At 47.7% G+C, this 69822-nt stretch overlaps 1 protein-coding gene across 3 annotated transcripts; it reads right to left on the bottom strand.

The window, feature by feature from the left end:
* Positions 1–27692: 27692 nt before the first annotated feature.
* NLRP12 (NLR family pyrin domain containing 12) lies at positions 27693–60478 on the bottom strand. 3 transcript variants are annotated; one of them, XM_041735113.1, is made up of 10 exons: positions 60033–60478; positions 55899–55979; positions 51486–53187; positions 45097–45267; positions 43135–43305; positions 40902–41072; positions 37108–37278; positions 32815–32982; positions 30035–30205; positions 27693–28882 (listed from the first exon to the last, which is right to left on the bottom strand). In XM_041735113.1, exons 1-10 carry the CDS (start codon positions 60406–60408, stop codon positions 28795–28797), a joined length of 3270 nt encoding a protein of 1089 aa, XP_041591047.1. In that variant the 5' UTR covers positions 60409–60478; the 3' UTR covers positions 27693–28794. The 3 variants fall into 3 exon arrangements, with proteins under 3 accessions (XP_041591047.1, XP_041591039.1, XP_041591054.1); XM_041735105.1 differs by having other exon boundaries at positions 32812–32982; XM_041735120.1 differs by lacking the exons at positions 27693–28882; positions 30035–30205; positions 32815–32982 and having other exon boundaries at positions 37141–37278; positions 43143–43305.
* Between the last annotated feature and the right edge of the window lie 9344 nt (positions 60479–69822).

Consider the following 69822-nt stretch of genomic DNA (forward strand, 5'->3'; position numbering starts at 1 on the left):
GCCTGCATCAGCCACTTCTCTGAGTCTCCTATTTGTATGGGGCCCATGTACCTACAAAATTATGATTATTTTTCTCCTGTTATTCTGTCTTCTGTCAATTTCTTATTCGACCTAGAAGGAATGAAGGGGGAAAGATTTTCAGCTCCTACAAACAGGAATGAAGGGTGGTCTGCAACAGATCAACACCCAGACCTGGGATCCCTGGGTGGCTCAGTGCTTGGGCGGCTGGCTTGGGCCCAGGGCGTGATCCCGGAGTTCCGGGATTGAGTCCCATGTCAGGCTCCCTGCATGGAGCCTGCTTCTCCTGCTGCCTGTGTCTCTGCCTCTCTCTGTGTCACTCATAAATTAAATAAAATATTAAAAAAAAAAAAAAAAAAAAAACACCTAGATCTGCAGAGGGAGGAGACAGAAAAGTAAAACCTGGCTGGAGAGTCAGGCATCAGAACCAAACATGTAAATGAACTGAGTGTAAATGACTTGGTTGGGGGGAGGGGCCTGGGTGGCTCCGTGGTTGAGCATCTGCCTTTGGCTCAGGTCATGATCCCGGGGTCCTGGGATTGAGTCCTGCATCAGGCTCCTGCTCAGCGGCTCAGCGGGAAGTCTACTTCTCCTTCTCCCTCTGCTCCTCCCTCCTGCTCATTCTCTCTCTCTCTCTCTCTCTCTCTCTCTCTCTCTCTCTCTCTCTATCTCAAATGAATACAGTCTTTAAAAAGAAAAACTCAGTTGGGGACCTGAGAAGGACATCCCACGGTGCACGGTCCAGGCAGTAAACTGGTGGCACACCTGGGACTTAGAGAGGCAGAGCCCTTTGTCCTAAAGGGAAATCATGAGCTCTCAAGAGGTGGAAGGGATTTCGTGACGGGACTGAGAGCCAGAACTGGAGTGCCAGGCCCAGTGTCTGGGGCAGGTTTGTCTCCCCACTCCCAGGCTGCACAGCCTCCTTACCAGCCAGCCCCTCACTGTGTTTTCGAGCTGTTTGGGGCCAGGCTTTCTGCACAGTGTCTTCTCCGCATTGCTGTGGCTTCCACATGGTTCCTGATCGCCTGAGTCAGATGAAGAGTCCATGGAGAGCTGGGCTCACTGGGACTCTGACCTCCCCACCTGAGCCGTGGTGGACAGGAAAGACTCCACGGGTTCAGAATGATTCTCAGGAAGAGAGAAGCCAGCCAAGAAGGGAAAAAAAGAATCAACAGGTTTGGTTTATCCTTCTGCTCTTTATGGTTCTGGGTTTTTTTCATAGTCTCCATGGAGAACAGATTCACCATAACATACACCATTTTAAGAGTATTCAATTCCATGGGTATTTTAGTATACTCAGGAGGTCCTGTGATAACACTGCTCTCTAATCTGGAATGCTTTCATCCCCCCAAATAGAAACCCATACCCATGGGGATCCCTGGGTGGCTCAGCGGCTCAGCGGTTTAGCGCCTGCCTTCGGCCCAGGGTGTGACCCTGGAGACCTGGGATCGAGTCCCACATCAGGCTCCCTGCATGGAGCCTGCTTCTCCTCCTCCCTCTGCCTGTGTCTCTGTTTCTCTCTGTATCTCTCGTGAATGAATAAATAAAATCTTTTAAAAAAAACAAACAAACATACCCATCAGCGGCCACTGTCCATTCCCCCTTGCCCCCAGCCCTGGGCAACCACTGGTCTGCTCTAGGTCAGTATGGATTCACTTCTGGACATTTCATAGAAGTGAAATCCATACCACAATATGTGGCATTTTATGTCTGGCTTGTTTCATCTGACATAATGTGATTTCATTTGCTTTAGTTTGTCTATTAATGAGACTCATAATTGGGGAGTGACCCCAGGTACATGGAGTGGAATAAACTCCCCTGCCTCCAGGAGGTTGAGGGGTATAGGCAGACTCTGATGATGGGAAAGCCAGACCTGGGATGGTCATGAGGGTGGAAACCCCATTCTGGTCACTGGGATCAGTGAAGTGTTGCCCTCCATGGGGTGTGGGGATAGGAAGTGGAAGGTAGCAAATGACCCAGGCTTGGATGATGCGGGCACAGTGTGCAGTGAGGAGGTGGGGAGGAGGGCTGCAGGATGTCTGTCAAGAGGCAATTTGGGGTTTGTGGTTTGCTCTGAACTGAATGGGTGTTTATCCTGGAAGAGCAAGCCACCTGGATTCCCCATCTGTCCTCCTGGACGTCTCTCCCCATCCATGGCTGCAGAACCTGGTGACAAAAACTTCTGGCCAAGACCTAGCCCAGAATTTCTCCAGCCCAGCCATCTTTCTCACTCAGATTCCCACTCTCACAGGACAACCTTGTAGGGTTCTAAAAAGTGATGGAGACCCTGCTGGCCCCATCCCATAGCTGGGATCTTGCATCCCTCATTTCTGCTCAAGGCACAAACCATCTGGAGAGATGCCTCACTGCCTTCCTGAAGGGAGCTTCCAGGATGGAGTGCCAGCTGGAGAAAGTAAATTACTGGGTGCCTGGTAAGATTTGAAATTCAGATAAACAACGTTTTAGTATAAATATGTCCCATATATAGGGCATGCATGGGACATACAGGGAAAAAGGATTTGTCGTTGAGGTGTGGAAATTATCTGAGATGTGTTTCTGACTACAAGATGATTCCTCAATCACTTGAAATCCAAATGTAACTGGGCATCTCGTATTTTCTGAGCCTCGTTCACTGCCTGGTGGTCTGGAGGTGCCCTTTTCTGGCAGAACCGCTCCCCGCCTTCGTTGATGTGGCCGGATGGTGCTTAGTCTCACACAGAAGACTTGTCATTCAATCTCTAGTGAACTGATTGACGGAAGTGATTTTGAACAATACGCCTAGCCAAACACTGTCCCCACTGTTTGGATGGCAGACTCAAAACTCTTTTAACAGCTGTCCTCCAGAACCTTGCTGTCCAGCAGGATACAGAAACACACCATCAAAATAGAGATGGTGAGCACTACAATAAAGCCTTCATTGAGAAGTAACATTGCCTTCTTTTTTGATGCTTTTCCACCAGCCAGACCATTCTGGAGACCAGATCCCCTTTGTTACCATGTGTCCAGGGGAGCCTGAGCCCTCTGACTCTAAGGATGTCCCAGGGTCTGCACACCCTCTGTTGTGCCCAAGATTGCGAATCCGAGAAACCACCAAGGAGCTGACACTGATGCCAGCTCACGAGGGTTTATTAGCAAGCTCGAGCTTGGGTCCAAGTATACCCAACACAGTGGAGCAGGGACTTGGACCCCGAGGTCGGTTCCAGCTGGGTTTTTATGGGCTGGTCTAGGGGACCTCCAGAAGGGGTGGAGGAATTTCTTAAGCTCTGTTTTCACTCCAGTATGGGGCTTTCAAGGGCATTCTGTGGTTTTTTCCTGTAACTGAAGTAGGATATAAAGTTCAGCTCTTATTCACAGGAGCCTGAGATGGCTGTATTTGTGCTAAAGCTGAATTTGAGGTGCAATGGCCTTAATTTTCTCGGCCTCCACATTTCCCCCTCTCAGAGGAACCTAAGGAAGGACAAATAATGGGTCCAGGTTAGTCTCAGAGTGAGCCAGTGGGAATAATTAAACCAGGATTCGAACCAACCTTGTTGCTGCTCTCATTCCTGTTATGACTTTTGCCATAGATTCCTGGACTATTCCTGAGTGGTCAGTGAAGAAGCAACATTCCTCGTTTAAGGCAGCACATAACCCCCTTGTTGTAAGACTAAGTCTAATCCCCTTCTGTTTTGAAGGACGACCTCAGGCTAGGGAGTCTTGGAGGTGGGAAATAAGTGAGAACAGCGCAGTCTTAGCTTTAGGGGATTGTCTTTGTCTGGTTGGCTTTTCCATTCTGGAACAAAGTCCTTGAGAACGGCATGTGGGTCAGCTGGCCGGACATGGGTGTAGTGGACCCAGGGAGTAATCCCGTTGACCTTGAGAGCAGTGGGAGTGGTCAGGATCTCGATGTAGGGTCCCTTCCAGCGAGGTTGAAGTGTCTGGTGTTGGTATCTCCGCACATACACCCAGTCACCTGGCTGACATCAATGGGGTCCCGGGGGTGGCCCAGTCTCATAGAGGGCCCTCAGCTTAGGCCACACCTGCTCATGAGTTTGTTGTAATATTTGGAGGGAGAAAAGGAGTTGGTGATCATCAAACTCAGCAAACATCTCAGGTTTTAATTTGGGGATAATAGGTGGAGGAAGACCGAACATGATCTGTAGGGAGTCAGTCCCATCTTATATGGGGAGTTCCTCACCCTATATAGGGTGAAGGAGAGGAGAGTCACCCAGTCCCCGCCAGTCTCCAGGGCTAATTTAGTAAAGGTAATTTAGTCAATGTTCTGTTCATCCTCTCTACCTGTCCTGAGCTTTGGGGCTTATATGCACAATGTAATTTCCAATCTGCCCCAAGTACTAGTGCCACTCCCTGTGTTACCTTAGAGACGAATCTCGGGCTATTGTTTGATCCAATCTTAACAGGAAAACCAAACCTCTGTAAAATGTCTTCCAGCAGTTTCTTGGTCATGGTCTGTGCTGTTCCATGTTTGGTGGGAAATGCCTCTGTCCATCCTGAAAAAGTATCTACAAACACCAGTAAATACCTGTACTCATATTTTCCAGGTTTTACCTCAGTGAAGTCCACTTCCCAGTAGACTCCTGGGCTGTCCCCCCGGAGCCAGGTGCCTGAGTTAGACCCATGGGCGGTGGCATTAGTTAACCGGTATGCGTGGCAGCTTGCCACAATCTGCTCCATCTTTGCTCAAGAGTCTTTAATAGTGATCTTTGCGTGTTGTATGAGGTCTTCCATCTTCCTTGTTCCCATGTGAGTACTCCAATGCATTTTGGTAGGACTCGCCATCCTAGTTCCTCTGGCAGGATGATGCTGGAGTCTGCGGCCCTCCACCAGCCACGCAAGCACTGGGTCATAGGCAGGCGTTTGATCCAGTGTAAGTCAGCGTCAGTATAGTTGGGGGTGTCAGGCAGGCTCGGTGCCCCTGGATCGGGTAATGTGGTTGTTAAAACCTGGGTCACCATGAGGGCCGCCCCCTTAGCTTTTGAGTCGGCTAGCCAGTTTCCCCTGGCTACTGGTGTGTCTGCTCTGTGGTGTCCAGGACAATGGACGATAGTTAGTCCATTGGCTACCTTGGGCAGCCAGAGGGCCCTCAGGAGTTCAAGGATCTCTCTTTTGTTCTTAGTAGTTTTTCCCTCTGCTGTCAGAAGCCCTCTCTCTCTGTAAAGGGCTCCGTGGATGTGAGCGGTGGCGAAGGTGTACCTGCTGTCGGTGTAGATGTTTATTCGTTTACCTTCTCCCCCGGTCAGTGCCTTGGCCAGTGCGATCAGTTCTGCCCATTGAGCCGACCTTCTGGCTGCCAAGGGCTCTGCCCAGCTGGTCTCCGTTTCCGTGGTTACGGCTGCCCCCACGTAGCTAACTCCTTCTCGGACAAAACTGATCTGTGTCCCAGGTGGCATCTGCATTCGGCAGTGGCTGGTCCTGGAGATCAGTTCTGATTCCATGCACCTGTGCCAAGATTTCTTGACAGTCACGCAGAGGGGGGTCCCATTCTGGGTTAGGAAGTAGCATTGCCGGATTCAGAGTTTTTGGTGGCTTAAATAATTCTAGTGGGATTTAGCAGTAGGCTCTGATAATGGGTCAGATGGGCATTGCTGATCCAGCGGTCTGGGGGCTGTTGAAGTACCCCTTCAATAGCATGTGGGGTGGTAACATGCAGTTCTTGCCCCATGGCCAGCTTGTCTGCGTCCTTGACCATAGTGGCCACTGCGGCAATAATTTTAAACATGGGGGCCATCCAGCGACCACCGTGTCCAGCTTTTTGGAGAGATAGGCTATGGGTCTCTTCCAGGAACCTATGTATTGGACAAGGACCCCTTTTGCCACCCCGTCTTTCTCGTCCACATACAGGTAGAAGGGCTTGGTTAGGTCAGGCAACCTGAGAGCTGGGGCAGACAGCAAGGCCTGTTTAAGGTCATTAAAGGCTTTGTTCGTGGCCTCTGTCCATTCAAAATTTTGCTGGTGCCTGGTGGCCTCAAAGAGGGGTCTGGCCATCTCAGCAAAACCCAGAATCCATAATCGACAGAACCCTGCTGACCCCAGAAATTCACGTATCTGGTGGACAGTTTGCGGCTGTGGGATCCTTAGGACGGTTTCCTTCCATGCATCCGCAGGGCGCTCCCGACGGGGACCAGGGCCATCCTCCTTACCTGTCCCTGAAGCCAACTTCCTGAGGTGCCTCCGTCTTTCCTGTGGGTCATTCATGGTTGTGGCCAGCAGGATCTTGGCCGGGTTTTGGGTCTGCCAGTCACTTAGTTTGGTTTGTTGCTGTTCCGGACTTTATTATTATAGACTCTTTCTGCTACTATTACTAAGTCCTGCAAGCTCTTCTCTCCTAGTCTCTCTACTCTTTGCAATTTATTTTTAATGTCCGGAGCAGCCTGGTTAACAAAAGCCATGATAATTGCGGCCTTTGTTTCCGGGGCTTCTGGGTTCATAGGGGTGCACTGCCTAAAAGCCTCCATGACTCTAAGAAGGCTACTGGACTCTCGTCCTTGCCCTGTTTCACACCATATACCTTGGCCAGATTGGTAGGCTTGCACGCGGCAGCCTGGAGACCTGCCCCTAGAGTCTGGCGGTAGACCCAGAGTCTCTCCTTACCTTCAGCCGAGTTGTGGTCCCAGGTAGGGCAGGATAAGGGGAAGGCAGCGTTTATGAGGTCTGGGTTTTGAGTCGGCTGTCTGTCCTCTCTCAGGACAGACTTCCAGGCTTCCACCTGAATTCGTTCTCTCTCTTCCGTGGTGAAGAGAACCTGTAAGAGCTGTCAGCAGTCATCCCAAGTAGGCTGGTGGGTAAAGAGAACAGTATCTAAAAGCCCGATTAGATCTTTCTCCAATTTCGGATTATCAGAGAACTTTGCATTCTGGGTTTTCCAATTATATAAATCACTGGTGGAGAATGGCCAGTATAACATTGGTTGTTCTCCGGTCTATCGGGAGGCCCCATAGTGCGGGGGGGGGGGGGGGGGGGGGGGGGGGGGGTGGAGTCAGCCAGCCCTGAATTTGGAGGTGGGGCCACCCGGTGGGTCCGACCACGTGTCCCTGCTGCTGGCCCAGGCACAGGGACTCCCTCGTCAGGGAGTGGGGCGCCCCTTCTGCAGCCCCTGGTGCCTCAAATGGAGGAGCAGAAGGGGGAGGGGTTGCCCATATGGTGGCGGGAAAATCAGGTCCTTTGGGGAGGAATCCTGCAAGACTGGATAAAGGGGCACTTTGGTCATAGAGTCGGTCTCCTTCTCGGCCTTTCACAGGGCTAGAATCTCAGCGGGTCCTGCTTTGGGGGGTAAAAATGGTTTTAGCCAAGGAGGGGGGATTCTCGATCATGTCCTGCCAGGCCAGGATGTAGGGCACCTGGTCAGGGTGGCCTCTGGTTTGTCCCTGAAGATCACGGCCTTAACCTGTAAGATAATAGGTAGGTGGAAAGTTCCTTCTCGGGGCCATCCCAAGTCAAAGGTTGGCCATTCTGACATGCAGTAAATTTGAAATTTCCCTCTCCATATGTCTGTGCTCAGATTATGAGCTCTTTCCCTAATGTCCGAGAAGTGGGAGAGCATAAAAGACAGGGGGGTGGTTTGTGTCTGCCCCATTATGTCCCCAGCCCACACCAAGACACAGACAAATATGACAATTAACAAGGACACAGTAACACAAACAAACATTCCAGTGCAGCCGTGGAGACAAGACAGAAAGTAACCCGAAGGGCTGGCAGCCGGTCCTCCTTACAGATGAGGACCCCATCCTCCCGGTGGGGGCAAGGGACGTCTCCCAAGACCCCGGGGCGACGGCCCGCCAGCGCGTCCACCTAAGCTAATGTCAACCTAATACAGATTGGAATTCCTACAGGTAAAAGTACAGTATAGAGCTCTCAGAGAGAGCACGCAAAAGGTAGAAAAAGTTGAGTGCACACACCAGGCGTGAGACCCTCCGGATGGGGTCCTGGGGGGTCTCTCGGATCCCAGACGAGCCCCCAAATGTTGTGCCCAAGATTGTGAATCCGAGAAACCACCAAGGAGCCAACACCGATGCAAGCGCACGAGGGTTTACTAGCAAGCTCGAGCTTGGGTCCAAGTATACCCAACACAGTGGAGCAGGGGCTTGGACCCTGAGGTGGGTTCCAGCTGGGTTTTTATGGGCTGGTCTAGGGGATTTCCAGAAGGGGTGGAGGAATTTCTTAAGCTCTGTTTTCATTCCAGTATGGGGCTTTCAAGGGCATTCTGTGGTTTTTTTCCTGTAACTGAAGTAGGATATAAAGTTCAGCTCTTATTCACAGGGGCCTGAGATGTCTGTACTTGTGCTAACGCTGAACTTGAGATGGAATGGCCTTAATTTTCTCGGCCTCCACACCTCTAAGTGGTTCACCATGCGTCCTGTCTTCTCAATTTCCTGCCAAGCAACAGCAAGATCAGTATACCCAGTATGTCTATGTCCCTATTCATTTTGCACCATTTTGTCTAAAATAAAAATGATAGAAATAATGAAGCAGAGCTATAATAGAAGCTGCTGAGAATTTAAAAAGATCAAAAAGGACTGATCTGTTTTGCAAAAGAAAAGACTGGGAGGGGATCCCTGGGTGGCTCAGTGGTTTCCTGCCTGCCTTTGGCCCAGGGAGCGATCCTGGAGTCTCGGGATCGAGTATCGGAATCGAGTTCCGGGATCGAGTCCCGGGATCGAGTCCTGAGTCGGGCTTCTATCATGGAGCCTGCTTCTCCCTCTGCCTGTGTCTCTGCCTCTCTCTCTCTCTCTCTCTCTCTGTCTATCACAAATAAATAAATAAAAAGAAAGAAAAGACTGGGAGCCTTTGGTTCTGTCAGGAGCAGTTTTTCTAAGGAAATCACATTGCTTTTGGGTTTAAGAGGATGCACAGAGGTTGGTCTGGTGACGGGCTAGAGAAAATGCTAGGCTGCCGGCCATGGGTCAGAAAGGAAAGGAAGGACAGCTAACTTGGCTGAAATGTAATGAGGGGCGAGAGGGAGAGAGAGGGAGTAATTATGTTGAAGAAAGGATCAGGGACGAGGTTATTGAGGTCCCTGCGAGCGCTGGTTAGAATGCGGTCTTCCAAGGACACCTGGGGACTGGTAAAGGTCTTTGGCTGGTTTCATGTCAGGATAGTTATTTGCGTTTGGAGAAGAACATTCTGGTCCAGCTGGAGCACACTATCCCGGGGAGGCCTGCGTGGATGTAGGGCGAGCGCAGCGCGCTGATTGGGAGGCCGCAGGGGTGCTGGGGGGTTGGGGTTAGCAGGGTGGGGTTACGGTGAGGTGCTCATAGGCACTGTGCATCTGAACTCGCCACCATCCCCCCAGCCCCCGCCAGGACGCTAGGGGAGATGGGAGTGCTCCATAGCGGGGGGAGCCTGTGCATAAGGCTCTAGGGATGCAGATCAGTAAACCGAAGGTGCCCTGCACCCACGTCGCCGTGAGCACTTGGCAAGCACCGGAGCCGAGATGTGCTTTCCCAGCGCGGCCACCAGGGGGCGCGCGGAGACAGGCCAGCCGGCAAAGCCGAGGCCGCGGGCACTTCCTTCTCCGGCCAATAGGGGGAGAGCACGAGCCAGGCCAGGCCCGCCCTGCTGCGCAAGCTCCTTTCCGAGCCTGGTCCTGGGTTCAAGACCCAAGCACACACTCCCCACCCCATCCCCCATCACCTCACCCCACTCCATCCGTCACCCCTTAACCCCACTCCACCCCTCACCCCCACCCTCGGCCAGGCACTGACTTCTGTAATATCTACCTCTGTGCTTCATTTCCTCCTTTTATAAAAACCAGTCAGTGTTAAGCGGTGGGCAAATGTTAGCCCCCTGTCCTGGCCCCCAGGTGACCACTTGACCTCCTGTCCCCAAACCGATGACCCTAGAATGCACAGTGGCCCCCAAGGAAGACAAAACCCAGGGTATCCCTGAAAATAACTTGGAAAACGAATCACTCAGGTTTGATTTGGGGGGTTTGGGCGGGGGTGGGGGCTCTTACATTCTCAGCCCCGGTAGCTGTGACTTTCCAAAAGGGAGAATATAGGATTCAGCACCTCTGCAATCTGTTTTCTTGTTCTCTGCGTTTTAAGAAACATAAGAGGATATCTTGAATTAAATTTATGTGGTTCCACGTTTTTAAAATGGTTTGTAAAAGATACAAATTCACAGGTGTCTCTCCCACCCATCCTTGTTTCTCTGCTCAGTCAAGCACCCCCATCGCCATACAAATCTAAGCCCAACAGGTGCCTACACCTTTAATTTTTTTTTAATTTTTTTAAATAAAAAAAAATTAATTCAGCAGTGTGTCCTGCAGAAAGTTCCAAATCAAAGAGCTTCCTTGCTTTTTTGCAAACCAGTTGCATCTTCCAATGTGTGTGTGTATCATAATTTTTATTTAGTCCTGTACTGACAGATTGTTTCCAAGATTTTATTTTTTTAAGTAATCTCCACACCCAATGTGGGGCTCAAACTCACAACCCCAAGATTAAGAGTAGCACGTTTGACAGACCGGAGCGCTGCAGGTGCCCTGACAGATCATTTCTCATATTTTGCCGCCACACACAATGCTGCAGTTAATAACCTTGTACTCATTTAATTCTGAACATGTGCTGTTATACCTGCAGGCTAATTAGCAAGAAATGGTAAAAGGGCAAATGCTTTTGTCATTTTAATTGCCAGCTGGCCACTACAGGGTCTTGCCTTTTTGCGCTCCAGCCTCGGTGTCTGAGCAACTGTTTCTCCACTTTTTTCCCAACAGAATGAGTTTATTTCCACAGACGGTTTGTTCATATCCTTTGTGCCCGCTGGGGACACAGAGTTCCAAATATTTGACCATCTGTTTTGGGGCGCAATCATCTCTGTTAATAGGACACTGATCTGAGAGCCTGACACCTCCTTATCTCATTTCACTCCTGCTCGCCCTCACTGTTAACACCATGAAATCATAATCTTTAGATCACCATCAGGTGTACAAAATGAGGCTATGCATGGGGGGAAGCATCTCTGTAGCCTGCTTGGCATCTTGTCTTGTAATAAATTAGTTCTCATTGACCAGGAGACGATAATAAATTAGTTCTCATTGACCGCGAGACGATACAGTATTACTATATTGTCCCAGTGTTACTATTATTATAGTAATAAATATTACCATTATCCCTGTTATTATAGCACTTAAATGACTATTATTCCTTATAAGTGTTGCTTTTTTCTATTAACATAGATTACTACTGTCACCATTGCTTTAATTATGATGTAGAATAAATAAATATCTATTATTTTCTGAATTCCATGCTCCTGGGCCTTGGAGGAAGACTCTGCCAACCACTCTCTGCCCTGCCCGCCTTCTCCTGCCAGAGGACAGTCCCCAGGCAAACTCTCCACAGCCATTTGCTCTGAGCTGGGAAAGGAGGGAGGTTTTCCTACGTTTCTTTGACTGTACCCTGAGGTACCAGGCTTGCTCTTGGCCAAGAACTGTAGGCAGTCTCCACCCGCCATGACCTTGAGCAAGTGGCTTGAGTTCTCGGAGTCTCAAAGACCCCCATGCCTTCCTCATTGCAGGGACAGAAACAGGAAAGAATGTGCCTCAGGCGCTGGGTGTGCCGATTGACACACACTCCCTACTAGTAGATGGAGCCTTCATTAACTGAGCCACCCGCCAAGTCCTGCCGGGGATCTGCTGTATCGGGGCTTCTTGACTCATCCGTCCATCCATCCGTCTACCTGTCCACATCCACTCAGCTTTCTGCAGGCCAGCACCAAAGCTGAATGACACCAGGGATGCGTCTGACTCACACTTTGCCCTGAGATGCTCCCAGACTGAGGGGAAGGCAGCCACAGCCCAGGGTGGCCTGAGTGGTGGACCTTCCATGGAGAGTCACAAATGTCGTTACTAAACAGAAGTCCTGGGATGCCTGGGTGGCTCAGAGCATGATCCCAGAATCTGAGATCAAGTCCCACAGTCTGGCTCCTTGCAAGGAGCCTGCTTCTCCCCCTACCTGTGTCTCTGCCTCTCTGTGTGTCTCTCATGAATAAATAAATGAAATCTTAAAATACATAAACAAGTCCTCACCCCAAAAGGAACTGTATCTGCAGATGTGCATCTTCTTAGGGGCTTACATCTAGTCTCCACTGTCCTCTTCCCCACGTGCACCCAAATGAGCTCCCTTGTCCGTTAGCTGAGCTGACAGGTGGGACCTCACGCCGTCCTTGCTGGGATCTCAGTTTGCTATCTGGAAAATGGGAACAGCAACTCCCCAAACAGGAAGACAGTTTCTTGAATTCCAGTTGACACACAATTAAAAAAAAAAAAAAAGAAAAAGCCTGAGGATGATATTTATAGATGACTCATCAAGTATTGATCACACATGCACCCACCCTGGAAAGACACCACAGATCAATCCAGACCTAATCTCTGCTCCTATGGGGCTTCTGTTTCAGAGACCAGGTTCCTAATCATGAAGCTTCAGCCTTCCCCAAGGGCCCCACGACTCCATCCCCCGCCTCCGGAATTAGCCTCAATCACCATACGTAGGTGGAATTGTGTTTTCCTTGTTTTTTAGGATTCTATTTATTTATTCTTTTTTTTTTTTCTCGTGATGAAAACTTTCAGGGGCCCCTGGGTGGCTCAGTGCTTGAGCATCTGCCTTCGGCTCAGGCTGTGATCCCGGGGTCCTGGGATCGGAGTCCCCCATTAGTCTCCCAGCAGGGAACCTGCTTCTCCCTCTGCCTGTTTCTCTGCCTCTGTCTCATGAGTAAATAAAAATCTTTTAAAAAGAAAACCTCCAAATATACAATAGAGTATTATTAACTATAGTCCTGGTGCTGTACATTACATCCTCATGACTAACTTCATAGCTGTGAGCTTGTATTTTTTAACACCTTCTTAATCTTTAAAAAAAAAAATTCTCCTGTTCCCCACCCCACCCCCACTCCATAGCCTCAAATCTGTTCTCTGTATTGATGCATTTGGGTTGTTTCTATTTTAAAAAAAATTTTTTTAGATTCCACATATAAGTGAGACCATATGATATTTGTCTTTCTCTGTCGTATGTATTTTGCTTAGCATAATGCCCTGAGAAAACACTCGAGTCTTTCAGAACCAGCCCTTTATCCTGCTAACGCAGATGCTAGCAGCGTCTCCTGCAAACCGCCCACGCGCATGGTGCTGCCTGTCTCACCAGGCTGTGAAGCAAGGACCCACGTGGAGCCCCAGAGTGGGCATAAAGATGACGGCATCTTTATCCCAAAGTGAAAACATCTGAGCTACAGAAGATGCAGAAAGAAATCTTAAACGCATTTCCCCTCCCTAGGAAAAAAACTGCTGCCTTCAACGCCCCCCCTCCACCGCCCCTGGGAGGGAGTTTCCGGCAAAGTCAGCTGCCAGGACCCCCTGGTCTGCCCTTTTCCCTTAGCATCAAAAAGCCCAAAAGAATCTTCCATCCTCTCCCACAGAAGCCCTCACATCCCTCCTTTTGTTAAGTTGATATATATCAACTAGTCTCCTGGCCCTTCCCCCAGTTTACTGGGAGGTCCCTCAGGCACAGGTAAACAAACCTGTCTTTTCTCCTGCTAATTCTGATCATTGTCAGGTAATTGCCAGGCCCGCGCTGGACTCAGGCAAGACGAAAGCTTTCCCTCCAAACCTTTTCTCCGGAACCCCTTCCAGGCCGGCCTCTCCCCCCTCCCCCACACCTGCCTCGGTTCCCAGCCTTCTCTAATTCTGAGCCCTTGACGACAGGCCCCAAGTACCAAGGGATTCCATCTCCCTTCGTTCTGGCCCAATTAGGACGGGGAAAGTGCAGGGTGCCAAGGAATACTTGTTGAATAACCAAGTGCATCACAGGAATCTTTAGGAGCGGGCTCTGGAAACTTGCGCCTAGCAAGTCCCCAAGAGTCGGGAGATTTCTGCCCCACTCAGTGCTCTGTAGGATTCTGCAGTGATCTGAGAGGAATTCCCTATGGTGAACAGAGCTATCACTGATCTGTGTCACTTAAAAAAAAAAAATTGCATCAAGATCATCAGAAACGATTCTTTGAAGGAAGCAGCACCTGAAATCGCTTTTTTTCCAGAAGCTGCAAATGTGCCTTGGCTTCTCATCCCATTTCCTAAACCGTCCCCAAACCTGTCCGCCCTTCAGGCTTCGTCCCCTCGGCCCTGTCCCTCAACATCTGCACATGACCACGTCCCTGCCACCCATTTTGCACATTGCTGCCCTGCTGAAGCTCCAGTGAATATGCAGAACTGCGTCTGTGCTGTCCTGCACCCGGCGGGACACTAAATGGGGCTGCTGCACCTGAGGAGGGCTTCAGGGCACACGAATGCAGAGCACCCAGTTAAATGGGCACCTCAGACAGACTTGCATTCCTTGGAAGATCCGTGTACTAAAAACTCACACCAGGGGACCACCTGGGTGGGTCAGTGGTTGAGCAACTGCCTTCTGCTCAGGTCGTGATCCCGGGTCCTGGGATTGAGTCCAACGTCGGACTCCCTGCATGCAGCTTGCTTCTCCCTCTGCCTGTGTCTCTGCCTCTCTCTTTCTGTGTCTCTCATGAAAAAATAAATAAAAATCTTTTTTTTTAATGTGTGAAGGGTAGCCCGGGGGGCTAAGTGGTTTAGCGCTGCCTTCCGCCCAGGGAGTGATCCTGAAGACCTGGGATCGAGTCCCACGTCGGGCTCCCTGCGTGGAGCCTGCTTCTCCCTCTGCCTGTGTCTCTGCCTCTGTGTGTGTGTCTCATGAATAAATAAAATCTTTTTTTAAAAAAATGGGTGAAGAATTGAGGAGAGAAAGGGGTTCGGGCTCAGGGTGGTTAACAGGACTGTTTAAACGGCCTTAGGCCCTGGGTTCCCCTCTCTGGTGAGGGTGGTGACCCTCTGCCTCCCTGGTGCTGGAACTTATCTCCTGCTCTCAGGAGGACAAAAGAGGTCCAGGTGGCCTTCTGCCAAATGAAGTCTCTTGTGTACCTTTAATTCAAAATAAGTAACATGCCAAAGTGGCATATTTCAGAGTGATGCACTCTGAACCCTGACAGGGTCATGACTATTACAATACAGGGATAGATATCAGGTGCAAGTCCATAAGGACAGTTGGGAGGTACAGCCCAGAAGCAGAGTGAGGGGGTCAGTAGGTGGAAAGTTACTGAGGTAGAGGGTCACAGGGAGGAGGATTCCTACTGGAGTGGCTTCACAGGCTTCTTGCTGAGGGCTGGCAAGGGTGCAGACTTCAAGAGTGGAGGATGAGAAACTTGATCAGATATCAGTGGTCATCAGATACCAGGGGTGGGGGGGGGGCGGTGGGATATGACAGCAGGATTTTTTGCTAAGGCGGTGGAGTAGGCTCCCCAGGACAGGTCAGGGCAAAGGTCAAGGCCTAGTGAGGAGGGCTAGGGGAGCCTTACCACAGTTTGTTCAAGGAGAGAGTCTCCGGGATGTCCCCTTGAAGCGTGATGAAAAATACATGTACATCCAAGATCTTTCTCCCCACAAGCCACCATCCCAGGCTAATCAGGAACCCCCACCCCCCCAAAAATCAGACAAATCCCAGTTGAAGCACTTTCTACAAAGTCTGACCATTATGCCTCAACACAGTCATCATCATCAAAGATAAAGTCTGAGGAGCCATCACAGCCACGTGGAGCCTGAAGAGCTGTGAAGACGAAACAATATTGTCTCCTGGGTAGGAGCCAGGACTTGAGGGTAAGAGCTGCAGAACAAATAAAAACCCTAAGGAAATCTGAATAAATTATGGCCTGTGGTCAATAATAATAATAACAATACTGGCTCTGTAGCAAATAAGAATGCACTTCCAACAGGGAGAAACTGGGTATACGGGTTATGCTGGGAACTCCCGTGCTGTCTTTCCAGTTTTCCAGTAATCTAAACTTGTTCTAAAATCAAAAGTTTTGTTTAAAAAAAAAGAAAGAAAGAAAAAAGTCTGAGGATCAGCCTGGCCAGCTCTGTTGGCAGAGCGTGAGATGCGGGGTTTCGGACTTGTGAATTCGAGCCCCACATTGGGTGTGCAGATTACTTAAAGATAAAAATCTTTAGATTAGAAAAAAAAAGTCTTCTGGCTTGGCAAATTCTTAGAAATCCAATGACTGGGAGTGTGTTCCAAGCCCCACCATCACCTCCCCCCAACCTCAACCCGCAGGGCTTCCATCGTAAACAGAACTGAATTTGCCATTATTAAGTGACGCATTCCTAGGCTTTGTGTTCCCTGGTATTCAAAATGTTCCCCCAAACAGCTCATCAAGTCTCCTCCTTTGCATGGGATGAGAGTCTGACTGTCTTTCCTGAATCTTGTGGAGGGAGGAAGTCCAGTCTGGTCCCCATCACCCCCGCCCTGCCCCCATCACCCAAGGCCAAACAGATGGGACTTTGTGGGTGAGGAAGGAAGTGGCCAGTCACAGACAGTCCTCGAGGCTCAGCACGGGGGTGTTTTCACCCATTTTGCTTCAAACTCAAGTTCTCGGATCTTTTCCTCCCTTGTGATTAATGTACTTAGAGCATCAGACTCTGTCCCAGACCAAACTGCAGCCGGGCTCCCTGACTTTGACCTTGGCGTTTGACCTTTTGGGCCTGCCCAGCCTGGTCTGGATAAAGAATCCTGCTGCCCACCCCCTTCCTTGATAGCCCAGCTCTGGGATGTCCCCTCTTCGGCCTGAAGCCTCTGAGGCCAGGTCAGTAAGAATCCCCCTATCCGTGGACTCCCTCTTATTAATTTCCACTCACTGACCCCCTCGCTCTGCTCTTCGGCTGCAAGTCCCCATTTCTCCTTGATATATTGGGGGTTGAATTCAATCTGTCTCCCCCACTGAGAAAGGACCCTAAAGGAGGTCAGAACACACAACCCCAAACTATGCCGTTCTGACATATTGGCTATTTTGAGTGAAAGATGCCTGAAACAGTAAATTCACAAAAAGCACTTTTTTTTTTTTTTTTCTGAGAATGTGGGAGATGGAATTTCCAGATGAAAGATGTCCTCTCTCTCCAGAAGGAAAGCCACACCGTGGTCTAGCTGGAGAAGCTTGGACTGCCCCTATTTCAGGAATGGGGAAGCACAGGAAGAGGCATGTGATTTCACTCCCAAACTCCCCACAGGTAGTCAGGACCAGAGCTGGGGTGCTAAAGCCCACAGTTTCCCCCCTACCCCAGCCCCTGCTTACAGCGTCTCAAATCTTAGGGTCTCAGGTGCAAACACCTCCCCCCCATGCCCTCCTCTCTGTGGCCAGCGCCACTCCTCTAGTGAGCTGGAGCCAGCAGTCCATGAAGTGGCACATGTGTTTGTGGGCAATTTGACAAAACACAGCCTTGTGCTGTCCACAAGGTAAATACAATGCGAGCCGCATATAAAAAGTGAAAAAGTTTAAAGATTTTTTATTTTTTTTTAATACTCTCTACACCCAACCTAGGGCTTGGACTCACAACCCTGAGATCAAGAGTCATCTGCTCTACCTGCTGAGCCCACCAGGTGCCCCAAAAGGTAAAAAATTTTAATAGGCACATTGAAAGAAAAGAAAAAGTCACAAGTGAAGTTAATTTTTATAATATACTTTATATATCGGGACGCCTGGGGGGCTCAGTGGTTGAGCGTCTGCCTTTGGCTCAGGGCCTGCCTAGTTCCAGATTCCCGTTTCAGGCTCCTTGCATGGAGCCTGCTTCTCCCTCTGCCTGTGTCTCTGCCTCTCTTTCTGTGTCTCTCACGAATAAATAAATAAAATCTTAATATATATATATATATATATATATATATATATATATATATACTTTATATAACCCGGTAAGTCCTAAATAGGACCACTGCTAATTGAGAATCATTATGACAAAATGACTGAGACTGTATACACTGGTTTCTGTTTGTTCTTACCCTGGGACCACCTCCCAGTTTGGACCAGCCACCTGCCCAGTGATGAGCAGACACAGGGAGGTTAAGGGAATCCATGGAGAAAGTGTGTTTTCCTCTTCTTTCCTTCTAGCAAGACTGGAAGAGTTAACTGGTTTGTTTGTTTGTTTGGTTTTTTTTTTTTAATTTACTTATGATAGTCACAGAGAGAGGGAGAGAGAGAGAGGCAGAGACATAGGCAGAGGGAGAAGCAGGCTCCATGCACTGGGAGCCTGATGTGGGATTCGATCCCGGGTCTCCAGGATCGCGCCCTGGGCCAAAGGCAGGCGCTAAACCACTGCGCCACCCAGGGATCCCGAGTTAACTGGTTTGTCATCTCATTAAAAAAAAAATTTTTTTTTGATGCTCTGTTCTGTCATTTTTGGTACATCACTTCAGAGGGATTTAAAAACAACTCAAGTTGACAACCTTTTTTACATTTTTAAAATGTTGTATATTAGAACATCATTTAAAAAGAATTAAAAGATATTTAGGAACATTTCACTATGCCAAAAGTCTTCTATTTATGTATTTATCACAAAAATGAAAAGTAAGAATGAAATAACGGAATTCCCTTTTATTCTAGCTACATAATCTATTTGGGAGATAACTATTCATCTCATTATCATGTCCTTTAGAAATTCGATTCTATTCTTCACTTAAGGTGGAACATATGTGGCTTGTCAGGTCAACTGTGAACCAACACTTGTAATGACAACCCAGGCCAGGAATCTCTGATTTCACACTTAGAACAATGGTCATATGGGCAGCCTGGGTGGCTCAGCGGTTTGGCACTGTCTTCTGCCCAGGGTGTGATCCTGGAGACTCGGAATCGAGTCCCATGTCAGGCTCGTTGCATGGAGCCTGCTTTCTCCCTCTACCTGTGTCTGCGCCTCTCCCTCTCTGTGTCTCTCATGAATAAATAAATAAATAAAATCTTAAAAAAAAGAACAAGGGTCATAGAAAAATTAGAGGCACCCGGGGGGCTTAGTCACTTGAGCATCTGCCTTTGGCTCAGGTCATGATCCCGGGGCCCTGAGATGGAGTCCTGCATCAGACTCTGATCAGCAGGAAGCCTGCTTCTCCCTTTCTCTCTGCCCCTCACCTCTGCTTTCATCTCTCAGGTCTCATGTTCTCTCTCATGTGCACACTCTGATCTCCCTCTCTCAAATAAATAAATAAAATATTTTTAAAATAAAAACTGTTACATATATTGCAATGGATGAGCACTTCTTTTGCAGATGACAATGATAGAGTGGGGCTGTATTTTGGGCTGTGTGTATGTTTAATTTAAGTAATCTCTGTGCCCAAGGTGGAGCTTGAACCCATGACTCTTGACCCAAGATCAAGAGTCATGCCCTCCACTGGGGATGCCAGCCAGGTGCCCCTTCATAACTGAAAAAGCTTTTTTTTTTTTTTTTTTTTTTTACTTTTTTAATTTATTTATGATAGTCACACACAGAGAGAGAGAGAGGCAGAGACATAGGCAGAGGGAGAAGCAGGTCCCATGCACCGGGAGCCCAACATGGGATTCGATCCCGGGTCTCCAGGATCGTGCCCTGGGCCAAAGGCAGGCACCAAACCGCTGCGCCACCCAGGGATCCCCTGAAAAAGCTTTTAAATCAACTATAAATTTGTGTGAGGATATAGAGATCCATTCTTCCAGATAATAAATAACTTAAAATAAAGCTCATGCAAACTGAGATGTGCTGTTAGTATGAAATAGGTCTTGGGATTTCAAAAACTTAGTACCCAAAAGACAAAAAAAATCATATAAAATCTCATTAATACGTGTTTGATTCTTATTACCTGTTGAAATGATGATATTTTGGATGTATATATCTATATCTATAATATTTGTTTATTTATTTGAAAGGAGAGAGAGAGAGAGAGCAGAAGGGCAGAGGAGAGGATGAAGAGAAGCAGACTCCCTGCTGAGCATGGAACTGGACATGGGTGGAGCTCAATCCCAGGACCCTGAGATCATGACCTGAGCCGAAACCAAGAATTGGTTTGCTTAACCGACTGAGCCATCCAGGTGCCCCTCTGTATATATATATTTAAAGATCTTATTTATTTATTTGTCAGAGAGAGCGCACAAGCAGGCAGAAGAGCAGAGGGAGAGGGAGAAGCAACCTCTTCATTAAGAAGGGAGCCTGATGCAGCACTTGATCCCAGGATCCCAGTCTGAGCTGAAGGCAGACGCTTAACCGACTCAGCCACCCAGGCACCCCAATATTTTGGTTATATTAAACTTAATAAGGCATTATTAAAATGAATTTCATGGATCTCTTTTTACTTCTATTAATAGGGATCCTTGTGCGGGGGTCACCTGAGCATATACAGAAGAGCACTGGTTTGCAGTAAGTCTTTTCCCCGGACACAGAAGAGTCTGGAAGGGGCTTCTTAACCATCCCTGCTCTCAGGACACTGGGAAAGCCCAACACTGGCAAACAGAAACAGAAATTTACAGTTTGTCCAGCAATCATGAGGGTTTTTTTTTTTTTTTTTTAAAGATTTTGTTTATTTATTCATGAGAGACACACAGAGAGAGGCAGAGACACAGGCAGAGGGGGAAGCAGGCTCCATGCAGGGAGCCCGATGCAGGATGCGGGACTCTATCCGGGAACTCCGGGATCATGCCCTGAGCCAAAGGCAGACGCTCAACCACTGAGCCACCCAGGCATCCCATGTTTTTTTTATCTTCAACTTTAGTCTTGGAGAGCGACACTGGGGTCAGGAGGTGCACAGCACGCAGGCTTGACATTATAAATCTCTGAAATAGGGGCGCCTGGCTGGCTCAGTCGGGAGAGCATGTGACTCTGGATCTCAGGGTTGTGATTTCAAACCCCCCAGCCATCGGCCCCACATGGGGCATAGTGCCTACAAAAAAACAAATAATAAAGCCTCAGAAAATGTTCCAAACTAAGGCTGTTTCACTCTAAATCCTGTACTTGTGATGAATATCTGCAGCTTTCTGCTGGTTGCTCAGCTGGTGTTCCTAAAAGTAGAAGTTTGCTTTTGTTTTTCCGAATACCAGATTATCATAACACAGCGCATTCACCCGGTTTCCTTCTGCTTCTGAAAGTGTCCCCCCAAACTTGATTTTTTTTTTTCAATTGACAGTTTCCTTTACTCGGTAAATATTTTTGAATTACCTATGACATCCAGGCACTAGGAAATACCGCTCTGAGCCAAACAAGAGAATGTTCTACCCTCAGCAAGCTTGCGGGCTAGTTGTGGAGACAAATTAGCAAGCGGGTCTATGATGCCTGTGTAGTAATTACACATCTGTAGACACAGTGTGGGTAAGGGCATCAGAACCTGCTACTGTAGGAGAGCCAACTGGAAGAAGCTTCCAGGAGACATGATTAGATCCAAGGCCTTGTATGGAGCCAAGCAAGTAAAATACAGACACCAGGACCCTTGGGTATTTCCAGTCCTCTCAATTTGGTTTCCATGGGGTGTGACGCCTAACATAAAGGCATGCTTTTTTTTTTTTCTTTTTTATTTATTCATGAGAGACACAGAGACGCAGACAAGCAGAGGGAGAAGCAGGCTCCCTGCAGGGATCCTGATGCAGGACTTGATCCCAGGACCCCGGGATCATGACCTGAGCCAAAGGCAGATGCTCAACCACTGAGCCACCCAGGTACCTTTGTTGATTTGTGATGCTTTTTGCCAACTCTGTTCTTCCCTGCCCAAATAAAAACTCCAGGCGGGTGAGAACTTTTTGTATTTCTTAGATACCATTATTATCGCCAGCGCTCAGGCCTGAGCGCAACAACCCGAAGTCTCAGGGTGCACTAAGTGACATGTCCTGAGCCCTGGAGGTGTTGGGCATACAGGTAAACACAATAGGTACCAGTGATGTCCTGGGTGCCCTTGAGAAGCACCTCGGCCAGTCAGGAAAGAATCCTTCCCCACGTGGTCTCCAAAGCCTTGTCCCAAAGCAGTAAAATTAGATAAAATGGCAGGATCCTCCTCTAGTCATAAATAGGATTATCAACCCTCCCCACCCTCGGGCTGCAGGTAAAAGTTGGCCGATACAATATGGGATTAGAGAGAACAATACCTAAGTAAAAGGATTTCAAAAACGGCTGGGATTTCCCAAAAGAATCTATTCTCATTGGTATGGAAACCAGCCAGATAATTCTGAGGACTGGGTGGGGAGGGAGGGGTTGTCCAGGGTGATTGTAATGACAACGAGGTCTAGTGATTTGCAAATGAAGATCTTCCAATTCTGCAGGAAGAATTCCTGATTAGGCAAAACTCCTTGTGTGTATTCCCAACCTCCCAACCACCTCCACCTCAGGCCACCAAATCAAGTTGTGGAATTTCTGATTCTTTCCAGTAGGAATCCAAAAGAGAGAGAGAGAGAGAGAGAGGAAAAAAAAAAAAAAAAACCATACACATCCCAAAATCTTTAGAATATTGATTTGAGACTTCGAGTCAATAAAACCAGAAAAGCAAAACACTGCGGGAAAACTAGCTAACAATGATAATTAATTGAGACTTTAAACAGACATGTTAAGTGGCCAAACTAGCAAGGGGTTAGACCAAGCATTTTTTATTTTTTAAAAAAGATTTTATTTATTTATTCATGAGAGACACAGAAAGAGAGAGAGAGAGAGGCAGAGACACAGGCAGAGGGAGAAGCAGGCTCCATGCAGGGAGCCCGATGTAGGACTCAAATCAGAGGAAGGCATGAGGGGTGCATTCTCTTGTACTGTCTCACCACCAACATCACAAATCACTGGGAAAATATCAAATCAGGTCTTTTACTCTCGATTTACTTCAAATCATCTTTGAAGATAGTCTTTGTTTAATGTTCCTTAAATTCAATTGCATTAATAACCTTTATTACCCGGGGAGGGGGCAGAAATGCTTGCTGCATCTTTACCATGTGCCAGACCCAGAACTGATTTGGGGATGGAGAGAGGATGGTGAATAGCTATCTATGCAGCACTCGGGGTGGAGTCCCCTGGACAAGGCAGTAGGAGAAGAAAGGTATATGGGGGTCAGAGGCAGGAGGAGAAAGCTGCCACTGGCCCAGAAAATTGCAAAGGCAACGTGAGGTGACGGGAAAGAGCTTGCTGAGTTTAGAGAAACACCTGAAGGTCCCAGCATCCAGGTGTGGCAGCAGGGGGAGTGCACCCTCTTAGATCTAGATCTGGGGCAGGTGCCAGGTCCTACGCACTGCCCTCTAACAACCTGACGAACACCAAACCCAGACTTCTAAACCTTACTTCTCCCCGGCTCTTCTTTTCCAGGGCAAATCCCTGCATCACTGTTGTTGCTACCTGTCTGCTCGCTGCCCACAGCATTTGGAGGATTAACACGGATTTCTGGAAGGCACCAGAAATGCCCACAGTCTTGTTAGAGCTGCTCTCACAAATGTTTAGGATGATTTCTTAAATCATTCAATTCAATCAATTAAATTAATTAAATTCTAATCAATTTCTTAAATCATCCTAACATTTGGGGGTGCCTGACTGGGCTCAGTTGGTAGAGCATTTGACTCTTGATCTTGGGGTCAGAGTTCAAGCCTCATACTGGGTGCAGAGCCTACTTTTATAAAACTATCCTACATTTTAAAAAATTGAAAATGGCTCAACGGTTTAGCGCCTGCCTTCAGCCCAGGGTGTGATCCTGGAGACCATGTCCGGCTCCCTGCATGGAGCCTGCTTCTCCCTCTGCCTGTGTCTCTGCCTCTCTCTCTCTTTCTTTCTGTGTCTCTCATGAATAAATAAATAAAATCTTTTTTAAAAAATCAAAAATGTCTGACAGCAGGGGATTAACGAAATTATTTGAAGATTTTATTTATTTATTCATGAGAGACAAAGAGAGAGAGGCAGAGACATAGGCGGACTGAGAAGCAGGATCCATTGCAGGGAGCCTGATGTGGGACTCCATCCAGGGACTCCAGGATCAGGACCAAAGCCAAAGGCATATGCTTAACCAATGAGCCACCCAGGCGTTCCAGGGGATTAATGAAATTATGATAAAAGGATTCTCTATTGCCCTTCAGCCTTTAAAACATTTTATCTATTTATGTTATTTTGTTTATATATTTTAATTGCCCCTAACCTCCCTTAGCAGGTCCCATGGACTTCAGGTATACATCCAAGATTTGCCATGGAGAGAATTCGATAAGGCCTCAGACCTCAGCAAGATGCATGAATGAAGTAAAGCAGTGCACACTTTTTAAAGGTATCAAATGTATGGTTGTTAAAACACATTTTATTTTTAAGATTTAAAAAATTAAATAAATAAAAAATTTTTATATGTAAGCAATCTCTACACCCAACGCGGAGCTCAGACACACAACCCCAAGATCAAGAGTCATCTGGTCCCCAGACTGAGCCAGCCAGGCAGTTCTTAACATGTTTTAAATTTTTTTAAAATTTATTTATGATAGTCACACACACAGAGAGAGAGAGAGAGAGAGAGAGGGAGGGGCAGAGACACAGGCAGAGGGAGAAGCAGGCTCCATGCACCGGGAGCCCAATGTGGGATTCGATCCCGGGTCTTCAGGATCGCGCCCTGGGCCAAAGGCAGGCACCAAACCACTGCACCACCCAGGGATCCCTTTAACATGTTTTAAATACTTGGTAACAAACTATCAAACTTAAAGAACACAGAGGTGTGCTCCCAGCATCAACATTTATGTTAATATGCTGCAACATTAACATGAAACCATTTGACAGTAACTACATGTGTATGTACTTGTGGGGGAAGGGGCTTTCCCCACCCCTTACTGATCATCCTGGTGCTACATCAGGTCCTCATCTCTGATGCTACTCACATTTTGGGCCAGGGACCCTTCATCGAGAGGGTCTGCCTGCATTAGAAGAGGCTTACCAGCAGTCCTGGCCCCCATGGACTAAATGCTGGGGGAACTCTGCCCGCATGACCCAGTTGTGACCACCAAAAAGCTCTCCAGGTGTTGCCAATTGTCCTCTGGGGAGAAAAAAAGAAAAATCCATCTCTGATTGAAAACCACTATTCTAGACGATAAAACCCAGGGTCTTATTCATGCCTCCCATCCCTGGAGCAAGGAAAGCGCCTGGTAAAACTCCTAAGTTAAAAAAATACATTATACTAAACTGTTTGTTGAGTGAATAACTGATCCCATCCCAGGAGATGGAATTACTTTCCTCTGGGAGCTCATCAGCATTTCCCCAGGAGAGACATCAAACAAAAGAGTAAACTGCTTCCAAAATAGGTAAGGGAGTGTCTGCGCCGGCCCAGCTCCAATCGGAGGCACTCAGGTGGGTCTGGGCGGAGAAGGGGAGGAGAGGAGGGGTCCTCAGGTGGAGTCTGGGCCGAGTGGGCCTTCAGCTTATATAAGAGCCTGGCAGCACCAGCATTGCTGCCTGTCTGCGGAAGCCGCGTGCTCACCTTCTCTTTCGTAAGTATGGTCTTCCCTTTCCCTGCCCCTTTAGGCTTGTTCCCTGCATTCCTGAGGTGGTGGTGGTTGGTGATATTCCCATTCCCTATTCCTTTTCACGGTCTCTCACCCCCTCAAACTCTCACCCGCCTGGGGTTCTCCTTTGCAGATCTGTGCAGGGTTCTTTTTTGGAATGTTTGGAATAATGGCACCCGAGTGGGTAGCCTTGCAGGTCTTCTGCGGCCTTTGGGCTCACACAAAACTGGTCCTTCCAACCTCCCATGCCTCGGTGTCTAGGGCAAAGAAAGTTGGGCTAAACATGGTAATAGGCCCAAGGTTGAGCTCCACGTGGACAAGCCCGAAGTGTTTCTCGGTCTACAGTCTGTGGAGTGGTGGTTGAGCACTGGGTCTTCTGTGGTAACCTGTTAAATGGATCTTCCTTGACTTCTGACCCTTCCATCTCCCTTACTCCTAGGAGGCAAGGCAGCTTCTAGTCCCTTGCGCGCTGCAAGGCCTCCACCTGGTAAGAGGTCCAGCTGGTGAATCCTGGATACTTGGCCTGTGCCACTCAAACTGTGGGGGCACTTTCTGTTCTAGGAAGGAAAGTGCCGCCATTTTTTGAGTGTCCCCGGCTGAGAAGGTCTGCGTGAAACCATGGGAGTGGGTTCTTCCCTTCTCCCTGAGCCCTGTCCTCGGTTCTTCGGTTCTTCTGAGCCCTTTCCAAACCACCTCTGGGCAAAGCTCCCCCGTGGTACTCAAATGTGGAAGCACTCTTCAGGCTAACTTGGTGAAAAGTGCTACAATATTTGGGTGTTGCTGGTGGGCACTGTCCAAGGAATCCAGATCCTGCTCTGGTCAGGATGTTCTTAGGGCTTTTCTTGTGTCCATCTGAGACCTTTATCCGTGGGGGAAATGGAGCCTCGGGACTCCAGAAATGTCTGGACCTTGCCAATGGGCAGTGGAAAATCCATATCACCTGTGATGTCGTGGCCACTCCTGTTAACTTGTGTTTAGAGGTGTTGTAGGGCCGGGTCCCCGTTTCTCCAGGAGCAGATTCAGCTCAGATTGGGATACACAAAATGAGGGCACTTCCCGATCTGTCTGGAAAGTGCTCCCACTTTGTGTGTCCTTGTCTGAGGAAAGCATCCTTGTCCCACGGACCGACGGGAAAGCGGCTTCTCCAGCCCAGCTGCAGACTGTCTGCCTACGTCCTCCGGTCCTGCCTGTTTCTCCTGCCTAAAGGACATCTGGACACTTCGACCTTTTCCATGAAACTGATCATTAATTCTTTTAAAACTGTTAGGAAACAAGGCCTTCCCTTTAGACTTTTCACTGATTCCAATTACCTTTAAGTTTGCCCAGATTTGTGGGTGGCTTCATCCCCTCGACTAAACATTTAGTTCTTTGTTATGTTTAAATCACAAGCCCTGAAATCTAGTCCAATAAAATACGAACCAGCTGTGATTTGTGTGTTTGACTGTAACTTGCCTTAAAGATTTTACTTCTAGGGATCCCTGGGTGGCAGCGGTTTGGCGCCTGCCTTTGGCCCAGGGCGCGATCCTGGAGACCCGGGATCGAATGGGCTCCCGGTGCATGGAGCCTGCTTCTCCCTCTGCCTGTGTCTCTGCCTCTTTCTGTGTGACTATCATAAATAAAAATTCTATCTCCCCCCCCCCCTTTCCCCCAAGGAATTCCTGGAAGCAGAACACATGTAAACCTCAGATTGAGAGTCTGTAAATTGTCCATAAACCCCAGTCCTCAGATTGGCTCGAGGCAAAGCTCCAAGCAGAATGGGGGGTGGTGTCAGGCCCGGGCCTAACAACTGGCTGCTCGGAGGGCGGAGGGATGTCTAGGCGTTGCTATTTGACATGGGTGCAGTTCATCTCCGTCCCTCTCCATTTGAGGGAAGGTAATCACTAATCTGGCTACTGGTTCTTTTAACATTTCATTTATAGACAGACCCAGGCAAAGGGAGAAAGCAGGCTCCGTGCAGGGAGCCCGATGTGGGACTCGATCCCATGTGTCCAGGATGACACCCTGGGCTGCAGGTGGCGCTGAACCGCTGACCCACAGGGGCTGCCTTGACTACTGGTTTTTAAGAGGTTATGTTGGGAATGGCTGCTCCTGACCTTTTCAGAACAAGCCTCACGGGTCCTGAGCGGTCTCCACAAGCACCGCAATGCACGACCCAAAATGAGTGCTCCGGCGGGGGGAACGACCCCACTCCTTAGCCTTATTAGACCAGGGACACCTCCCCCCGACTCTAGGAAGGCTTCTAGGAAGTAAGACGTGCCCACAGGCCTTCTTGGCTTTCTTTGTCCGGGCCACGTCTCCCCCTCCAGCGGAGGGCCACGGTCGTGAGGTGCTTCAGAAGCAGGTGGCACACAGGTCTGACAGCTGCCAAGGGCCCCGTAATGGAAGGGCTTGGTTTCAAGGAGTCCAGGGTGCTGTCACTACTGGAGGGAGCTTTATTGCTGCCCACAGGCATATCTTCTGCAGAATCGAATTTATTTCCTTTCCCAGAATTCCATGGGTGGCAGGGTCACCTTTTCCTCTACGAATGGCCTCTGCTTCCTAGGAAGTTCTGGTCTTTCCAGACACCTGCGCCCAATGGCTTCAGTAGGGCATGCTCACAGTGGCCTCAGGTTTCTAGCCAATCACTGGCTGGGGCTGAGGTTCCCTGATTGCAATCTCCCAGCTGGGTTAAAAATTTGGGTTTGAGGGCAGCCGGGATGGCTCAGCGGTTTAGCACCGCCTTCGGTCCAAGGCGTGATCCTGGAGTCCCACATCAGGCTCCCTGCATGGAGCCTGCTTCTCCCTCTGCCTGTGTCTCTGCCTCTGTGTGTGTGTCTCTCATGAATAAATAAAATCTTAAAAAAAAAAAAATCTGGGTTCAAGTCCAAAGTATGATACAGGTTATTGGCCAGCCTGCAGTCCACTAACCCTGGCAAGAGGTCCATCCACAATGCACCAGCCTCCAGCCAGGGGGTAGAACCACATGCAAAATGAGACTGCAAAGGCATGGGGTGGGGCCCTTGGCATGACCAGTATCCTAAGGCACACAAGATGGCCTAGCACTCTCATTGCACCACTGGTCCTTGAGAACAAGGTTCCTCAATCCAGCCTCAAATGTCATTGAAGCTAAACGCTGCTGCAGGAGGGCTGTTTTGTGCATTGCTCAGATATTTAGGAGACTCCTTGGCCTCCACCACTGGAGTGGGCAGCTCCACCATCACCACCATCACCCCAATGTCTCCTGACACCACCACGTGTCCCAGGGAGGGAGAGAAGTGCAAGTCCACCCTCCTTTGAGAGTCCCGGCTCAAGGAGCACCCGGCGCCCCCCCTTAAGTTCTCTCCATGACACTCGCCTTCCCAACACTAATGCTCCACACTTGACCACTCATTGACAAAGTCCTGAAGCAGAAAGGATTTATCCTGCATGGGAGTTTGGAGGAGATAAAAGAGCCTGACCATCACGCTGGCCAGAGGGTCCTGGGATTTCCCCTTCCTCTGTCCTGACTCCAAGAGAAGAGCCGGCGGCTAGAACCATTCAGCAACCGATGTCCAGCTGAGGTTTCACTACTCGAAGCGCTGCCAGTCTCCTGTGGGTCATCTTATTCAGCTCCATTCCAAATAACCTTAGGACACAGAGCAGGACACATTATGTTCCAGGCCACAGCTGTGGCATTCAAATCTCTCGGCTTCCTACCTTGTTAGCACAATTTCCTTATCTAGTACTTCATCTGAAACCAAATCCTCTTGGGAAGCAGGTTTGACTTCCAGCTGAGCACCAACATGGTAAGTCCCTGACCTGTGCTGACTTCTCTGATTTGGAGGATACCGAGGAGCCAAGACGTTGGATAATGTGCAGAAACATCACAAAACTAATAAGGGACAGAATTCAAAATTTTTTAAAGCTTTTATTTATTATTTATTCATAGACATAGAGAGAGAGAGAGAGAGGCAGAGACACAGACAGAGGGAGAAGCAGGCTCCATGCAGGGAGCCCGACGCGGGACTTGATCCCAGGTCTCCAGGATCCTGCCCTGGGCCAAAGGCAGGCGCTAAACCGCGGAGCCACCCAGGGATCTCCCAGAATTCAAATTTGAGGCCTAACAGTCATTCCAGATTCTAAGCCACAAGGGCCTCATTTGACAGGTTAGGAAATGGGTCCTCAGTGATAGACATCGGCCAGGACAGGGATACCTGGCTGGCTCCAGTTGAGCATCTGCCATCGGCTCAGGGTATGATCCTGGGGTCTTAGAATGGAGTCCCGCATCAGGCTCCCCCAGGGAGCCTGCTTCTCCCTCTGCCTAAGTCTCTGTCTCTCTGTGTGTGTCTCTCATGAATAAATAAATAAAATCTAAGGGGATCCCTGGGTGGCGCAGCGCTTTGGCACCTGCCTTTGGCCCAGGGCGCGATCCTGAAGACCCGGGATCGAATCCCACGTCAGGCTCCTGGTGCATGGAGCCTGCTTCTCCCTCTGCCTATGTCTCTGCCTCTCTCTCTCTCTCTGTATGACTCTCATAAATAAACAATAAAAAAAATTAAAAAATAAAATAAAAATAAAATAAAATCTAAAAAAAAAAAAAAAAAGAAAGAAAGAAATTGGCTAGGACATAAAGACCTCAGCGTTCCCCACTAATTGCACACATTACCGCACGAAGGAAATGTTTCCACGTTTTCTAGCTTTATTTGTTCACCGAACCACGGGTATTGATTACTGACCCTCACCCCCACCTCCAAGTCCTATGCCCTGCCTCCTTCAGACCCAGAAACCGGTCTCTCACCAGAGGACTTGAAGTTTGCTGCCGGGATGACTCAGTCCTTTGCAGAGCAGCCTGACGCCTGCATTCCCCAGGGCATTGTTGGTCAGATAAAGCTCCCTCAGGGTCTGGCTCACCCCGAGGGCAGACGAAAGATCCTCACAAGCTTTGGCAGTGAGGCCACAGCTATCCAGCCTGTGGAAGACAAGGAGTGGTTGGAGCAACATAAGGAGCTGCCTCTTCAGAGGGATTTGGGGTGATGTTTTTACAGGACCAATTTAAGAGGAAGCAGAGTAGAACCTGACCGGTCCCGGATAAGGCCAATGTGGTGAACGAAAATACTTAAGACAGGTATTTGGGGATCCCTGGGTGGCTCAGCGGTTTAGCGCCTGCCTTTGGCCCAGGGTGCGATCCTGGAGTCCCGGGATCGAGTCCCACTTCGGGCTCCCGGCATGGAGCCTGCTTCTCCCTCCTCCTGTGTCTCTGCCAATCTCTCTCTCTCTCTCTCTCTCGAATAAATAATTTTTTTTAAAAAAAAGAATATTATATTTAAAAAAAAAAAAAAAGGACAGGTATTTAAGGATGCTTACCTATCCAGAGCTGCATCTCTCTATAGGATACCCACTGATTTTGCAATCAAGCATCCACTTCCCTTTCTGGTAATTCTATCCCAATTTCTCATTCATACCCCAGTCTCAGCCTACCTGCAGCTCACACCATCCTTAAACTAATATTCCAGACCTGAGCTGGTTGGTTTTGATGTCTCCAGTTACCATGAATGGCTTCAACTGGACATAGGCCCACCCAAAACCAGTGAGTCAGAACCATTCTGGATTCCTGGAGTTCTTTTTTCAGAACTTAGATCCAAAAGTCCTTTGTAGAGCTGCAGGTGTTTTGCCACCAAGCAGGATCAAGGCTACACTTATTTGATAAAGGAGCCAACACAGCAACAAGTACGGAAGATAATAGAGATCAAGACTCAACACCTAGGGATGCCTGAGTGGCTCAGCGGTTGAGCGCCTGCCTTCAGCTCAGGGTGTGATCCTAGTCCTGGGATCGAGTCCCACATTGAGCTCCCTGTGAGGAACCTGCTTCTCCCTCTGCCTATGTCTCTGCCTCTCTCTCTGTGTCTCTCATGAATAAATAAAATCTTTAAAAAAAAAAGACTCTAAACACCTAGATCAAGCCATGCCTGAAGTCAATCCAGTTACACAAGTCAATAACCACCCTCATTTTTTTAAGGAGCCAGTGTGAATTAGGCTGTCACCTGCCCAAACAGTATGCTGACTGATTCTCTCTGATTTCTAATCGGCCTCCCATTGTGTTTCTTTCCTGCATTCTGTGCTGTTTGTTCCAGTAAGAACAGATAGCATTTACTGAGGGCCAAGGCATGCTGAGCACCTTGCTAAGGGCTTTGTTTACTTCATCATTTATCCCTCACAGCAAGCATCTGAAAGAAATACCATCACAGCTGGGATGTTAAGTAGAAATATATATATATATATATATTTTTTTTTAAAGTAGAAATATATATTTTTTTAAAGTAGAAATATTTTAATCCTAGTTTTCCTGAGCCTGTGCGGCAAGAGATGCCAGCTTCCAAGATGAGGTATAAGACGGAAGCTCCGGGACTTGCAGAGGAAGAGAAAAAAAAAAAAACAGTTTGGTGACGAGGAACCACCCAGAGATGCAGAAGGGTCAGGAGAAGAAGATTAGGGTGAGACCTGTGGGGGGGGGGGGGGCGCGTGTACAAGGAGGTAGACCGAGATTCCACTTCAGGAGAGTGGGCAATGGGAACAGCTCCCGGGGGGAGGGGGAGCTGGTAAGAACGTGCCTATGGGGGAATCCCTGGGTGGCTCAGCGGTTTGGCGCCTGCCTTTGGCTCAGGGCACGATCCTGGAGCCCCGGGATCGAGTCCCACGTCGGGCTCCCGGCATTGAGCCTGCTTCTCCCTCCCTCTGCCTCTCTCTCTCTATGTCTATCATAAATAAATAAATCTTAAAAAAAAAAAAAAAAAGAACGTGCACATGAGGGACACCTGGGTGGCTCAGTGGTTGAGCATCTGCCTTTGGCTCAGGTTGTGATCCCAGGGTTCTGGGATCGAGTCCCGCATCAGGCTCCCTGCAAGGAACCTGCTTTTCCCTCTGCCTATGTCTCTGCCTCTCTCTGTGTGTCTCTCATGAATAAATACATAAAATAAAATAATAATAATAATTTAAAAAAAAACGTGCATACGATCCCCATGACAAAGGTGACCTCTGGATGCCTGCCAGATGGGACCCTAGCAGCACCAATACAGGGAAAGTGCCATCCCTGAGCTCCTGCCTTGATGCCCACCTACCTAGCACCCCAGATAATTGAGAGACTCAGAAACCGCGACAATAGAAACAGACCGTCCCTCAGGGTGAATGGCCAGGCTGATCCTGGGGAGTAAGGAGGAGGAGGAAGGGACAATTCACATTTGACTGGAATTCACACTGGAGCAGATTGAGTTTTTATTCCATAAAGGTCACCGAAAAGCCACAAATCTGTGCAAGTAAATGGCAGCAGAAAAGGCGAGTTTTACAGGAAATGATTATAGGCAATGAGCAAAGGGGAAAGGGAGGCATTTTATGTTTGCATCCCACAAAGAACATGAGGGGTTTGCATCTTTTCTTTCTACGTCGGGGTTCCCGGTGTCTTCCGGAGCGGTGCAGGGATGGCCTTTCGATGAAAAGAACGTATGGACAAGACTGCGCCCCCACCCGAAGCCCGCCAACACCACCACCCTCATGCCACCAGTCCCGATGCCCAGGGCTCACCACAGTTTCTGGAGTCTGCAGGTGGGGTGACGCAGCCCCTCGCAGAGCGGCCACACGCCTGCATCCCCCAGGTCATTGAAGCTCAGGTCCAGCTCCTGGAGGCAGGGATTGACCTGCAGCACTGTGCAGAGACCCTTGCAGGCTGCCGAGCTGAGCCTGCAAATGCCCAACCTGGAAGACACGAGGCCCAGAGCCCAGAGACTCAGCCTGCAGCCTGCAGCCCTCCCCGAGAAGCGGCTCCCATGCCAGGCACCCCCCAGGCATAAAAAAGGGAGAAGACAGGAGCAGGCAGGTGGGAGGGCAGAGGGAAGAAGGAAAGAAGAGAGTGGGCGGCAGGAAGATCATATAGAAAGGGTAATATCTGGCATGGGTTGGAATTGGACAGGTGCCAGCAGATTAGCTTCCTGAGGCTGCTGTAACAAGGACCTGTGCCTGCAGGCTGGCGGCTCTCATGGTGGAAATTAACCGTCTCGGGGGACTGGGGGCTGGGGGCTGGGAGCCTGGTTCATTCAGGAGCCCTGAGCACCTGCTCCTGCCTCCCCTGGCTTCTGGGGTCTGCTGGTAATCTCGGGTGTTCCCTGCCCTGTAGAAGCATCGCCCGGATCTGTGTGTGTGTGTGTGTGTGTGTGTCTGTGTCTGTGTCTGTGTCCAAATTTCCCTTCTTCATAAGGACTCCACACAAAAGACCAGCCCTGCTCCAGCCTGCCCTCACCTGAACTAATTTTATCTGCAATGACCCTGCAACAGGGTCACAACACAGCTCTGACTTGTGTCCCTCCCCAACTTCTTTTTTTTTTTTTTTAAGATTTTTAATTTATTTATTCATGAGAGAGAGAGAGCAGCAGAGGGAGAAGCAGGCTCCATGCAGGAAGCCCGATGTGGGACTCGATCCTGGGACTCCAGGATCACGCCCTGAGCCAAAAGCAGGTGCTCAACCGCTGAGCCACCGGCATCCCCACCTCCCCAACTTCTATACTGAAGCCCTAACCCCTGCTTCAGAATACGGCTGCATTGGGAGATGAGGCTTTACAAGGCATGATTAAATTAAAACACTGCCCAACTTGCGATTCCTGGGTGGCTCAGCAGTTGAGTGTCTGCCTTTGGCTCAGGGTATGATCCCAGGGTCCTGGGATCGAGTCCCACATTGGACTCCCTGCAGGGAGCTTGCTTCTCCCTCTGCCTATATCTCTGTGTCTCTCATGAATAAATAAATAATTTTTTTAAACACACAGACACACACACACACTGTTCACCCTAACCCAATATGAGCTGTTGTCCATACAAGAGTAACTTTCGCCACACAGACAGACATGGGACATGTGTGCACACACAAGAAAGATGGTGAGGACAGTGATGAGGTGGCCATCTGCAAGCCAAACAGAGAGGTCTGACAACAAACCAACACTGCCAACATCTGATCCCCAACTTCCAGCCTCCAGAACTGGGAGAAAGTGCATTTCTACATGTGAGCCCTCAGTCTGCGGTATTTTGTTAAGGCAGCCCTAGCAGATGAAGACAGACTCATACAGACTTTACTTCCAAAGGGGGCCTGGAGGTTGGGACAGCAACATGGGGATTTTCTGAACATATGAACTCATAACAGCAAGCGATATACAAGGGTCTCATAGCCCTTTCTTTTTTATTTTACTTAAGTAATGTCTACACCCTTCATGGGGCTCCAACTCATGACCCTGAGATCAAGAGTCACATGCTCTCCTGATTGAGCCAGCCAGGCTCCTGGCAAAGGATTTCTTAGGCCTGTTACAAGAATATAAAATCAGGGCAGCCCTGGTGGCTCAGTGGTTTAGCACTGCCTTAAGCCCAGGGCCTGATCCTGGAGTCCTGGGATCGAGTCCCACATGGGGCTGTCTGCATGAAGCCTGCCTCTCTCTCCGTATCTCTCTTGAATAAATAAATTTTTAAAAGATTTTATTTATTTATTCATGAGAGACACACAGAGAGAGAGGCAGAGACACAGGCAGAGGGAGAAGCAGGTTCCATGCAGGGAGCCCGACTTGGGACTGGATCCCAGGTCTCCAGGATCACGCCCTGGGCCGAACGCGGCACTAAACCGCTGAGCCACCCGGGCTGCCCTAAATAAATTTTTTTTAAAAAAAGAATATAAAATCATTAAAACACATATGGGTTTGGCCTCAAAACATAAGGATTTCTGTTTGATGAAAGCATCCACAGACAATTTGACAGATTGATGACCTGCTGAGCAGACATTTGCAAGGTATGCAGTCAACAAAAGATAAATATCTGAAATAGGGAACATCTGGAAATCAAGATAAAACAAGGATACATAGCAAAGAAATAAATACATTATACAAATAGGCAATTCACAGATTGGGGAAACCAAAGAAGCTGATAAGCACATGAAGAGATACTCAACACTGAAATGCCGTTTAAGAACATCTTACACCCACCAGGCGTTTAAAGATAGAAAGTTGAATAACCACAAAGATTCAGGCAAAGTAGCTTTCCTAAATTGCGGGTGGAAGTGTAAACTGTGGATCTTTCCAGAGAGCTTTTCAGAACAGTCGGAGATAACCAAGCATGCAAATTCAGGCTGAGCGGATGACTCTTGCCCCTGGGTGGGATCCCAGTGGGGTTCCGAAAGGGACACAGACAAGCAAGAGCAGAGTGGAAGAGAGGGGCATGGCTCTATAGCATCTGGTGCGTGCACGTGATGGCACGCTCCAAGGAATGCATTAGGAGCATCGGGGGGCTCAGTCAGTTAAGTATCTGCCTTCAGCTCAGGTCAGGATCTGAGGGTCCTGGGATGGAGCTCCACATGGGGCTCTCTGCTCAGGGGGGAGCCTGCTTCTCCCTTTGCTTCTGCCCCTCCACACTCCTCGTTCTCTCTCTCTCTCTCTCTCTCACACACACACACAAATAAATAAAATCTTAAAAAAAAAAAAGAGAGAAATGCATTAGATATGTCTACACCAGAGTGAGCACATCCTGAATGTATAAAGGTAAGTGGATTGGAGTGGGGAGAGGGGAAGAGTTGCGGGACACTGTCGAGATATATTGTTATGTAAAACAGAGACAGGAGTGCCTGCAGATGAGCTTTGGGGTGCCAATGAAGGAGAAAAATTAAAGGAGAGGCACGGTGGGTCCTCAGTGATCTTGCAGTACAGGATGCAGTGGACAGCAGACTGTGAAGAAACAGGACACCTCTGTGAACCTAACAAAAACAATAGAAGCCACACTATTCACAATGTCTTAAAAGGAGAAAAAAGAAAGAGAAAAGAGAAAAAGACCAAAAAACCTTTCAGCATGAACAACGTGAGATAGTACATGAGGCTTTCGTAGGACAGACAGACTCTCCTTTGGGACAACAGAGAAAAATGATTTTCTGAAAACTGATAGCCTTCTGTGTTTTCTTTTTGTTCCTTGATTTATTCACACATTTACTCATTTAAAAATATGTTAGCGGGATCCCTGGGTGGCGCAGCGGTTTAGCGCCTGCCTTTGGCCCAGGGCGCGATCCTGGAGATCCGGGATCGAATCCCACGTCGGGCTCTCGGTGCATGGAGCCTGCTTCTCCCTCTGCCTGTGTCTCTGCCTCTCTCTCTCTCTCTGTGACTATCATAAATAAAAAAAAATAAATTTAAAAAAATATGTTAGCTGTACTGGAATTAAAACAAAAAACTTAATAAAAAAAAAAAAACATATGTATTTCTAAACACCCCTGAGTCAGGTCTTATACTGGCCATCGGAGTACAGAGCTAACACAGCTTCTGCACTTTTGGAAGATCACACATATGCACACAAATGACAAGTTTTGATAAGTGATGCCGAGAAGCACAAGGTCAAATTAAATCCCTAAACTAGGAATATAGACCTGATTTAGGGGTTAGAGTAGGCATGCACGGGGAAGAAGCATTTGTTTTGAGTCTTTTTAAAAAATTTTATTTATTCATGAGAGACACACACAGAGAGGCAGAGATATAGGCAGAGGCAGAAACAGACTCCTTGTGGGGAGCCCGATGTGGGACTTGATCCAGGTACCCCAGGATCACACTCTGAGCCTAAGGCAGACCTCAACCACTGAGCCACCCACGCATCACAGTCTTACCGATAAAACAGATATCATCCAAATAAAAGGGGATTTAGCATAGCAGAGAGGCAGGCAACCCAGGAAAAAACTGCTTGTGCAAAGGCCCTGTAGCAGAAAAATCTTTGCGGCAGATGTATGTAGCTAGAGGTTAGGAGACCGAGAGGAGTGAACATGACCCCAGTGACCCCATGCAGAAGAGCAAGGATGGTGAGCAGAGTAAGACTCACCGGAGGGTCTGGAGTCTGCACTGGGGATGCCTGAGGCCTTCACATAGCAGCAGCACACCGGGGTCCCCCAGGTCATTGAGGCTCAGATCCAGCTCTATCAGGCTCTGGTTCACACCCAGGGTGGAGGCAAGGTCCTTGCAGGCAGCAGCAGTGAGATGGCAAATCTTCAACCTGCAAAAAATCCAATTCAACATATATTACAAGGGACACCTGGGTGGCTCAGCGATTGAGCATCTGCCTTCAGCCCAGGGGGTGATCCTGGAGTCCCGGGATCGAGTCCCACATTGGGCTCCCAGCATGGAGCCTCCTTCTCGCTCTACCTCTGTCTCTGCCTCTCTCTCTGCGTTTCTCATGAATAAATAAAATCTTCAAAAAAAGAATAATTTTAAAAAGCCCCCCCAAACCACAAGCGTTAGCAAGGACACAAAGAAATCAGAAACTTGGGATCCCTGGATGGCTCAGCAGTAAACTTCGGCCCGGGGCGTGATCCTGGAGTCCTGGGATTGAGTCCCACATCAGGCTCTCTGCATGGAGCCTGCTTCTCCCTCTGCCTGTGTCTCTGCCTCTCTCTCTCTCTCTCTCTCTCTCATGAATAAATAAATAAAATCTTAAAAAAAAAAAGAAATCAGAAACTTTATGCACTGTTGGTAACAACAAATAATGGTACAGTGGCTGTGGAAAACAATATGGCAGCTCCACAAAAAAACTTAAAATGACCACATGATCCATCCTTTTCACTTCTGGTTACATAGGCCAAAGACATACCTGTACCTTTATGTTTACAGAATTACTCAAAATAGCCAAAAGGTAGAAGCAACCCAAGTGTCCATTAGTGGAAGAGTTGAATGGATAAACAAACTTGATATATCCAGGCAGTGTAATGTTGTTCAGCCATAAAAAGGAAGGAATTTCTTTTCTTTTTCTTTAAGAGTTTATTTATTCATGAGAGACACAGAAAGAGAGAGAGAAAGGGAGAGACACAGGCAGAGGGAGAAGCAGGCTCCTTGCAGAGAGCCTGATATGGGACTCGATCTCAGGCCCCTGGGATCATAACCTGGGTCAAAGGCAGATGCTCAACCACTGAACCACCCAGGCGCCCTTTTTTTCTTTTTCTTTCTTTTTCTTTTTTTTTTTAAGACTGTATTTATTAAAAAAAAAAAAAAGACTGTATTTATTCATTCATTAGAGATATAGAGAGAGAGGCAGAGACATAGGTAGAAGGAGAAGCAGTCTCCATGTAGGGAGTCCAATGTGGGACTCAATCCCAGGACCCCAGGATCACGACCTGAGCTAAAGGCAGACACTCAACCACTGAGCCACCCAAGTGCCCGGGAGTCTGTTTACTGGACAGACTCAGTTTTGCAAGATAAATAAAAGTTCAGGAGGCAGATGGTGGTGATGGTTGCACAACAGTATAAATGTGCTTAATAATGTGGAACCATATCTTCAAAATTATAAGATGGTAGGGGCACCTGGTTGGCTCAGCTGGTAGAGTATGCAACTCCTGACCTCTGGGTCGTGAGTGCAGAGATTACTTTTTAAAAAGATGGTGGGCAGCCCCAGTGGCCCAGCGGTTTAGCGCCACCTTCAGCCCAGGGTGTGATCCTAGAGACCCAAGATCAAGTCCCCCCTTGGGCTCTCTGCATGGAGCCTGCTTCTCTCTCAGCCTGTCTCTCTCTCTGTGTCTGTCGTGAATAAAAAATAAAAATCTTAAAAAAAAAAGATGGTAAATTTTATGATATGTGTATTTTATTTTATTTTTAGCATGATGCATTTTCTTGGCTAAAATAATCAAGAAAATACAGAACATTCTTTCTGTGCTCCTTTTGTGTGATTCCCCCAACCTCTCTTTGATGTTACACCATAAATCAGTGGCAATGTGTTTGGGGTGCAGTTAGAAGCACCTTATAACTGATAGGAATATAGGGCAGGAAAACACTATTGCCCCTCAAAGATGTCCTCTGTTGACATTTAGCATAGTGTCTTCCTATATATAGAAAGGGAAGACAGAGACAGAGTCCTGATTTTACCACGTGGGTCCCTGGATTCAGCTGTGCTCAAAACCAGTATTTCCCTCTGGACTTCTTGGTTACAGAACCAACAAATTCACTTTTATCTTCAACCACAGAGATGGGGTGTCTGTCACTGGCAACCTCAGGAGTTTTTGTGAATGCTTTTATTTGGGGGGGTCTTTTTTTATTTTGGGGGGTCTTGATGGCACTTGTCACTGTTGTTACTATCCCCTGGGTATTTATTTATGCTTTATTGTGTCAAAATATATAAAATATGGGGCACCTGGCTAGCTTAGTCCATAGAGCTTGCGACTCTTGATTGGAATCTTAGGTTTGAGCCCCATGTTGAGTGAAAACTTACTTTAAAAAAGTATAGAGGGGGCAGCCAAGGTGGCTCAGCATTTAGCGCCACCTTCGGCCTAGGGTGTGGTTCCTGGAGACCCAGGATTGAGTCCCATGTCGGGCTCCCTCCATGGAACCTGCTTCTCCCTCTGCCTCTGTCTGTGCCTCTCTCTCTCTGTATCTCTCATGAATAAATAAATAAAATCTTAAAAAAAAAAAAGTATAGAGGGATGCCTGGGTGGCTCAGTGATTGAGCATTTGCCTTTGGCTCAGGGCATGATCCCGGGGTCCCACATCGGGGTCCCCACAGGAAGCCTGCTTCTCCCTCTGCCTGTGTCTCTGCCCCCTCTCTGTGTCTCTCATGAAGAAATAAATATAATTTTAACAAGTTAAAAAGTATGGATAGATAGGTATAGATAAATACAGACAAAAACATTTACCATCTCTACACTCAACCCAATGTGAGGCTCTAATTCACGTCTTCTGAGACCAAGAGTCACACGAGCTCTTCCAACTGAGCCAGCCCCCATTCTAGCCATTTCTAAGTGTACGACTCAGTGGCATTAAGTACATTTGCACTGCTGTGCAACCATCACCACTATCTATGTCTGGAACCTGGCATGGTCCCAAACACAAACTCTGTACAATTCTCCATTCCCTCCTGCCCCAGTCCCACAGCAACCACTGTTCTACTTTATATCTGGATTTCACTATTGTAGGGATCTCATATAAGTGGAATCATAACATCTTTGTCCTTTTATGACTGACTTTTCACTTTACATAATATCTTCCAGGTTCGGGCAGCCCAGGTGGCTCAGCGGTTTAGTGCTGCCTTCAGCCCAGGGCCTGATCCTGGAGTCCCAGGATCGAATCCCACGTCGGGCTCCCTGCATGGAGCCTGCTTCTCCCTCTGCCTGTGTCTCTGCTTCTCTTTGTCTCTCATGAATAAATAAATAAAATCTTAAAAAAAAAAGATACTGATCTGTTAAAAAAATATGTATCTTCCAGGTTCATCCACGTGTGGCATGATGTCAGAATTTCAAAATTTTTAAAAAGATTTATTTATTTATTTATGATAGAGAGAGAGAGAGAGAGAGGCAGAGACACAGGAAGAGGGAGAAGGAGGCTCCCTGCTGGGAGCCCGATGTGGGACTCCATCCCGGGACTCCAAGATCGAGCCCCAGGCCAAAGGCAGGCGCCAAACTGCTGAGCCACCCAGGGATCCCTCAAATTTTTTAAAAAATAGAATAATATCACCTAGTATGTATATGCCATATTTTGTTTACCCATGCACCTGCTGACGGACATTTGGGCTGTTTCCACCTTTGGGCTATCGTGAATAATGCTGCTACAAACATGGGTATACAGATGGTGTGTTTTTTATATCATCCCTCAATACGAGGAGACTTGCATTTTAAGTTGGTCCCATGAAGAACTCACCACAGGATCTGCAGTCTACAGACTGGGTGCCTCAGGCCTTGACATAAGAGCTTCAGACCCAAATCCTCCAGAGCATTTCCAGTCAGGTCCAGCTCCTCCAGATGTCGACTGGTGCTGAGCACGGAGGCAATCTCCTGGCAAGCCTCCGCTTCCAGCTGACACTTCCTCAACCTTGGGAGGAAAGAGACAGATGTTGAAGAGGGCGCCTCTTGCTGTCCTCTATCCTCCTGGCTCATCCCCTGGTCCCTTGAATCACCCAACACAAACCTACACGTGTCACTACAGCTCAGGCATTAAGAAGACTAAATCATTAAAAAAAAAAAAAAAAAAAAAGAAGAAGAAGAAGAAGACTTCATCATTTCCAGCAAGGAGTATCCCACTGAAGGAGACAGAGGGGTAAGCAAGTATCAGCCAGTGAAGGTGATGCCACTGAGGCAGGAGTGCACCATAGCTCAGGTGGGTTCTCTAGCGCTCAGGACCTGGGAATATCCATCTCTGCTGCTCACGAGCCCTGCACCCTCTAGCAAGTGGTCAGGAAGTCTGTTACGTGTGTCATGAGCTGCTCTGCCTCAGGTTCGCTGCCTCAAAAATAAGGGTAATAATCACACCTGCTTCCTAAGGTTGTTGCAAGGACTACATACTTTACCAAGGAGGCAGGGTGTAGAACCACACCGGGTACACAGTAGGTGCTCCTCTGCTGAGCTCCAGTTTATTAAAACCGTCATGGTGGAGGGGACACCTAGCTCAGGTTTGGCAAACCATGCACAGTCAGGGAAGACTCTGGGGAGTTTGAGATGGTTCTGGAAGGCTCAGTAGGAGTTCACTGGCAGGAACAGGATAAGGTGTGGCAGATGGTAGAAAACACATGTACTGGTCTCTGCACACCCTCCTTCCTGACACAGGGCTCCTGAAGCCCCTGCTGTTCCTAAGTGACCAGAGCGCTAGGAGCATCTCTCTGGTTGTTGTTGTTGTTGTTGTTCTTCTTCTTCTCCTCCTTTTTCTTTTTTTTTTTTTTAAGACTTCATTTATTTATTTGAGAGAGAGAGAGAGAGAGAGGCATGAGGCAGGAGGAGGGACAGAGAAAGAGGGAAAAGCAGGTTTCCCTGGAACAGGGAGCCTGACCCGGACTTGATCCCAGGACCCCAGGATCATGCAAAACCTGAGTCGAAGGCAGATGCTTAACTGACTGACCACCCAGGCACCCCAAGAGCATCTCTGGTTCTAATGGGTGGGCTCCCACATGGGGTTGGGCACCCAAGAGTCAATGCCAGAATGAAAGGCTGGAAACGTTCAGCCCTGCCCCCTATCCTCTTCCAAAAGGCAAGGGGCTAGAAATGGAGTTAATGAAACAGAGGCCACAAGAGGAAGGCTCCATAAAACCGCAAGACCATACATGGTTTGGAGCTTCCAGGCTGGTGAACCCGTCCAGGGTCCAGGCTAGGAGGGTGACACCCCAGCTCCATGGGTCAGAAGCTCCCAGGCTGGGACCCTCTCAGGCCTCACCCCATGGAGCTCTTCCTCAGGCTGTTCATCTGCCTCCTTTACCATATCCTTTAATAATACACTGATCCCTGGCAAGGTTTTCCTGAGTGCTCTGAGCCACCCTAGGAGATTATTCAAACCCGAGACAGGGGTCCTTTGGAAGCCAGGTAACAACCAGGATACCTAACTGACTCTGAAGCAGTCTGATGGGGCCCAGCCCTCACCTGTGGGAAGTGACGCCACCTCCAGGTAGATGGTGTCAAAGAGGACTTGTATGGTGGGACACCCCACTGCTGTGGCTGAGCTGCTTGTGTGGGAAACCCCATGCGTTGGTGACCCGAAGTGTCAGAAACGCCGTGTTTGCTGTGAGAGTGAAGGAGACCCCCGGGGACGCTGGAGGCTCGTCTGCAACAGTGGCCTTGCAGCGAGAGGGGACAGCACGAGTACGTGTCGTGAACTCGCAGGAGCTCAGCATCCTGACCCCTCCGGGTGTAGCTGGCAAGTAGGGCCTGAGGACTGGGAGGGCAGGTGGCCCATGCACCCCCCAGCATGGAAACCATGGGTCAGAGGAGGCCCCGGAGGGGTTCCCTCCCTAAAGTGCAGAGTCCAGGGAAGGGGTCCAAGCTTGTGGGTCTAAGGGCAGCCCTAACCTAGAGGTAGAGATTTGGGGTCGGCAGCATCTTGTGGGACTGTTCCAGCCCCTCCGGGGAGAAGACTCAGACCAAGGAGGGTCTGGATTGGGTAGACTCACTGGATCACCTGCAGCTTGCATCTGGGATGCCGGAGCCCCTTGCAGAGTGCTCTCAGGCCTGGCAGCCCCAGCCTGTTGCTGCTCAGGTCCATCCTCCTTAGATTCTGATTGGCCATCAGGGCGGTCGCAAGGTCCTGGCAGGCGGAGCTGGCCACGCAGCACCTCTTCAGGCTGGGTGGGAGGGAGGGGGAAGGGCCAGGTCACCGGTGCTCTGTGGGTTTTGTCCCTCACCCTTTGTCTCCCTCCTTCCTTTGGTCTGTACCTATTCTCTCCTCTTTCTGAAGTAAAAGAAAGGAGATCACGGGGTGCCCAGGGGCAGGGCGGGGCAAGGGGTGGTGGTGGTGGGGGGCGGTGGGGGAGTGGAGCAGGGTGGACAGCTAAGGGATAGGGTGTTTCTGCTGTGATGAAAATGTTCTGGAGTTAGCAGATACATTTGCTCAAGCCTGTGCCTACCCTAAAGAAAAAACACCACTGAGGGTCCCCTGGGTGGCTCAGTGATGGAGCGTCTGCCTTTGGCTCAGGGCACCATCCCGAGGTCCTGGAATCGAGTCCCACATAGAGCTTCTTGCAGGGAGCCTGCTGCTCCCTCTGCCTGTGTCCCAGCCTCTCTCTTCTGTGTGTCTCATGGATAAAAAAATAAAATTAAAAAAAAAAAAAAAAAAAACAAAGAGAAAAACACCACTGCATGTTTTGACATCCAGCATGTCAATGATGTGTCAATAAAATAATAAAAGCAACAAGAATAACATAAGGAGTCTTGGTGCTTTAGCACGGGAGCGCTATCACAGAGGTGCCTTTAGAGAGGAATTTGAGGCCTCTCCTGCTGGCTCTGCTGGGGGAGGGGGCTTTCCCCTTCACTTGGAGAAGGAGACTCTGAGTAGCCAGCAGGTCCCAAGGCACCTGCTTGGGCCACACGCCTCCTGCCAGGGCCACGCAGAAGCTTGCTCATCACTGTGTGTGTCTCTCTCTCTCTGAGCTGCACCAGAGCGGGGCTGATGACATTGAATTAACTGGAGACACATGTAATATAAGTTCTTGGAATGGCTCCTTGCACGTGGCACGAAGTCAAGAAAGAATGGTATTATTTATTATTATTTCTTTGGGATCGGGCCCACGTGCTGCTCACAAAACGGTAGCTTGCTTTACTGGGCCCCAATCCGGATCCCTATCCCTGTGTCTGCCCTGCAGGATGGGCTAAGGGAATGGCACAGTGTTCTGGGTCAGGATTCAGACACTCTCGGTTCCCTCAGCTGGGTGCCATCTAATTCCTACCAGCTGTGCCTTCATATTGCCATGTTTGATAACAGCGTGGTAAAATATGCATAACTTAGCATTTACCATCTTAACTTCTTGTCTGTTTCTTTTTATAATTTTTTAAAAGATTTTATCTATTTATTTATGAGAGACCCAGAGAGAGAGGGGCAGAGACACAGGCAGAGGGAGATATGGGACTTGATCCCAGGACCCCGATGTGGGACTTGATCCCAGGACCCCGGAGTCATGCCCTGAGCCAAAGGCAGACCCTCAACCACTGAGCCACCCAAGTGGCTTTTGTTTTGTTTTTTGTTTTGTTTTTTAAGTAATCTCTGCCTCCCAATGTGGGGCTCGAACTCAGGGCCCCGAGATTAAGAGTCGCACACTCCTCAACTGAGCCAGCCAGGAGCTCCTGGCACTGGACTGTTTTAATTACTACGACTTTGTGTACTCAACTTTCAACTCAGGTAGTGTAATTGGAAATAGGAAGCCTGGAAAGAAGGAGCTAAAATAAGAAAAGTGGGAGGTAATGATGCTGGCACTTGTACTAACTGCTTCTGCTGTGGGCTGGGTCGTGTCCCCCGCTAAATTCATACCCTAAAATCCTAACCCCTGGAAACCCAGAGTGTGCCAGCAGGAACACACACCACTATATATTCCTTCTGACAGAGCCCCCTGAGGACAGGGTGCAGACTTGCCTGGACTCACCTCAGGTTCTGAAGTTTGCAGCTGGGGTGTCTGAGCCCCTGACACAGCAGCCTCACCCCCCGGCTGCCCAACGCATTGCGGTACAAAACCAGCTCTGTCAGATTCGGGTTGGTGCTCAGAGCGGCAGCAAGCTGTTTGCTGTAGGCATCTGGCAAAACGTTCTTCTCGGGTCTGCAAGAAGGAGAGACAGGACAAAGCCTAGTCAAACCAACCACTGTACAATGATTATGTGGGGAATCATGTGTCACCTCACAATTTATGAAGCATCTTGTCATCTTTATTTTTTACATTTTTTAAGTAGGCCCCACGCCCAATGCAAGGCTTGAACTCCCAACGCTGAAATCAAGAGTTGCACACTCTACCAACTGAACCCTCCAGAAGCCCCTGTCATCTTTATTTTATCATCTGAATGACCCTGGGGGCTTGTCCAACGTCCCTCAGGAGACTGGAAATGGGACGGAGCACTTAGCCTGCCTGTGGGTGTCCTTGGGTGGGGGTGGGCTAACCACAGCCTTGGAGCCGGATCTTCCTAAATGGTTCTATTGGAACACAAGCATGTCCACTAGGCAAGGTGTTTTTCTACGTTGCTTACTGCTTCGATGGCAGAATGGAGTATTTGCAAAAGAAAGTAGCTGTCTGGTGCACGAAGCTGAAAATACCCCTAGCAAAGGTGATCACATACTAAAGACAAATGCCCAGCTCCTCAACAAGACATGGTCATGGAACAAAGAGTCAGAATGGAGCTACTGTAGAAAAGAGAGAGAGAGATAGAGATTAAGAGATGTATCAAGAAAATACCATGTGTGCACAGGGCCTGGATGCTGGCTGGAACACAGCAGTGCTGATAGAGATACCTGGGTGCACCTGTATGCAGGTATTGCCTGGGTATCAGATGTCAGGAAACCGTTAGCTGGGGTGAAGCCACGGTGCTCATGGGGAAACAACATCCTTCTCTGTTAGGGATCAATGTTGAACGACTTAGTTCAGCAGTAGGTGAGTATCTGGTGCCATGTGGGTGAAATGACTTGACTCAGATTTGCTTTAAAATATTTGAGAGAAGGGATCCCTGGGTGGCTCAGCGGTTTAGTACCTACTTTTAGCCCAGGGCATGATCCTGAAGTTCGGGGATCGAGTCCTGCATCAGGTTCTCTGCATGAAGCCTGCTTCTCCCTCTGCCTGTGTCTCTGCCCCTGTGTGTGTGTGTGTGTGTGTGTGTGTGCATGTATGTCTATCATGAATAAAATCTTTAAAAAAATATATTTGAAAGAGTAAGACCAATGAATCGCTGACCTCTACCTCTGACACCATTAACATATTATATGTTAATTAATTGAATGTAAATTAAAAAATTTTTTTTAATTAAAATTTTTAAAAAATAAAATGTTTGAGGGACGCCCAGGTGGCTCAGCAGTTGAGCTCCTGCCTTTAGAGCCCAGGGTGTGGTCCTGGAGTCCTGGGATCGAGTCCCGCGTTGGGCTCCCTGCATGGAGCCTGCTTCTCCCACTGCCTGTGTCCCTGCCTCTCTCTCTCTCTCTCTGTGTGTCTCTCATGAATAAATAAATAAAACTTAAAAAAAAATTAAAATAAAAAAATAAAATGTTTGAGAGAGAAAGAGAGAAAAGCAAGAGTAGAGGGTGATAGGGACATCTGGGTTGCTCAGTGGTTGAGCGTCTGCTTTTGGCTCAGGGAGTGATCCCAGAGTCCTGGGATCGAGTCCCACATCTGGCTTCGTGCATGGAGCCTGTTTCTGCCTCTCTCTCTCTCTCTGGGTATCTTTCATGAATAAATACATAAAATCTTAAAAAAAAAAAAAAGAGTAGAGGGTGATAGGTCAATTTATGGCCAAATGTGGCTACGTGGTAAGGCTACATGATGAGCTCACAGGGGAGATTATCAGTAAATACTGTTCTCTCCATTTATGTGTGTGTTTTTTTTTTACTTTATTTATTTTTAAAATTTATTATTATTATTTTAAAAAATATTTTATTTATTTATTCATGAGAGACACACAGAGAGAGAGGGGCAGAGATACAGGCAGAGGGAGAAGCAGGCTCCATGTAGGGAGCCCGACGTGGGACTTGATCCCGGGACTCCAGGATCACACCCTGGGCTGAAGGCAGGCACTAAAACACTGGCCACCCAGGGATCCCTTTATGTATTTATTTGGGAGAGACAGACAGAGACATAGGCAGAGGGAGAAGCAGGCTTCCTGTGGGGACCCTGATGTGGGACTTGATCCCAGGGCCCTGGAATCACGACCTGAGCCAAAAGCAGATGCTCAACCACTGAGCCGCCCAGGTGCCCCATGATATTTATATATATAACATTAAGTGACTTTAACCACAATAGAGCTGTAGGACTAACAAATCATTGTACTTAAAGTGTCTACACAGTCATGAAAATGTCATCTAAAAAATGACATCTAACATTTGTTGGCTTCTGACCCTGCACACAACTCAGTGTTGAGCCTTCACAATGAACCCCAAAAGGTAGGAGTTGAAATTCCATTTTCTGCACAGAAACATTGAGACTTGATGAACAGAGGTGATGGGCAAAGCCACACAGCTAGTGAGCAGCAGCGTCAGGATCAAACCCCAGGCTACTGATCTTCACTCCCCTCTTGTATCCTGGAGCATGGTAGCTGAAAGTCCTGGGTACATGGCCCCACATTTAGTGCACATTAACGGCAACTAGGTCTGGGAGGAACCTGGTCACCAGAATTGTGCCTCCACGTGGGACGAAGAGTCGTGAAGAGCCAGGCAGAGTGGTAACTGGAAATAAGCCTCTAGTCAGAGCGGGATGTCCATGCATCCTGTCCCTACTGCCTGTACCCCTGGCCCTAGGATGCCTCTCCTTCCTAAATTTTCACATGACTGAGTCACCTCCTCACTGAGGTCAAAAGCTGACATTAGTGGCCTGGGAGACCCTGGGGGCCAATGCCCCAACCTGACTCATGTACAACTCAAGACCCCTGCTCCCCTGTCCCAAGGAGCGGGTGGGAAGTACCTCTGGGTCCCATTAGTGACCAGCGGATGATGTTCTCTCTGTTGGCTGCCTTCCTTCCTTGTCTTCTCTACTTTCTGGGATTACCTCCCAAAGAAAGTGCTCTGTGTGGCCAGAATCTGACATCCCCAAATATGCCACGATGGCATAAGGATTATTTTGAGTTTAAGGCAAAGGAGGGCACCTAGGTGGCTTAGTGGTTCAGTGTCTGCCTTTGCCTCAGGAAGGGATCCCGGAGTCCTGGGATCAAGTCCCACATCAGGCTCCCTGTGGGGAACCTGCTTCTCCCTCTGCCTATGTCTCTACCTCTCTCTGTGTCTCTCATGAATAAAGAAATAAAAAACCTTTAAAAAACAACAACAACAACAACAACAACAACAACGGCAACCGAGGTGCAGAAAGAAGCCTTTCCAGAACTTCTGTTATCTGAAAGTGAGGGATGCCACAAATCCCCTCTCCTGGGGAAGTTTTATGGCCATGAAGATGGAAATTTCACGCCAGAGGGGTTCAGAACACACTAGCCCAAGAGATGGCTTCTTAAATGTCTTGAGCTGAAGGAGTCTGAGAAAGTGGCAGAGGCAGGATGATCACTGACCCCCTACCCCACCACCATCTGGCGCTTCTTCCCTGAGAACAGGTCAATCTCCCCTGTGAAGAGTCTCCTTCCTGTCCCAGAAGAAAGGGAGGCATCCTGATCACTAGGGAGTGAATTCCAGGCCAAGAAGTCTACATAAACAACCTCGGTATTTGTTCACCATGTACTGTCCCCCCACCTCAAAGCCCTTTGTCTTGTCAATTCTTTTCTTTTTTTTTTTTTTAAGTAAACTATGCCCAGTGTGGGGCTCAAAGTCATGACCCCAAGATCAAGAGTCACATGTTCCACTGACTGAGCCAGCCAGGCGCCCCTAATTTCAGAGATCTTTTATTTATTTTTCTTAAAAGATTTATTTATTTATTTATTTATGGGGGGGGGGAGGGAGGGAGGTGGAGGAGGAGCAGAATGAGAGAGAGATAAGCAGACTCCTCACAGAGTGGGGAGCCCAACATGAGGTTCAATCCCAGGACCTTGAGATGATGACCTGAGCCGAAATCAAGAGTCAGATGCTTAACCAACTAAGCTACCCAGGTGCCTCTAATTTCAGAGATACTTTATTTTAAAGACTTTATTTATTTATTCATGAGAGACACAGAGGGGGAGGGAGAGAGAGAGAGAGAGAGAGAGAACTGAAGCAGGCTCCATGCAGGGAGCCCAATGTGGGACTCAATCCTGGGACTCCAGGATCATACCCTGGGCCAAAGGCAGGCTCTAACCCTCTGAGCTTCCAGGGATCCCTAATGTCAGAGATACTTTAATACAGCTCTGTTAATGGCATTATATGCTAATTCAAAATTCAGCCTGATATGTCCTTAGGTGGCCTGTCAATTCTTTACAGGCTGATTGTTTTTTTTATCAAAATGTTTGAGTGCTTCCTGCTCTGGTACAGGCTCCAAGGACATGTGAAAATTCAATAAAATGTGCCTGCTTTTCTCCTGTGAATCTATCATGTCAGTTTGTTTGTTTGTTTGTTTGTTTATCATAGGCCAATTTAAAATTTTTTTAAAGATTTTATTTATTTATGAGACACACAGAGAGAGGCAGAGACACAGGCAGAGGGAGAAGCAGGTTCCCTGCAGGCAGCCTGATGCGGGACTTGATCCCAGGACCCCAGGATCACGTTCTGAGCTGAAGGCAGACACTCAACTACTAAGCCACCCAGACGCCCCTGTCAATTTAATTCTTAGGCCGAGGGATCCCTGGGTGGCGCAGCGGTTTAGCACCTGCCTTTGGCCCAGGGCACGATCCTGGAGCCTCAGGATCGAATCCCATGTCGGGCTCCTGGTGCATGGAGCCTGCTTCTCCCTCTGCCTATGTCTCTGCCTCTCTGTCTCTCTCTCTCTCAATGTGTGACTATCATAAATAAATAAAATTTAAAAAAAAAAAATTCTTAGGCCGAGCCAGAGACCCAAAGAGAGAAGAGAATTTTCTCCCACTACAGCTCTAAGACAGACCTGCACAAACACACCTCAGCCCATTAGTTTCCCCCATATTTCTGCCTTCTCACAACTAACCTCCTTAGAAACTCAGTGTCCCTTTCTTTTGTCTTGCCGATGCTCTAAAAAAATATACTGTTCTTCTGTTAGAATGCTATAAAAGCCCAGGTTCTAACCATCCCTTTGAGTTACTCATCTCTGGGTATTCCCAAGTACAAGTGCAGATGAATTAATAAACTCCTTTTTTTAAATGCCCAATGTGGGGCTTGAATGCATGACCCTGAGATCAAAAAGTTGCATGCTCTACCGACTGAACCAACCAGGTACCTCAGAACTAAGAAAGATCTAATAACATCTTTGTTTTTCTCTGTTAATCTGTCTCTTTTCAGTTTATTTTTTATTTTTTAAAATTTTTAAAGGATTTTATTTATTTATTCATGAGAGACAGAGAGAGAGAGAGAGAGAGAGAGAGAGAGAGGCAGAGACACAGGCAGAGGGAGAAGCAGGCTCCATGCAGGGAGCCCGACATGGGACTCAATCCCCGGTCTCCAGGATCAGGCCCTGGGCCGAAGGCAGACCCTCAACCGCTGAGCCACCCCCTTTTCAGTTTAATATACAGGCCTCCATACAAGATCTAAAAAGGTAGAAAGAAAAAGGACGATTTTCTTCTCCTGGATGTTACTTACATTCAAATTTTTGCATCTAAGATGACTTCTTGGGGAACCCAAACCAACACAAAATCTTAGCCAAAAAGCCAAAAGAGTCACTTCCTCAAAGATTCCTTCCTCTATCTCCTCTTGATACCACCCAACCCTCCATATCACTGTCTCTTACTGCACCCTGTTTTATTTTCATTGTAATAGTTCTCTCCTCCTGAAATTACCTAAATGAGCCTTTTTTTCCCCTTCTGGTTTGCTTGTTTATTTATTTACTGTTCCTTGTCTCTCTTCCCATTAGGATGTCTGTGCTGGCAGGTGCCTGGTCACACTATGCACTTCAGAAAAGCACCCTTGATAATATTTGTTGGCTGGATACAATTTCCTTGACCATAGCCCCAGTTTAGTCCAAATGAGTACTGTTTAAATGCAGGACACTAACCTGGACAATGTTGACATTTGGGGGCCAGACCATCATCTATTGTGGGAGGCCATCCTGGGCACTGTGGGGTATCTTACAGAATCCCTGGCCTAACCCTCCAAAAGCCATAGTGCCCCACATCTCCTCATTATGAAAACTCAACATATCTCTAGATAGTGCCAATATCTCCTGGGGGTGGGGGCAAAATCAACCCCAGTTGAGAATATGAACATGGTGGAGAGCAGAAACTTGGAGAGTGAGCCCCGTTGAGTACTTACATCTGTGTCGGTAGCATCTGGGGCCCTGAAGCCCATCTCCCCCCATCGTCTTCATCTGGGCTGTAGGCAGCCCCATGCAAGTGCAGCACCAGGGCACTCCTACAGTTCTTCACACAAAAGGAGGAAATCATGTGCTCCATCTTGGTGGCAATGTTGCTGACCACGACCACTTGGAAGGGGCTCAGGGCCTGTTGGATGAAATCCTCCTCCTGGATCTCATACAGACAGCTGAAGAGCTCCAAGGAGCCCTGCTGCAGAGTGGAACCCTCGCTCTGAGCTTTCCTTTGGATCCACTCCAGCAGCTCCACCTTGACGTGAGGTGAGACCTTCCAGCAAAGACTCTTCTCCAGGTAGCTCCTTGTCTCCTCATTCAGAAGTCCAAACAGGAAACGGACAGTGAGTGCCAAGAAGCTCCTTTCTGAAAACTCGTACTCAGCTAACAGCCGTGTCACATTGTGCTCTGGGCTGGACCTGCTCTCCTCAAGATCCAGGATATAGTACATGGCAGCAAAGAATTCCTGGAAGCTCAAGTGGATGAAGCTGTAGAACTTTTCACAGTTGATATCCTTCTGGAAGATGTTCATGTTGAGGAAGGAAGAGACATCTGCCCCATCTAGGCCATGCTTCCGGAGGTCCTGCTCCTCAAATAGGATTTTCTGATTCCAGAGGCCATCTGCCGCCAAAGAGCACAGCCCTCTCTGGTTGGGTGGGGACTGGAGGATTGGGCTCCCTGGCTTGGGCTGCATCAGACTCAAGAGGTAGAGCATGTACACTGCTGTGGTGGTCCTGGATGTCTGTCTTAGAAGCCCCCCATCCTCCAACTGCTGCTTGAGGCAGGTACAAACCACCCAGCACACCATGGGGACAAAGCATAGAGTGAAGAGGGGCTCATTGTCCCTGATGAAATTGAAGACTTGACCGGCCTGCTCTGCATTGTGGAAATACTTATAGAAGTACTCCTTCCTTTCTGCCTCAGAGAAGCCCAGGATCTCCACATGCCTGGGGTGCTCCAGCAAGCGGTGGAGTTTCTCCAAAGCCGTGGGCCTGATGGTGATGAGCACAGACAGCTCAGGCAGCAGCTTCTTCCGAATCAGGCTGCTGAGAAGAAGCTCTGTGGGCCGTTTCTCCTCCCAGCAGAGGCACCAGGGGCCCTGAGGGTCGTGGAAAGAGGGTTTTAGCTCATGGAAGCCATCAATGATGAAGAGGAGGCGCTCAGGGACTCGGACAAGCTCCTGGAGGGGTACGCTGGGCTCAGGCCAGCAGCTGGAGATGAGATCCTGGGCGCTCTGCTCCGCAGTGCTCTGGTTCATCTTCCTGCAGTTGATGTAGAAGAGGTAATCAAACCTGTCCTGGAAGAGCCTCCCGTCGGCCCAGTCCAGCATCACCTTGTGGGCCAGCATGGACTTGCCCATCCCGGCTGCTCCCTGCAGGACCACGGTGCGCGGCGGCTCGGGGCGCTCCTCGTCGGGCTCGAAGAGGGTCTCCATCTGGATGAAGCTGGCCTGGTGTCCCACGGTTCTCGCCTGCCCCCAGCCTGTGTCCAGAAGCTTCTGCTGGGCCCACATGGGATTTGAGTGTTCCTTCACCAGGAGGAGGCGGGTGTACCTGTGGCTGAGGTTGACGCATTCTCCTAGGCGTGCGTTGCGGTCTTCCATCAGCCGGAACTTCCTGCGAACATAGTCCCTGTACGTTTCCCGGGGATCTAACGGAGAGGAATGAGGGGTCCGTGGGAGACTCGTCAGCAATTGTGCACGGATTCATGAGTTAAAGCAAACCTCAATCTAGTGTCTGTTTGTTCTGCAATATCCTTGGGACAGTTTTCTGGATGGAGCCTGGGAACCTTGGTATTTCTCTATAAAGATCTTCCCTTTTCTTGAGAAGCAGAGGTACTAACATGAGGACTGTCCTGAGGCACTATTCTTGCTACTCAAACGGGGGCCCACGCCCAGGAGCTGCTGGAAGACCACAAGGGCACCTAGAGGAAGGTGTCAGTCTCTGCCACTGGTTCACTTGGGTCCTCCCGGTGAAGAGACACTGAAATCCAATGTGGGTTCACAAGGAGCTGGTGGGAAATGCAAAAGTGAGCCCCACTCCCCACCTACTGAATCAGAAACCACATTTCTAACAAGACTGCTTTATGATTTGCATGCACATTTAAGTGTGAGAAGGCAGGGCACCTGGGTGGCTCAGTGGTTGAGCATCTGCCTTTGGCTTGGGTTTGTGATTCCAGAGTCCCCGGATCGAGTCCTGCATAGGACTCCACATAGGGATCCTGCTTCTCCCTCTGCCTATGTCTGTACATGTCTCTGTGTCTCTCATGAATAAATTAAATCTTAAAAAAAAAAAAAAGTTTGAGAAAGCAGTTTAGAGAACTTACTCGTTCTATAAGTCCTGTGCTTAAAGTCTTAGGGAAATCTACTTGGTATAGAAGTGAATGCATAATCTAGAACAGCAGTGCTCACCAAGGTGATTGTGTTTACACACACGTCCCCCAGGGCATTTCTGGTAAGGTCTGGAGATATTTTTGGCTGTAACAAATAGGGGTGAGGGGCAGGCTACTACCATCTAGTGGGTGGAGGCCAGGGATGCTATTCAACATCCTACAGTGCCCAGGACACCCCACAATAAAGAATGATCCAGCCCAAATTGCCAATGGTGCCCAGGTGGAGGAACCCTGGTCCAGACAAAAATGTATCCTTTTGTATTTGGATGTCACCAGAGGCCTGTAATATCTGGCCAAAGGGGGACACCTGGGTGGTTCATCAGCTGAGCATCTGCCTTCGTCTCAGGACATGATCCTGAAGTTCCAGGATCAAGTCCCACATCAGGTTGCCTGCAGGGAAACTGCTTCTCCCTCTGTATATATCCCTGCCTCTCTCTGTGTGTCTCTCATGAATAAATAAATAAAATCTTAAAAAAAAAAATCTGGCCAAAGGAAGGTTAAAAAAGAGATCTAAATTTGAGCTCAGCACTCTCTCGAAAGGAATGCATGTACCCTTTTATTTTTAATTATAGTAAAATATATGTAACGTAAAACTTAGCATTTTTACCATTTTTAAGCGTTTGATGGATTTGGTGACATCATGTGCATTCACAAAGCTATGTAATCATCACCACTATCCATTTCCAGAACTTTGCTCATCTTCAACAGAAACTGTATGCCTACTAAGCACTAACTCCTTATTCCTTCCCCTACCCAGCCCCTGGCAGCCACTGTTCCACTTTCTGTCTCATGTCTACTTTTGGTACTTCATGTAAGAGGAATCACACCATATCTGTCTTTTTATGTTGGCGCATTTGACTTAGCATCATGTTTTCAAAGTATGCCCATGCTGTAGCAAGTATCAGAATTTCATTCCTTTTTGAGTCTGAATAATATTCCATTGTGTGTATATATATATGTATATACATGTATACATACATATATATATATATATACACACCATATTCTGTTTATCCATTCATTGGTTGATAAAATTATTTTATTAGCTCCCTTAATGTGTATTGATAAATACTAATTCTAGGTTCAAAAATATGTCAGTTGTACTTCTCTTTTGTCAACTGTGATTCTATTTCATGTAGAAAGCATTTTTCAGTTGAACAAAGATAATTGGGACAGTAATATTCGGATTTTGTGAAAGTCTTAGTCTTTCCTGTAGAGAAAGTGTTCTTATTTTGAGACACAGGGAATATTTGGAAACTAGAAAAGCTTAACATAATGATGAGAATAAAGATGGAGTTACCATATATTGACCATGTGCTATGCCCAGTGCATTAAGATGCCTTGAAAGGTGTCCAGAATTATTTGTATTATAGTTAACAGTGGTGCCGTCTTTCCAGCAGCCCACAGTCATTTCTTCTTTGCCAACAATCCTGATTCTATTAAGGTAATGGGTGCTGATCCCTTGATTCCAGTGAATGCTGTTCCTTTCATAAGCCCCAGAGGATGAAGAACAGTTCGGCTAAACCATTCGTGAGCAATCTCATTCCTTGTTGCCAGCGGCTGGTCTGGGAATATGCCCCAGTCCTGACCAATGAGGTACACAGCGATGACCACTGGGAAGGAGTAAGCTTATTGAAAGGATTTTATTCCTGAATAAAATGATTCTTTCTTGAGGAAGAAAGCCTTTTTGTCTCTCTTTTCTCCCCTGCTTGGAAGTCACTTGCATGGTTCAGTTGCCATCGTGCAACCATGAGGTGACAAGTCTTAGGACAAATGAAACAGCAAGAAATTGGGGCTTTGACAGTGTTGTTAATCTGTTACATAAACTCTGCAACCACCCAGGTCAAGATCTCTTGTTATAGGCAAACATTAAATAAATTTTTTTTTTTTTTTTTGCTTGATCTACTCTGTTGAATAGTCTGGTGTGTGTAGCCTTGTGCAGTCTGCAAGATACATGGCTCATGGCTCACCTCTTCTTAGAGCTCCAGGAAAGACTTCCAGAGAACATGCTGACTGGCTCCCCAGTGAGGATGGGTCACCAGGTGGAGTATCTGGAAGAGACATTTTAAGAGATCAGCTAGCATATACCTGGCTAGCTCTCAATAATAATAGCTACTTTGCACACCTGAAATGAATATAACTTATATGTCAATTAAAAACATATTAGTTACTATTACATCAAACTGTCTACATGATAACTGTCTGCCCACCCATACCCCGAATGATTGGCGGTCACCTCACATGCAGCACTGCTGAAAACACTTGTTCATCATAACCCACTCTCCTTCCTGGGTACACAACATGGTGATTGGCACCTCTGTCCATCCAACAAATCCCCTCAGGCAGGAAGTTGTGAGTTAGCTTGAATTCCCTCCCTCCAGTCCTTGGTCAGGTCTCATCCACCCACCTCTCCAAGCATCACTGGCACCAGTGTTATCCAGGCAAATTTTGCTTGCACTGGAAACACAGCAATAAACAAGGTCTCTGCTCCGTGGACCTTACATACTTTTGGCATGGGGAGTTGAATTTCTAAAAATAATAAACACTTTGTATAACTTCAGATAATGATGAAAGTTGTGTCTAAAATAAACAAGTGCACATGACAGAGTGGTTGAAAGTAGTATTTTAGTTTGGGTGACCAGGAAAGGCTTTTCTGTGGATGCATTGTAAGGTCAAAAATCCCAAGTGCTTCCTGGACATCTTTGAGCTTCACAGGACCCTAAAGTGCAAGCCTACCTGTGAGTTCCAGTGCTCTGGCAGGTATGCCCCCACCTGGTGGGACAGGCTTCCCCACTTGGCTAGTCTTCCTAGCAGAAGTAGACCACAAACATAACAGAGGGGGCACCTGGCTGGCTCAGTTGGTGGAGCACGGGACTCCTGATCTCAGGGTGATAAGTTCAAGCCCCATGTCGGGCATAGAGTTGTTGGTTTTCGTTTTGTTTTCTTTCTTTCTTTCTTTCTTTTTCCATGAAGAAAAAGCCCCCAAACCTGCAGATAACAAGTGTTGGTGGGGGTTGTGGGAAAATTGGAATCCTTGTGCTTCCGTAGTGGGAATGTAAAATGGTGCAGCCACTATGGAAAACACTGCTCCTTAAAATATTATTATTATTATTATTATTATTTATGATAGTCACACAAAGAGAGAGAGAGAGGCAGAGACACAGGCAGAGGGAGAAGCAGGCTCCATGCACCGGGAGCCCAACGTGGGATTTGATCCCAGGTCTCCAGGATCGTGCCCTGGGCCAAAGGCAAGCGCTAAACTGCTGCGCCACCCAGGGATCCCTCCTTAAAATATTAAAATAGAATTACTGGGGCAGCCCCGGTGGTTCAGTGGTTTGGTGCCGCCTTCAGCCCAGGGTGTGATTCTGGAGACCCAGGATCGAGTCCCACATCAGGCTCCCTGCATGGAGCCTGCTTCTCCCTCTGTCTGTGTCTCTGCCTCTCTCTCTCTCTCTGGTCTCTCATGCATAAATAAATAAAATCTTAAAAAAAATAAAATAGAATTACTAGCGGATCCAGCAATTTCATTTCCAAGTATATATTCAGAATAATTGAAAGCAGAACTCGAAGAGATAGTTGTACATCTGTGTTAACAACAGCATTATTTACAATAACGAAAAGGTAGAAGCAACTCAGATGCTCATCAAGAGATGAATGAATTGAGGCATCTGGTGGCTCAGTTGGTTGAATGTCTGCCTTTGGCACAGGTCATGATCCCAGGGTCCTGGGATCGAGTCCCATGTGGGGCTCCCTATTAGGTGGAGTTGCTTCTCCCTCTCCCTCTGGACCCTCCCCCCATATTTGTGCTCTCTCTGTTTCTCTCAAATAAATAAAATCTTTATTTTACTTTTTTTTATGATAGTCACAGAGAGAGAGAGAGAGAGAGGCAGAGACACAGGCAGAGGGAGAAGCAGGCTCCTTGCACCGGGAGCCCGATGTGGGACTCGATCCCAGGTCTCCAGGATCGCGCCCTGGGCCAAAGGCAGGCGCCAAACCGCTGCGCCACCCAGGGAGCCGTAAAATCTTTAAAAAAGAGAGAGAGATAGGGCACCTGAGTGGTTCAGTGGTTGAGAGGCTACCTCAGCTCAAGTCATGATCCTGGGGTCCTGGGATTGAGTCGTGCATCGGGCTCCCTGCAGGGAACCTGCTTCTCCTTCTGCCTATGTCTCTGCCTCTCTCTCTGTGTGTCTAATAAATAAATAAGTAAATACATCTTTAAAAAAGAGAGATGAACGAATTAAAATGTAATATATATATATATTAGTGTATGTATTCCACATGATGGAATATTATTCAGCCTTAAAGAGGAAGAAAACACTGACATTGGCTACAACGTGGATGAATACTGAAAACATCATGCGATGTGAAATAAGCCAGTCACAAAAAGATACTCTATGATTCTACTTCTTTTTTTAAAAATTTTTTAAAGATTATATTTATTTATTCACAATAGACATAGAGAACGAGAGAAAGAGGCAGAGACACAGGTAGAGGGAGAAGCAGGCTCCACCCAGGGACCCCCTATGATTCTACTTCTATGACATATCTAGAATAATTCAGTTCATTTATAATTTTGTTATGTGTATTTTGCCACAATTTAAAAAAAGTAATCAGTGAATATTACAGCTGACAAAAGACTTCAGAGATGTTCCAACTTAGTGTTTTCTGAAGTATGCCATGAGCGCCACCCACATCCAGTCCAAATGCAGATTCCTGGTGCCCCAAACCTGCTGAATCAGAATCTCTACCACGGGATTTTGGATTCTACTTTTATAGCAAGGTGTCTGGATGATTCCCAGCACATTAACATGCAAGAACCACTGTGCTGGTCCAATCCCTTTGTCTTACTGATGAGACAACAGAGGCCCGGAGAGGTACACTGATTCTCCAGCATCACACAGCTGAAAAAAAGCTGTGCTTCAGCCCATGGGGGTTTTGATGAACTGAAAGGACACAGTCTGGTGAAGGATGCTCACCAAAGTTATCAGTTATAATGCTGGGGAAAGGTTTAGGAGCAATGTGAGAAGGGTGGGGACTTAATACTTATTAAGGATATTATTTGAATTTCCTACAAGAAGTATTTAGAACTTCTATAAGTAAAACAATGATATGAGATCATAAATGAACATACTTATCCTTTTGTCTTTATTGCTGATAGCACTTTGATTTATTTTATTTATTCATTCATGAGAGACACAGAAAAAGAGGCAGGGACACAGGCAGAGGAAGGAGAAGCAGGCTCCATGCAAGGAGCCTGATGCAGGACTCGATCCCCGAAATCCAGGATCACACCCTGAGCCAAAGGCAAATGCTCAACTGCTGAGCCACCCAGGCATGCCGCACTTTGATTCTCTTATGTGCTCTTGAATAAAGGTGTAAGGCAGTCTCATACTCCCACAGTCGGATGCTTCTCCAGTGCTATCTGAGGATGGAGAGAGGAGAGAAGGAGCCACCTGGAACCCGGCCTAAGGAGGCCTCTTGTCATCACACCTCACCAGGACAAGAGATTATGCCGCTAAATTTCTATGATTACAAGCAAGTCTACATCACATTGGTAATTTCAAATCAGCTCTTCCTGGAGTATTTAGACCTTGGAAATTAGCAAATGCTACAAACCAGGGTCTTTCAGGTAGATGCTCAACCACTGAGCCACCCAGGCGTCCTGAGCCTCTGACTTGTCTTACCTCTAGAACAGGTGTGATCATTACCCTGTGGGTCGCACAGCACTTAGGACGCAGAGCGCATTCTGCACAGCGGACGCCGCGTGAGAGGAGGGGTCGGTGTTAGCAGCATCGTGATTCTCTCACGGCACAGAAGACACAGTAGGAGAGATCAGGGAGAGCAGGAGAGATCAGGGCGCAGCAGAAGGCAGCCAGGGTGGTTGAGGGCGAGGGCCAGGCCCAGTGCGGGAGGACAGCGCCAGCGCCCGACCAAGTGCCTCCAGGGTTTGGGTGGAAGCGGCAGTTCTGGGGGCAAGGACGGCAGCGAGGGCGCCGGGGCCGAAGGCAGAGCGCGGCCAGGGCAGCAGCTAGCACCGGGTTCGGGGTTCGGGGTTCTGCGCGTGGTGGTGGCCCCCGCAGGGCCGGGCCCGGCGGCCTCCTTACCCCTCACCGGCTCCTCTCTCCGGCCCTTCTCCCACAGGTCCCGCCGGTTGATGCGCTGGAAGAGGCCCAGCGCCAGCGGCCAGGCCGCGTCGGGCCCGCAGTGTGCCACCAGCAGCTGCGCCGTGTCCAGGGGCCCCGCCGCCTCCAGCCGCCCCCAGGGGATCCGGCCCGCCTCCGCCTCCGCCTCGGCGCCCAGGAACAGCTTGAACTTCTTCAGCTCCACCGCCTCCAGCTCTTCCAGGTAGGCCGAGAGGCGACAGAGGCCGCTGCTGGGCGGGGCGCGGGGCATGGGGGCGCCGTGCACCCCGCAGGGCGGAAGCGGAGCCCCGGGTGTGTCCGCGGTGCCAGCGCCCCGGCCCCGGCCCCGGCCCCGCATGCCCACCGCGGGCTCCGCGCGAGGCTGCAGGAGCCGGACCGGAAAGCCCTGGTGGCGAAATAGAGCTTCCTCACCCTCGGGCGACGCCTGCCCAGCCCCGCAACGCGCCAGTGGGTGTTCCCCTTCCAAGAAGAGGAAGTTGGTCACATTAGGAAATCCCAGGAGCCATTCCACCATGAGAAAGACTTTCACTTCTGCTCCCTCTTCCCGGCTCCCTGGCCAAGAGGACACTCCCTCCTTCATCTTTCCTGCTGTTTCCCTTGCCTCTCCCCTGCCCCTGGTCCCTTGGAGTATTATCCAACTAGCTACTGGCCCCTCCTCGTGGGAGGATTAGACCTCCTCTCTGTTGGCATGGGACTTGGATAGGGCACCTGCTCTGGGAGACGGCCCCTGAGCAAGCAACCCTGCAATGTGGGCAAATGTGAGCCAACCTCTCTTCCAGGTAGAAGCATTAAGAACCTTACTTGCAGGGGCCTGCTGTTTTCTCTTTTCGTGGGCACAGAAAGGGACTGCGGGGTAAACAGGATAATGGTCCCCCAAAGACGTCTGTGTCCCAATGCCCCAATCTCTGAAATGTTACGTTAAGTAGCAAGGGAGACTTTGCAGGTGTGATTAAATGTAAGGCTCTTGAGATGGGGTCCTGGATTATCCACATCCAGGGGATGGGATAATCCACATCCAAGGGTGGGCTCAGTGTCATCGTGATGACCAGGGTCAGAGGCAAGAGAGATGGAAGCAGAGGAAGGAGGGATATGATGACTGGCTGGAAAAGGTAAGGAAATGGATTTTCACCTGGAGCCTCTCAAGGAACAGCCTGCTGACGCCCTGACTTTAGCCCCTTTTTGGACTTCTGACCTCCAAAACTGTAAAATACTCAAAGTGTGTAGTGGTGTTAGTTATAGCAGCATAAGAAACTGATACAGGGGGATCCCTGGGTGGCTCAGCGGTTTAGCACCTGCCTTCCGCCCAGGATGTGATCCTGGAGTCCTGGGATCAAGTCCCACATCAGGCTCCCTGCATGGAGCGTGCTTCTCCCTCTGCCTGTGTCTCTGCCTCTCTCTCCCTCTCTCTGTGTCTCTCATGAATGAATAAATAAGATCTTGAGAAAAAAAAAGAAGAAGAAGAAGAAGAAAAGAAATTGATACAGACTTTTTCCTGCCTGGGACCAGGAATGAGAATATAGATGTAACCAGGGCTAACAGACTCAATATGGTAACAGAACTGCTGTAAGTCAGGAAGATAGAGGGCTCATTTCTCACTGTGGCATACGTAAGCCCAAACTGCCTGGCATAGGGATTTAATGATTTGGGGAGGGCAGTCAAAGCAGTATTACTTCACTTAGGATGCCTTGAGCTAAATCCAGGAAGCCTGATTTCAGTGCCTTAAACAATAAGGAGAAACAAACCACAGCTATAAGAAATAATATGGATAAATCCTATGGGCATAATGTTTTGTGGTTTTTTTTTTTTTTAAGATTTATTTATTTATTTATTTATTTATTTATTTATTTATTTATGAGAGAGATACAGAGCAAAAGCAGGGGGAGTGGCAGGCAGGGAGAAGCAGACTCCCTGTTGAGGACTCCATCCCAGGACTCTGGGACCATGACCTGAGGCAAAGGCACATGCTCAATTGACTGAGCCACCCAGATGCCCCATATGGGTATCATATTAGGCAAGAGAAGCCAAATATTAAAAAGTGTGTTCTATATAATTACATTTCAATGAAATTCAATAACAGATAAAACCAATGAACAGTGTCAGTTGCCCTGGGGAGGCAATCCAGTTCAGCCCAAATAGTTCCGATCACCATTTTCTTCCCAACAACTAGAACAGTGCCTGAAATGTACCCCCCCCCCATTGTATCTGATTAGCTATATAATGAATGAATCACACATACATCTAACATTTTATATGACCCAAGATGGAGATGTTACCTAAGAGAGGGCATAGTATTTGGAGAAGAAAAATATGGATTTTGTTAAACTACTTGGAATGAAAATAAGACCTTAAAGCTATGTCCAGCCTATGAGCAGTGCTGGCTAAATAATTTTTTTTTTTTAAGATTTTATTTTTACTTATTCATGAGAGACACAGAGAGAGGTGAGGTAGAGACATAGGCAGAGGGAGAAGCAGGCTCCCTGTGAGGAGCCCAATGGGGGACTTGATCCCAGGACTCTGGATCACACCCTGAGCCAAAGATAGACATTCAACCCCTGAGCCACCCAGGTGCCCCAGGCTAGATCACTTTGCCTGAGAAAAAGAATGCAGAAAAAAGTGGGGATGGGTGGGTGAAGAACGTGGGGAAGGAATTCTATGAAATGGTAATACCTTCCTCACTTTTATTTATTTAAAGATTTATTTATTTATTCAGAGAGAGCGAAGAGAGAGGCAGAGACACAGGCAGAGGGAGAAGCAGACTCCATGCAGGAAGCCTGATGTGGGACTCGCTCCTGGGTCTTCAGGATCACACCCCGGGCTGCAGGCGGTGCTAAACCGCTGCGCCACCAGGGCTGCCCCCTTCCTCACTTTTAAATGAAAAGTGTAGAATGCTTGATTGCAGGGGTTGTGGAAATTATTTAAAATAATTTTTAAATTATTATTATTGGTCTAGATTGATTAGGAGGATAAAATATTTGACACCAAGCAGGAGACAGGGCATTGGGAATGTTATTCCACCAGGAGTCATAAAAATCAGTGGCTCCCATAGGGAGCAGTGAGTCGGTGAGTGTTTCTGTGCATGCCAGCAACATGAAGAAGGGGCATGGCAGAGTCCCTGATGACTTTCCAGGGACAGCGGTGCAACGTGGAGATCCCCCAGGTGTCTCTCTTCCCCCACCCCCTGTACCCCACCATCTCACTAGCAGTGTGACCCTGGAAGAGTCACTTTACCTTCACTCCAAACCTCTGAAGGCTCACCAAGAAATAGGACGCAGGACAAGGCCTTACATAACTTATGTAAAATGGGAATCTCAGAGGTGAGGTATTGGGCTCTGATCCTCAAATGTGACCTACTTCGATTTTCCTACTTTCACTACCTACTGTGGCCTCTGCAAGTCTACCAGTCCAGCTGTGTTGCTACTAGAAGCAGGGATGGGACAGATATGCTCAAAGGAGAGGGGAGGCATCGTGAGAGCCAGTAATGCTTTCTGGACTCACAAAATAGCTGCACTCACAATACACAAAGAATATAGCTTTTGAGGTTGTTTAAGGAGTGGGATTGAGATTAGTGACCATTGGTGGGTACAATCTCAAAATCATAAGCCCAGTGCTTCTTTTTTTTTTTTTTCTTAAGATTTTTACTTATTTATTCATGAGAGACACACACAAACAGAGAGAGGCAGAGACATAGGCAGAGGGAGAAGCAGGCTCCCTGTGGGGAGCCCGATGAGGGACTCCATCCCAGGGCTCCAGGATCACCCCCTGAGCCAAAAGCAGACACTCAACCACTGAGCCACCCAGGCAACCAAACCCAGTGCTTCTCAAACTCTAATTGTACATGAATCACCTAGGGATTTTTTTAAAAGATCATTATTTATTTATTTATTTATTTATTTATTTATTTATTTATTTATTTTTTATTTGAGAGAGACAAGGAGAGAGGGAGCATAAGCAGGGGGGAGGGGTAGAGGGAGAAGAAGACTGAGCACGGACTCTGATGCAGGACTCAATCCCAGGACCCTGAGATCATGACCTGAGCAGAAGGCAGAGGTGTCACCGATAGCCACCCAGCCACCCCCACCTGGGGATCTTATTAAAATAAGGATTCTGATTTAGCGGGTTTGAGACTTTGCATTTCTTTCTTCCTTTCTTTCTTTTTCTTTTTTTTTTTTTAGAGCAAGAGAGAGAGCATGAGTGTGCATGGTGGAGGAGGGAGGAGCAGAGGGAGAAGGAGGGAGGGAAAATCTCAAGCAAACTCCACTCTACCCTCAGCACAGAGCCATACGTGGGGCTCAATCTCATGACCCTGAGATCATGACTTGAGCCAAAATCAAGGTTGGATGCTTAACCAACTGAGCCATCCAGGCGCCCCCTGGATTCTACATTTCTAACAAACTCCCAGTTGATGTCAGCATTGCTGGACCAAGTCCACATTGGCAAGGAGCCAGACTTCTGTAAAGATTAAACCTCTGTAAAAATGTCTTCAGCAGGTCTTGGTGTAGAACAAATGTGAGGAAATAAATAAAAAGCATTTATATAAATGAAAAAAAAATTATGGTTAACTTTGGATCTTTCTTTTTTTTTTTTTTAACTTTGGATCTTTCAAAGCCATGGAGTTGAGAGGTTTTTTAATTTAATTTTTATTATTTTTATTATTTTTTATTATTATTATTATTTTATTTTTTTTGTTGAGAGTTTTAGACACCAAAGATGCTCAACCACTGAGCCACCCAGGCACCCCTGAACTATTTTAAAATGTACAATTCAGATATTAAATATATTGGCAATGTTGTGCAGCCATCACCACTATCTATTTCTAGAACTTTTTTCATCCCCAAAGGAAACCCCAGATCCTTAAGCAAGTCACTTCTCCTGTCTCCTTCCCCCAGCCCCTGGCAACCACCAATCTACTTTCTCTCTCTATGAATTTGTCTCTTCTGGCTATTTTATATAAATGAAATCATGTAATATATGACCTTCTTCTACATTGGGCTTATTTCACATTGTATAATGTTTCAAGGTTCATCCATGTGGAGCACATATCAGTACCTGGTTCCTTTCTTTGGCAAAGTAATATTTCATTGTAAGGCACAGAGTAGTTTTGAACAGGGGAGGGATGGAGTCAGATCCACATTAAGGAAAATTCTTCAGGGCTCTTGTGGAGGCTAAGCCAAAGGAGGAAGCTTGAAGTCTAGGAGAATAAGTAGGTTGATTGGGATCAGGGGCCTGGTTGGGGGCAGTGGGTGTGTTTGAGGGATGCGGGGGGGTAAGTGGCAATGTTCTAAGGCAGTGGAGAGGGAAGAGATGTTGCTAATCTGGAATCTTTATGGGTTAGATTTGAGCTTCCCTGAATGACTCACCATCTGACACCTCCCTCCCCACCACTGTCGCAGGAGGGAAAAGATTTCTAAGAATGCAGATGGGAAGGCAGAGGAAAGCTGGATCTGTAACTATTTCGTGTATCCCCTTTCAAAAAAGCCCTGTTTTCTCATGGGAAGGAGGAGAATGGGCGATTTCTGGGGACAGTACTATTTCTACACAGGAATGAATCCACTCCTCCCTGCCCTCCACCTGCCCCTGACTTCAAGGGCTTCAGAGTTTGAAGGTAGGAAAAGACAATTTTTTATGATAGTCAATTCAGGAAACACTGAAAATGCTTCCTGAGACTTCTTTCTTACCAAGATAATGTTATTTTTCTGATCACGAAAATGCCTTGTCTTTCTTGTAAGACACTCCAGTGTGTTAGAAAGTGGAAAGAGACATAAAGAAGGAACATAAAGATGTTGAGAAATTTTTGCTGTTGTAATGAATGACTGGCACCAGGATTTATGTTAAGGAGAATCTTCTTCTTCTTCTTCTTCTTCTTCTTCTTCTTCTTCTTCTTCTTCATTTTTTTTTTTTTTTAAAGAAAGAGAGTGAGAATGAATTAGGGGACAGGAGGTGAGGGGCCGAGGAAGAGAGACAGAATCTTAAGGAGGCTCCACACTCAGTGCAGAGTCCCACTCCGGGCTCCATCTCACAAGCCTGAGATCATGACCTGAGGCAAAATCAAGAGTCCGATGCTCAACCCATTGAGCCACCCAGGTGCCCAAAGGAGAATTTTGATGAGCAGGTTGGAAGAGAAAGATAAGCATTAAGGGTTAAAAGGAGTGAGGTGCCCAGCTGGCTCAGTTGGAAGACCATGTGACTCTTGATCTTGGGTGCATGAGTTTGAGCCTTACGTTGGGCGTGGAGCTTATTTAAAAACACACATGACCACACAAAAACTTACACAAGTGTCCATAGCTACATTATGAATAATAGCTCCCCAATGGAAACAATTCAAAGGTCCATCAATGGATGAACAGATGAACAAACTGTGGCATATCCATAAGATGGGATATGATTCAATCATAAAAATGAACAATGTTCTGATGTGTGCTACAATGTGGATGAACTTAAAACGTGATGCTGAGTGGCAGAAGCCAGAAGCCAGAAGCAGAAGGCTATGTATGGTATGATTCCTCTTACGTGAAATGCCCAGAATAGACAGATCTTTGGAGATACAAAATAGATTAGTGTTTGTGGGGGGGAGGAGAGGGATGGGGAGTGACTGGTAATTGGTTTGGGGTGTCTCTTTGAGAGATGGAAATGTTCTGGAATTAGACAGTGGTATATATATATATATATATATATATATATATATATATATATACCATCACCCCTCCCCCTCCAAATCAACATTGAATTGTGTACTTTAAAAGGGTGAATATAAAAAAAAAATAAATAAATAAATAAATAAATAAATAAATAGGTGAATATAGGGATGCTTGGGTGGCTCAGCAGCTGAGCCTCTGCCTTTGGCTCAGGGCGTGATCCTGGAGTGCTGGGACTGAGTCCCACTTCAGGCTCCCTGCATGGAGCCTGCTTCTCCCTCTGCCTATGTCTCTGCCTCTCTCTCTCTGTTTCTCTCATGAATAAATAAATAAAATTCAAATAAATAAATAAATAAATAAATAAATGGGTGAATATAGGGGCACCTGGGTGGCTCAGTGGTTGTGCATCTGTCTTTGTCTCAGGTCGTGATCCCAGGGTCCTGAGATCAAGTCCTGCATTGGGCTCCCTGCAGGGAGCTTCCTTCTCCCTCTGCCTGTGTCTCTGCCTCTCTCTGTGTGTCTCTCATGAATAAATAAATAAAATCTTAAAAATAAAAGCAAGAACATCACCCACTATCCAAATAGGGCTGCTTTTAAATACGACCAAAATAATGTCTTTCATGATTTGTTTGATTGGGGGCAACATAAATTTTGATGATTTATACAACTTAGTTTTGGTATTTACCTGTCAATTCCACTGTGACTTAAGTAAGTAGATTTTATTTTTCCTGTATAACAAAGCTGAAGCTGCTTAGCTGCCCACTGGTATTCTCAGGGGCCCCAGCTCTCTCTGCATCCTGCATTCTCCTCCCTCCCTGGCATCAACTTTCATTGTCATGCTTAACACCTCATCCTAAGGGGGCTGCCACAGCTTCCAAGGTCCCAATCACAATCGGGGCAGACATCAGTGGGGGAAAGGGTGCTATTTTATCAGGAAGAGTAAATGCCAGCTCAGAAGACAGCCCACTTTGATTTACATTTTACCGGCCAGAACCGGCCACCTGGCACCTGGTAGAGAATTCAACAGGTCAAAGAATTTTTTTTTTTTTAAAGATCTTATTTTATTTACTCATGAGAGAGAGAGAGAGAGAGAGAGAGAGCCCGCCATGGGACGTGGGACTCGATTCCGGATCTCCAGGATCACACCCTGGGCTGCAGGCGGCGCTAAACCACCGGGCTGCCCAGGTCAAAGAACTCTTGTTTTGCTCTCCTACTTCAGTCCATTTGCTCCTACCATGCTTCCAGACTCAAGACTGACCCAGTCCCTAGTTCCTGAATCTAATATCAAGGTGGTCACGATGACAAACTCTAAAATTCTTGTGATGAAATTTCAAGCCTGAGATGGTGTGATGGAGTGGAAAGACCATGGTCCTGGACTGGCTGTAAATTTCGGCTCTGCCTTTGTGATAGGTCTGGGACCTGGGGCAAACCACTCCCTTCTGCAAATTTCAGTTTCCTCCCTGAAAAATGAGTGTAACAACATCACCTCTTTCAGAATATGGTTGTGAGGATCTAATGAACTATGCGACATGTCCTCTGTAAGTGCCAGGTGTTCGTTTTGCTGTGACTGATTCTTAGCAGGGACCAGCAGACAGTGGGTGAGGCTGGTCATGAGCTTAGATGTGACACAGACTCACGCTCTCCAGCATGAGAGCAGAGTGCTGTCAGCCCATGGCTTACCACCATATTCCCAGCACCCGGCACACAGGGGATGCTCTCAATGCTTGAATGAATGAATTATATAAATAGATGAAAGTGTGAATGAATGGATGAATAAATGAATGTGTGCCAGGCGAAGAGTGCATTGCCACATTATCTCATGGGATCTGCACTGCAGCCCTTATCAGGGACTATTGTTGAACTACTTGTACGTAGGAGAAAATAAATCTGTAGAGATGACTTGATCAATATAGTAAAAGGCAGATCCAAGTCTAAACCCGTTCAAAGCTGATGTTATCATCCCCCTCTTGATTCTCAGCTGAAGGTGAAGATCATGATCACCCAGGGGATTTTATTTTTTTCTATTAGAGAGAGAGAGAGAGAGAACGAGCTAGGGGAGGGGCAGAGGGAGAAGGAGAAAGAGAATCTCAAGCTGACTCCCTGCTTAGCAGGAAGCCTGATGTGGGGCTTGATCCCAGGATCCTGAGATCGTGACCTTATTTTAGCTAAAATCAAGAATCTGAAAAAAAAAAAAAGAATCTGACAGTCAATGGGCTGAGCCCCCATGTGCCCCCACAGGGAAATTTTTAAAAATTATATATAATATATATGTATATATGTATAGATGTGTGTATACACATATAAAACATTTTCAAATATACAGTGTATATATTTTCCATGTGAAATTATTATTATTATTATTTTTAATTTTTATTTATTTATGATAGTCACACACAGAGAGAGAGAGAGGCAGAGACACAGGCAGAGGGAGAAGCAGGCTCCATGCATCGGGAGCCTGACGTGGGATTCGATCCCGGGTCTCCAGGACCACGCCCTGGGCCAAAGGCAGGCGCCAAACCGCTGCGCCACCCAGGGATCCCCCCATGTGAAATTATAATTATACATAAATCATAATCTATAAAGATATGAACATAATATGTACATTAAATTGACCTCTTCTTACTGCTCCCGAATCAGCATCTTTGTTGGGGGGGTATGGAGGTATGATGTGAGGCCATCAAATACATGTTTTTAAAAAACTCTCCAAGTAATTCTAAGAAACATATATTTATGTTAATACCGTAAAGGCACAGAGAAATTATACTTTTTTCTAGCAACAGAATTCCTATCTCCCTGTTCTAGAAGAGACCTGTTTCTGTCAAGAGAACATTTTGGAAAGTCACTTAGGTGTAAGACCTGTTAGCTGCACAGATTTTTTTCAGTGTGAGGTGTGCATGTTTGCAGACAGAGCTAAATCATCCAGGATAAAAAGGAATTTTAGAAGCCAGGCAGGGAAAGCCAGAGGGTAAAGAAATAGATGTCAGGTGCCTGGAGGGAACTTTTGGTGGATTTATGGAGATGACTAATGGGGATTTTAATTGCTTTGCTCTATGGTGGGTGAGGAAAGTGCTCTCTGCCTCCACTCCCATCATCAGTATGATCTATGTTACTCCCTACCA

Source organism: Vulpes lagopus, chromosome 2 (genome assembly GCF_018345385.1).
Source record: "Vulpes lagopus strain Blue_001 chromosome 2, ASM1834538v1, whole genome shotgun sequence".
NCBI lineage: Eukaryota > Metazoa > Chordata > Mammalia > Carnivora > Canidae > Vulpes > Vulpes lagopus.

Coding starts and splice junctions, on each gene's coding strand:
- NLRP12 (XM_041735105.1), bottom strand. CDS start 60,408: ATGCGGGGCCGGGGCCGGGGCCGGGGCGCTGGCACCGCGGACACACCC. Junction 55,980..60,032: donor GAGAGAGGAGCCGGTGAGGG/GTAAGGAGGCCG, acceptor TGTCTCTTCCAG/ATACTCCACCTGGTGACCCA. Junction 45,268..51,485: donor CAGATGCTACCGACACAGAT/GTAAGTACTCAA, acceptor TCCTTCTTGCAG/ACCCGAGAAGAACGTTTTGC.